This window comes from Rhipicephalus microplus, chromosome 4, assembly GCF_043290135.1.
Source record: "Rhipicephalus microplus isolate Deutch F79 chromosome 4, USDA_Rmic, whole genome shotgun sequence".
In the NCBI taxonomy this organism is placed as follows: Eukaryota; Metazoa; Arthropoda; class Arachnida; order Ixodida; family Ixodidae; genus Rhipicephalus; species Rhipicephalus microplus.
In genome coordinates, this window is record NC_134703.1 from 63,320,031 (window position 1) to 63,391,755 (window position 71,725).

Here is a 71,725-nt window from a genome sequence, read left to right on the forward strand (position 1 = left end):
AAAGGTAACCCAGCATCACCGAGAAACTATCGTCCCATCTCACTAACGAGTGTATGCTCCAAATTAATGGAGCACATTCTTCATACACATATTGCGAAGTTTCTTAGCTCGGTTAATTTCTTTCATCCCAGTCAACATGGCTTCCAGAAGAGCCTTTCTTGTGACACTCAACTAGCTCTCTTCATTAATCACATCAGTTCTAGCCTTGATACTAACATTCCTGTTGACGCGCTATTTTTGGACTTTGGAAAAGTTTTTGATAAAGTACCCCATAACCGCCTATTCCTAAAGCTGTCTCGCCTAAACCTTCATCATCTTGTTTTTCACTGGATACGTGATTTTCTGTGTAACCGTCAGCAATTTGTCTACGTTAACGAACGCTCCTCTTCTTCACACCTGTTACATCCGGGGTTCCTCACGGAACGGTCCTCGGACCCCTGCTTTTTCTCATATACATCAACGATCTTCCAACTAACATTTCTTCAGGACTATGATTGTTTGCAGACGACTGCGTGCTATACCGCCCTATTAACAATAATAACGATGTTTTATCCTTACAATCTGACCTCAGTCAAATTGAAGAATGGTGCAGCAAGTGGCTTATGTCATTAAAAGCATCAAAAACCTCCCTTCTCACTTTTCATCGAAAGAAGTCATACCCGGCTTGTGATTATATAATAAGTGGCTCTTTAATATCCCCTGTTAACACCTACAAGTACTTAGGAAATAACTTCACTTCTGACCTATCATGGCACACCCACATAACCAGCATAACGAATTCTGCTAATCGCGATCTTGGTTTCCTGCGGCGTAATATCCAATTAGCACCCCCCTCAGTCAAACTTCTAACATACTGCTGCTTAGTAAGGCCAAAGCTCGAATATGCATGCGCCCTGTGAGACCCATACCAACATAATCATATTACCATGCTTGAATCAGTACAGAATTGTGCCGTACGTTTTATTTTTTCTGACTATTCCTACAACTCTAGCTCATCGAAACTCAAATCCCAAGCTAGCCTTCCCAGCCTTGTATCACGCCGTTCAGTCGCCCTCCTTTCTCTCTTTCATAAGTTCTTTCACAAGTCACCCCAAGCCGATCTCGTTGCTCCCGCACACCGCCACTCAAGCCGGACCAACCACGAAAAGACCATATACCCCCCTGAAGCCCACACTGTCTCCTATGCCTCCTCTTTCTTCAACCTGACATCAAGGGACTGGAATCACCTTCCCACCATAGCAGTGCTTCATTCCGACCAAGCCATCTTCAAACGCATCATAGAAGAGCTGTTTTGTAGATATGCCCACCCCTCATGTGAAACCCCTTCCTTTAGGGGCCTTTGAGGTATCATAAATAAATAAATAAATAAATAAATAAATAAATAAATAAATAAATAAATAAAAAGAAGTGTGTTGCGACTGATCGAGTTCGCCGATGACGTCAATCGCTGACGTCTTTTCACATTGCAGAAGTGGGCGGAGTCACGACGACGGGCCACGCCTTCCCCTTCTTCTGAAGGAAAAGGGTGGCAAGAACGCGCGAAAGTTTGAAACCATCTGAAAGCGATGTTCTAGCCCCTGTGACTTCCTTAATATAGCACGTATATGCAAAATTCTTGCGACAGCATGTTCACGAAGTAAAAGTGCACATATTTCTTTTTACAACAATTTTCGTACCTTGGGTTTGTTTACTGGCCTTTTAACACAGTTCCCGCCGCTTCATAAGTATGAAATTTTTACGTGAATGGCGCCATTATCCACATTGGTTTTTGCTGCAGCATCAGCTAGATTGTTCCCTGCCAAGCCACACAGTCCAGGTATCCATTGAACGATAATCGAGTGACCATTCAACTGCGCGAGATCATATGCCAGTATGATTTTGGAAGCCAATGCATCAGAGTCCCTTTTTATTTTTCAAAAAGAACCAAGTGCTTGCAATGCAGATTTGGCATCATTGAGTATTCTCTACGTGTCAGGCCCATGCTACTATATAAGAATGAGCAAAGGGAATGGCATCACATGCTCGTTCCCTAATGTTTTATGGGCACATTTTATCTTTGTCTTATGGGTTGTTCATGTAAAATGACACCAAACAGTATTTAAGAGGAGTTAAATAAAGCAAGCACTGCAGTGCCACAATATTTATCATTAGCTTGTAATTAAACCTCAACTAGGTAAATGATTCTTGCACATAAAAGGATCCAGTGAGCTTAGCAAACATACATACGAAGGCTGACATCATCATAGATAGGAAGCTAGCCTTGCTAGTTTTGTTTAGCAATGAAGCTATTTGTGGTGAAGTTGCTAATAAAGAAGAGATAACCTTGGCATTCATTCTGGGCACACTTACATGCAGTAGCTGCAGGGATCACAGGAATGGACTGAAAAAATTTCTCCTGAAATGATAACACTTCCAGATTCTGGTAGAGAAACTGATAAGTAAAAGCAAATACTACACAGCAATGTGGGGAGTCAACAACATAGTGATGTCGCAACATCCCACGAGGTTGTGAAAGTAGTACATTGCATAATGAACAAAATAAATTTCACTGTAGTGGGCATTGGCTTTCATGAGTGAGGAAACGGATATCACGTGCTATGAGTAGTTCAACGCCGCATGGCCCTTTTCCGACAAGTACGTGCTGTTCACATAGAAAGGAATTGCAAGGTAACCAACACGTAAAAATTCATAGACTTTACTGATGCCCATAATGCCCAATGTAATCACAAGGCACACAAAGTACTAGTTTTAACGTCGCTAAATCATTATAGGCTGAACTTGCAACAAATGGTCACGTGTTCACTGCTGCCTCCCACACTTTGTTCTCATCCGAGAAGTACCGTTCATGTTCAGGCACTTTACCAAGGAAACCACAGCTGAAATCCGTAGCTGTCATTCTCTTGTGTCCTTTTACAGTGATGGCTGAGAACGCTACCCATCCTTCCTGGAAAGGCGAGAAATAAAAATTAGCCACAGCATTTTTTTATGACTTAGCTGCTTCTCCACACCTGTAAAATATGTTGGGAAGAATATTGGGATGCAAAAGAATGATTATTACAATGCAAACTGAATATCTTGCTAAACCAAAGCAAGCTTTCACTTTGAAAGAGAATCGGTGTCCCCTGAATTTCTTACCTTGCACTTGATGCACAGTATCTTGCGCTTGGCATGATAGTAGCAGTGACCAGGCTTCACATTTTCGGTTTTCACAAGCTGTTCTAGTTTGGCAGTGGCAAGCTGTTCTGGAGGCACCATGTCAAACAGTTTAACTCGGCAGCCATGCCAAGAGGTGGTCAGTGTCGTCTGCCAGTGTAAATGAGGAAGGAAGATTCGAACAGTGCTAGCAAAGCTTCTGCGGTTGTAATACATTAACGCAGAAACTAGTGCTAATGCTCATCACAAAGATAAAAACATGTGCTGCCCATCTTTAAATCCTGCATCTGAAAAACAATGACGAACCGCTGTCAAAAGAGGACTGCTAAGTTTCAAGCAGAAGTCTGCTATTCTTTGAAATGATATGCATTTCTGCTTAAGAAATTCCGTATAGGGGCCATGATGTTAGTGCATCGCCTGACTTTCAAGCACAGCTATGCCTTTCTTGTAGCTCTGCAAATAGCAAAATTATCAGCGTGAGGTGAACTCGAGTAGCGAAGTGCGAGTGCAAATCGAATAATTTTTGAATATTTCTCACATATTTCTATAATATTTTTGAATACAGTAAAACCTCCTTAATTCAAAGTCGGTTATTTCGAAATCCCGCTTAATTTGAAGGATTTCTGCGGTCCTGTATTATGCGATGTAAGAGTGAGTGGATAACTTGAAGGGGCGGCTGGAAGCAGTCCGGTTAATTGGAAAACTTTGGGTGCCATGTGCCAGTTTCAGATCCCGACTTCGCCACGAATCCATGAGACGACGGCTATTCATAGTCACAAGGGAATGCAACGTATCGACACTGACGAGTGGCAGCTGAAGCACCCAAGCCTCGCTACCTCCAGCGCAAAAAAACATAATAAAAAAGAAAGGAAAAACGGCATCATGGTCAACCAAAACGTGCACCTGTAGAAAACGAGTTGTGCTTGACTGCAACACAGTGGTGACACGAGGGCAGCTTATCGTGTTTCTCGCAACGTCAGCCGTTCATGGTTTGCCCATTCTTCCTGGGATTGTAAAGAAATTATATAAAAAAGACAGTTTAGCAGAAATCGCAATGTATGCGAACGTCCGATTGCCAGTTGCTCCAGCAATTCACCTCTTTGCAGTGCTGGTGGAGTTCTCTCCAGCAACACCTACTTCGAAAAGTAAGTTCAAAAGTTTCAAAGATCATCTTTTCCAGCCAAAACACATCGTGAGCTTCGTCATACTGGCCATTATTAAATTCTTAATTATAATAGAAAGAATATGCGAATGGTTGCACCATGACATGCTGACGAAGCGAGGAGCAAGCAACATGCTGCCCGCATGTCATTACTGTATTGCAGTGAAGATGTCTTGTTTTCTACAGGCGCACATTTTAGTCGATCACGACGTTTTTTTTTTTTTTTTTGTGAAAACTGCAAGGCCCATCGTTCCTCCATGTTCACGGCAAAATAAAGACCAGGTATTTCTGAAAAACATGACCTTTGGAGCCACTAGCTAGCCGGCACAGCAAATGACGAGCACTGTTTACTTTGAATAGTTCTACGTTCCTTGCATCCCGCTTCCTATATGTTCTGTTAATTCGAAAACCTGCTTAATTCGAAGCATTCTCGAGGCCCCAGTGACTTTGAATTAACAAGGTTTTATATTAGTACGAATCTAAATCACAGAAAAAAGTTGAGGAGTATTCCTAAGAATATTCTTATGAGATGGCGATGTGAAGTGTTTCTCTTTGCAACATGATGAAGCTCTAGCAGGGTGGTGTTTTATAGTTGTCTCATCCAGAATCAGGCAATGCTAATGCTGAATCAAATTTATGCAGAAAATTCAGTGCAACCAAAGTGAGTGTTGGTGACAACACTTTACACGTGAAAGGCGAAAATGCTGTTTCTTCAGCCTCTCCGCCTCTTTCAACTTCTGCGGAAGCCCAACTGATGGGACAGACAAGGGTGTGCTTCCTTCAAGTCTGGAGTTTCAAATCTGGCTCGCAGACCTCAATAAAATAAGCATCTGTAATATTGGATGCTAAAAATGTTTGGCGTCCAATTTTCTAGACTTCCTGCCTGAATTCTAGGTCCAAACAGCTAACTCAGCCCCTTCCTCCGCCACATTCATCATCTCCATGTTGGAACCTGCATTTTTTCAAGACAATAATTTTCGACCATATCAAAGCCTAAAAGGCAACTTTACCGCAATGTAAGCATATAATAAGGTGAAGCATATTAAAAATTTGAAGGAGCCATTTCTAATTAGACATTGACTGTATTTGACTTTGGCAAGCTCACAGAGTTAAATTCCACTATTTATAAATATTCAAATTTAGACTATTTGCACACCCCTAGCTTTTTTTATTCAAGGCAAAGGTGCACTGAAGACGATCACACAACGAAAGAACATAGATGCATACATACAGCGCTACTTCCAGTCTCCAGTGTGCTTTTACCACTCATAAAAATGGACCACCAATGTGCCCCAATTACCACCTTGGTATACAGGTATGCCTTTAATACAAAAAAATTATGTGTTGCCATCCCAGAAGATGTGTACATTACTGAGTGATTTAAACACATCAAGATTCTAACAACATGTTTGCACACTTGCTTGAGATGACTCCGTCGTGTCACTGTGAATCTGGCTACTACACATAATGCACATGATGTTGGAAGTGTGCGAGTTATTGTGCTAATAGAAGACAAAAAGAAGACAGTTAATATGAAAGAATGTGAACTAATTGACTGACATTTTAATCTGTGAGCCCTGCACAACTTATAACAATGCAGGAAGATAGCAAAACATACACTTACAAAGTTTCCAACAGCCCTGTACAATCTGTCGATGTACTCTGCTGTGTGCTGAGCCCAGCGCACAGCACCCATTGATGATGAAATCTTGGAGGCTGGAACAAACAAGTGTGCCATGACAAAAGGCACTAGAACCTACTATGCTGTATGTGCTTCCGATTGGGGTAGAAAGAGCGCTCGAAAATGCAGAAAAGGTTCCTTTGCTGCTACTACAGGTCCTGGAAGCGACACCAAGATCACACTGTTTTATGTATTTGGGAAAGACAACATGAAAGCGAAATCCATTTTCATCTTCTTTAGGCTCAGCGAAAAAAATGTGGCATAAGCAGCTAGCTACTCATTGAGTGTTTCACATGAAATCGATTCCTAAAATGCATGGGATCTCAAAAGCATTAAATACAAGTGATGTTTTAATTTCAACTTCTGTTTGGTATCATCCTCCCGCCATAGGGTGATACCGGGCATCGCACGGAACACTCTTATGAAATAAATGTTAATTTCTCACTCTCTTCTGTTTCTTGTGTTAAGTGAGGATTCAGGACCTCCTGAACATTAAGAAAAACATACTAACAAGCCTCAGAGAGCCTCAAGTAAGGTAATATGTAGCAGCTTTCCCGAATGCCATTCAAGTTCTCTATGGTGTTAAATATGGGGATGCAAAGGATAGTCATTTAAGTGCAAACCAGGGCAAGATTTTGACAATCACGGCAGCTTTCTCGGCTATCTTCAATGCTGAAGCACAGCCCTCACAATGAGTAGCACTATACAGGGTGTACAAACTAACTCTAGCCAGAGTTTCAAAATACGTCGATGCACTTTATGACGAGGTCATCAAATACATGTTGTTTGCTATTGCAAGGGGTAAGACTCTATACTTTTTGTTCTGCTTGATTGCCTAATTAGGCAGCCTTGAGTACTACACTCCTAAATCAATAAAACTGGGCAGAGATATTCATGCTAGAAAGTTGTAGATAGGTTAGCGAAATACAAGATCAGAGAGCATGTAACTTTGTATCAATTAAATATTTATGTTTTCCGATCTAGGTCACATGCCTTCAAGATACAAATACCACATAACATGCCCGCTAGTGCCCCATGTAGTAGTGCTCCCGAAAATTCTGCGTATATAAACAAAATGCTCCCTTTGCCATGGTTGATGACAGTGTAAATCAGACACACTAATTATCACTTGTGCGGCGACTAGCAGCAGGTCTGTCACCACACAGCACCCCCACCTTACCCCCCTCTCAAAGCTCTCTTTAATATATGAAGTAGCGTACCAGGTATATTAAATTATCAAGCATGTATGCTGTCCTGTTTACACTTAAGTGCTAGGACACATGGCCAAATACTAGTGCTTGCAGGCAGAACGTAGAGATTACTGCTATCAAGGTTTACAAGCACTCATTTTGCAAATTTTCCTGCATCCATAGGACATGTGCATGAAGCAGACAAACACTACTAAAGTAAATAAATAGAAACATAAATGATTCTCAATCAGACATTGTGTAAACCAGTATACAACTTTTTGTTCGAATTTTTCGCCCAGTGTTGTTTCTGTATTAGTTAATTCTACATATTAACAAACTATGCAATTAAGTAGAACACACAAAAAGAATCAGTGCGGCTTGCACTCTGTGTGTCGCAGAGGTTGTGTCTCGGCAGAGCCGGTGGGCACCTAACCGACCCTGACATGGCCAGGCTTCTAATTGTTAACCTCTATCTTTCCCGCCCCTTGCTGTACTATATAATACATGGTCATTGTTGCTCTCTTGGAAAAAAAAAAAAACCCTCTTGTCTGCGTGTTTTTTGCCCTTTCTCTATGGCTGTTGTCTCACCTATCTTTTTCACTCTTTATTGCCTTTTTTCTTTTTCTTTTTTTCTGTCCTCATTCTCACGCCCTCCTCACTCCATTTTATCCTCACACCTGCTGTCCCCCTCACTTTCCTTTCCCGCCTCTTTGCTATACTACACTATACAAGGCTATGCTATGCTCTGCTGGTGCGCCTGAATCACAAAGTGGTTACGGCGCTTGCCTTTGTATTGGAGGGATGCAGGTTTGAGTACCACCTTACCAAGGATTTCTCTCCATCCCTACATTTCCCCATCTCTCACTTTCTCTATTTCTCTCTCTCTGTACTCCTTCTCTTGCTCATCAGAGTTATTGTGCACTTCATCAAACAAATCAGTGCCCGGGTTCCGGATGTGAAGCAGAAGAGATAGAAGGGAGGAAATGATGAACAAGAGGGCAAAGATAGTACCGTAATTACTCGAATCTAACGCGCACCTTTTTTCCGGTTAAGCGAGTTCATAAATCGCATGCGCGTTAGAATCGAGTACGAACAAAAAAATTACGGTCAATCTATTGCCATCGCAAATCCAAGATGGCCGCCCCCTACGTGCGTCGGCATGGTGCACGGAGGCTTCCTCCGTGGCATGGTGCGTCGGCTATTTCTGCCTGTGTGTTTACCATGTGCGACACTTCGTACGTGTGCTGAGGAGTTCGTCATCTAGTAGTGCATTAGCATCGACGACGTGGAAGGGCCGACTACAAAAACTCGAGTGCACCACGATGCCGCTTTTAAAAGAAAAGTCGTCGCGTGTGCAGAAACGGACGGAAATCGGGCCGCATCGCGGTCCTTCTCGAAACGTGCGTGCGGGACCGGCGGAAACAAAAGCAGAAGATTGTCGACAGCAAAGCTTCACGCAAAGGCTTCAGTGAACCACAGCAGGGTCGGTTTCCGCAAATTGAAGAGCTGCTCCGCGAGTATGTGCTTGAGGAGCGAGCGGCACAGCGGCCCATGACAGAACTGCTCCAAGTGCGGGCTATGCAATTAGTCTTAGAAAAAAGTCTAATGCGGAGCCTGTTTAAAGCGAGCAGGTGCTGGCTAATTAACTATATGAAGAGGAAAGGCTCTTCCCTCCGAAGGGGAACATGCATATGCGAAAACTTTTGCGGAGAAGTACGATGAAAAGCTTTACAGTTTTCAGAGGTTCGTCCTAAACTTGCGGCGCAACAACGGCTACCTGCTTGGGCAAATCTGGAATGCCGATCAGACGCCTCTTTACTTCGACATGCCTGGCACCACAACTGTCGAGAAGGGGGCGAAGCAAGTTCGCGTGCTGACATCGGTCCACGGTAAAACTACAGTGACGGCAATGCTCTGTTACACGTCAGATGGGCACAAGCTTCGCCCGTACCTCATATTTAAATGGAAGACAATCCCGAAAGGAATCGTTTTTTCGAGTGGTGTGATCGTGCGGGCCAGCAAAAAAAAAAAAAATGGGTGCGCGTTGCAATCGATGTCTTACGTTTTTTTTTTTTTTTCGCGGTGGAAATCGGGTGCGCGTTACAATCGAGGGCGCGGTAGAATCGAGTAAATACGGTAAGTGCCGATTACGATAAGAACTTTCTATCTATGACACGCGACATTTCTCGATCATAACAGCAATATAGGACAGCGTGCTTGATAGAATGGTCAGCGACGTGCATCTGGTCGCACCGTCATGAAGTGCTTTGGCATATTTTAAAACACTGGCTAGAGTCAGCCGGGGCACCCTACAGAACTTCTGAGACGAGTAAAAAAAATTGTTCTAAAACACTAACTTGAAGAGACTTGTCAACATGACACAGTTGCGTGCTTTTTCTCCACCACGTCAACTTGTTCTGGGCTCCTTTTGCACAAGGGCCACTTTATTCTATTTCATTTAAGAGGCCTCCCTGCTCTGTACGACCGCAGTCCTATATGATTCACTTGTGCATGAGCGCACAGACATAACTTCCTATTACAGTGACATTCCATACTTCAAGCTACCACCAATATGACAATGCTTCAAGGGAAGTGTTTGTAGTTTATGGCGAATATCCTAGCGTTCGCTCAATTATTATATCACAATGTAAAAAATATAGTTTTAAATGATAAAGAGTACCTCTGGTCACTCCCTCTGAGCCTTGATCCTGAGCTGTAGACAGTAACACTGGAAGATCTTGAAGGCACTGCAACAGCTAAGAAAGAAATGAAACAAATGAAATAGTTTTTCCTTGTTCAGCTTACTGAAGTAAGCCACGCAAGTCTACACTGCCTACCAGGTTGGCACCAAGCTTGGCCATCATGCTGGTGTACTCGACAAGGTGGATTCCTTGAGGCACAGCGACTGTCCTTTGCATCACTATCTTGCCCGTGTCGAATCTGGTTAAAGAATAGAAAAGGACACCAATACTATGGCACGTCTGTGCAAGCACATAAGATTAAGAATAAGGACAGCATGATACGAATAGACCAACGTTCTTTGGTGCTGATTAACAAATGAGTGAAAGAAAGATTATGAGAGGAAAGGCAGTGAGGCTGACCAGACTAAGCATGGGTGGCTACTTCAAAAGGGAAAGAGGAAAGAATGATGAAAGAGGCCGATGTGGGGTGCAGCTCGAGCTTTGCACAGACAGCAGTATTTCTTGATGAAATTAAAAGGGGAAACAGGCGAGAGAAGAAAATATTATGCCACTTCCACCAACATTGCAGTCAACTCCTGAGGAGTGAACTGAACAATTCTGGAAGCATCGGGTCCATCTAAAACTGTGGCTAGTGCCAATTTAGCATCTTTATGGACTGGCCTTCATTTTTGCCGTCGTCTCATGTTCCATGGCATTAATTTTTCTACATTCATCCTTTGATTCACAAAGCATTTTTTGAAAAACTGTGAATACTTTTCAAATTTTTTTTACAACCTTGTAAGTTCACACTAACATACTCATTGAAAAAGAAGATTGAAGAAGAAGTTCCACTCCTTCTCTTAAATGAAGACATTCTATAATAAACTGTATTGTGACAAATACCATTTTTTTGTAACACATTAAAGCATCCATTACCTTATCAATGCACGATAGCAAAATAAATGTCAACTACAATAAAACTAGCAGTCGTTCAATGTATGAATACAACTGATGAGCGAAGCTCCTTAGAAATGGGACGCAAACGACTAGGTGCCTGATCTCGGTGCTGGCTTTTATGAAGGCGGTAGGGTGGGCGGCAAGTGGAGAGGGCATTTGCTGTGCTAAGTGGCGGGAACGACTAAGTAAGCGAGTGTGCTGCGCGGGCGGCGCAGCACGAGCCATCTCCTGCGACTTGTGCCCTCCTGCTCATGGGAGCACGCACCTGTTGTATTGCTTGGCTAACTTGCCTGGCACAAGGAGCTTCGCCAGTGCTGGTGACATGTGGGCCTAAGGAGCTTCGCTTCAAACAATATTTGACGATGCTTGGGCTTTACGTTCAAGAGTAAAATGATACAGTGTGATTGGGCTCCGTTCACAGTTGTCTTATTCACATGCTATGCCCCCCTTTTCAGTGGGCACCTCAACCTTGCCACGGGGGAAGGAACATCTGTCTTCGTAACGTTGGCCATAGGAAGTGAAGTTGCGATGCGCACATTTCACCCTAATTCATCATACTGCGAATCAGCAAAGTACCCATAATGTGTTAGTAAGGCTGCCCATCTTTGTTGATGCTATTGCTGAAGATGATATGTTTTGTCTGAGTGCTTTGAAATGAGTGCCTCTTTAAATCATCCACTCATTGCTCAATTCACATGGTATGACGCTCGGTGATATTCTGAGCTTCTGCCATGCAATATTACATGCGTTAATGGGACTCCTCACACTACATGACGCCCTTATAGTTTTTTTTTTTTCATGAAGCAGTTTGAAGTACTAGCATGGCTTTGTAGTAAAACACCTGACTGCCACACAGGACGCTTAAGTTCACATGCTGCTAGGACTGAAGACGATTTTTATTATTTATTCACACGCACCTATTTCAATTTTTCTCTTGCAGCCAATGACGCCAACACCAATTGACTCCGAAATTTTCACTCAATAAGGTCTTTAACGTTATTGCAATAACAGTAAACAGCCCTGAGGTCCAAAAATTGTAAAGAAGAGAAATATGCGCTTTTTTGCTATGTGAACATGCTGCCGCAAGAATTTTGCAAATACGTACTATAGCAAGAAAGTTACAGGCGTTAGAACATTCGTTTCAACTGGTTTCAAATTTTCGCGCGGCCTCACCACCTTTCTCCACCTACTTTGAAAACTTGATGTGACATCAGCGATACGTCATCATCGCACAGCTAACAACCGAGCAGAGCTTCCCCCACGTGAGCACATGCAATAGCGGAACGGTGCGAAGAGCATCCTTCTCCAAGTGGTAAGTCGCGAGACGCCTCTTTATCTCAGAGGCTTTCATTCTGGCAATACCACTTCTCCTGGTAGTCACTGGCTCTACGAAACGGCAGAAGGCATCACAGGAAAGTGAAAAGGCACACTGTAGGGCCACAACTGCATCACCGCAGGGCCAAGGCAAAGGACGTATCCATGAGCTCAGCGATGCGTCAGTTTGCCCATGGGCACATTTGCATCACTGGGCGTACGAGGGGGATTGGTCAGAAGGAAAGATGCGCGGAAATTATTTTTTCGAAATGGAGGGGCTACGCAGTGCTGTAATATTCGGAAAATGCGATCGCCGCAATCTATTGTGCCAATTGGGGAACTTGTTTGGTGGCTGTCGAAAAAAAAAAAAATGTAGGAGCTTACCTGTTAGTAGTTTGCACAAGTGTCCAAACTCGGCAGTAGGCTATGAGTGAACAAACATGCGCGGTCAGTTCACAGTGACTACAGCAAGAGAAACTATAGTGTCGGCGAGACATTTACACATCAAAATCAGTGGTTAGAGCTTTAGAAACGGCAACAAAAAAGTTTTGAACCTCTCATTAATCAGTGCTGCACGCACAATAAGCACTTTTTGTACCTCTTTGGTGCTACTGTGATCACTGAGATGCCAGACTCGGTGTCGCCGGCAAGAAGTGTGTGAACCAGAGGCGCGGCTCCACGCCATCTTGGTAGCAGACTTGGGTGGACATTGATCATCCCACTGCATTTGGGAAAACAGAAAGTTCACACTAAGCAAACTCTACTGCTTCTGAAATACATACTCTTAAATAAAGAAAAGATGCACAAATTTAAGGGCTAGTTTTTCTAAGGGATGTTTTTAGCAGTAAGTGTAGTGTAAATGCGAAGCAATAAAAGTGAATGAAGAGATTACACTCAAACCTCAATACAAAGAACTCAATTGATATGTGGGGTTTAACATCCCAAAACCACCATATGGTTATGAGAGACGCCGTAGTGGAGGGCTCCGGAAATTTCAACTACCTGGGGTTCTTTAACGTGCACCCAAATCTGAGCACACGGGCCTACAACATTTCCGCCTCCACCGGAAGTGCAGCCGCCGCAGCCGGGATTTGATCCCACGACCTGCAGGTCAGCAGCCGAGTACCTTAGCCACTAGACCACCGCAGCGGGGCACAAAGAACTCAAATGTAACGAAATAGGGGTTATGGCAAATAGATTCAAAAATTTTCTTTCAATAGATATAGTGTTAGGAATATATCTTTATAAAGAATTTTCGGATATAACGAACATATTTTGCTATAATATGCAACTTTGTTACAATGATGTTTGAGTGTACCTGGTGCTGGCAGGGATCGAACCTGTGACACTTGAGTAATGCATCCGATGCTCTACCACCTAAGGTACAGCGACGGTCGTGACGCCAGCCGGCAGAGTGTCTCGTATTCGCCGCCATGGCTAGTGGCAGCACTGATTAACACTCCCAGATATAAGTGTACATAATACTCCGTAATGTGAACAATGACGACCACCACTGTAGTTAAGTTGGTGGAGCATTGGACGCATTATTCAAAGGTCGCAGGTTCGATCCCTGCCAGCAGCAAGTTATCTTTTCATCCACTTTTCTTTCTTGATATTTACGTTACAAGTACTTATAATTATATCCCCTATACTTCTCTTGGCATCATTGTCTCTTAGTTCTCATTAAGACTCTCAGATAGTATTTCATACTGTATATAGATATACAGCTTTTGTCAGATAACTTTGCTCAGATACAAACTAAGTTAAAAAAGAGGTTGTGTAGAGTCTATCTTAAAATGAGGTAGAGGATTCCTGTTTAGATTATTTGTTACATATTGACGCGCGTATGTGCCAGTGGCGGTGACAACGAAGCAGCGCGAGTGTCCTTGGCCGAGGGCAGAGACGAAGAAGACATTGCAGTCTTTGTCCTGTGATCGATAAAGCATATTTGTTTGAGGTGCTTTGTGTGCTCGCTGATCTTGTGTCCTCACACTGGTGGATGTGCTGGGTAGTCTTCGTGCTTGGCACCCCTTCGCGGACCCGACATTCGAGCCCGGAACCGCTACCATGCGTTGAAACACCAGTCCACCATTTCAGTCGCCATCTGCTAGGTCTGGCTCCTGAGCTCAATCCCTTGCGAGAAACTGCCAGCAATCGCTTGCCTCCTTCAACCACCATAGCCACTGCAGCTCCAGTGCACATGACACTATAGAATCCCATGATTCCTGATTGTTTTCATGGCGAGACTTATGAAGACGCCTAAGACTGGCTGGACCAGTTCGAACGCTGTGCGAACTACAACCAGTGGGCCACCCCAGAAGACAAGCTTGCGAATGTGTACTTCTACCTGAAAGACAATGCCGAGATGTGGTAAATCAACAGGGAAAGAAGCTTGGCTACGTGGGACGACTTCCGCAACCAGCTAGTTGACACCTTTACCAGTCTCAACAGAAATGAAAATGCGCTACGCCTTTTGGAAGTTCGATTTCAAAAATAAATGAGAGCGTTGCTATGTTCGCTGTTACGACCGGCCCTAGGGAACCAAGCAAGAAGAGTTTGGGGAAGAACCGGTTCTTGACCGACGGGGTCGTCCACCCCCACCTCCCCATTCAGGCTCCTCCTCTCGCCGGGAGAACTCCGGAATCTGCTGTGCGTTCGTGACCATGTTTGGCAACATTTTAGGGCGCCGTGACCATATATGGACATCGTGTTAGGTTGTGCCACTCCATGTGTTGTGAGAGGTGTTTCCCCCTCCCTCGTGGCCGAGGTGCCGGGGACACCGTATTGGCTGACGATGCGGACATGGCGCCCAGTGTCAACAACGCGGCGCTATAAAATGCCGAAGACGTTTTGTATCACTCTCACTCTTCTCTCTTTGGATCAGTTCATCACTTCTCCACATGTAAATAAATCTCTGTTGTTCGTTCGGGCGCTTCTTCTCGCTGAATTGTCGGACGATGGATCCTGTGACGGGGCCAGCTACCGAAAACGAGACCGGCAGGACCCGGAGTCCCAACATCGCCGAGGACATGACCCGTCTTTTCGGCAGGGCAGATCCTGAGATGTCGCAAGACAGGAAGCTGCGATATTTATTGCGAGGCGTTGTTGATGATGATGATGATGTTTGATGTTTTGTGGCGCAAGGGCCATTTCACGGCCAAAGAGCGCCAGTTCATCTTACTAAAAATATGGACAATGATTGTGATAAGCGGCTGTATAAGGGCCATAAAATTCCTCGTGATAAGGCGGGTAAAAACATACAAGTAATAAAATCATGACCATAACGTGAAAGGTGTGTGTGGTGTGAATAGATGACAAAACTTGGTGATAATAAAAAACGAGGGTGGACATGTATGGCATTAGCACAAGTGCCTAACTCGTTCATACCCTTGCGTCCAAGGGCCGTGAGGCAAGTGCTTTGTTGTGTAGCCACCGCAGCGAAAACCTCTCTGCAGAAATCATGCTACGGAATGCCCGGGTATATGATATGAAAACTATGAATTTCTTTTAAAAACGCTAACAATGATTTATGACTAAAAAGCGGTTCCCTACCGACGAACATCGCAGGGTGTAAAGGTATATGTTGTCGATAGGGTAATGGAAAGTGTTGTCTTCTAAGAGTTTCTAACTGTTAGCACTGGATTAACATGTGAAGAACTGTTAATGCTTCACCACATTTGTCACACAATGGTGGATTGCCACCGGACAAAGGTATGTGTGTGTCGTGTATGTGTGTCCTATCCTGAGCCTCATTAGTATTACCTCTGTATGACTCGATTTTGATACTGGCAGCCAATGGCCAAGGTGTGGCTTAATAATGTGTAGTTTGTTTTGTGTGTGTCTATCCCACTTGCTCTGCCAGTAGTCCCTGAGGTTTCGTTTGAGAGACGGCTCAAGATAAGGGCCGGGATTGATATGGGTGTAGTGGCAGTGCTTTTGTTGGACGAATGCAGCAAGCTAATCTGCCATCACGTTGCCTTGGATCTCACGGTGCTCTGGCACCCAGCACACTACAACATGTTGTTTGAGTGTGTAGAGTGTGCATAAAATGGAGTAAAGTGAGATGAGGACAGGGTTTTTTTGTTTTTTTAAGGGTTTGCAGAGCCGTTACCACACTGAGGGAGTTGGTATAAATTGCTGCTTTTTGTATTTGTAATTGTTTGATGTGTTTAGCCGCCACAAGTATCGCATAAGCTTCCGCTGTGAAGATACTTGTGCCTGGATGCAGAGGGCCAGCATCCAAAAAGGATGGGCCGACAGCAGCGTAGGACACAGAGAAGTTAGACTTGGAGGCATCTTTAAAGAACACAGGACTTGTGTATTTGTGTTGAAGTTCAAGGAAGTATGTTCGGATGTGGGCAATAGGCGCATGTTTTGTAACTTCTAGAAAAGACACATAGCAGTCTATAGTCTACCACTGCCATGGTGGCAGGTATGCTACAGGAGCCATTAAACTGTGATCAAGTGACACTCCAGTTTCCTCAGCTAGACCCTTCATGCGAACTGAGAAGGGCTGCCTCATCGAAGGCCTGTTTTGAAGCAGAATGGAGCTCGACAAATCATTAATAGTAGAGTATGAGGGGTGCTCTTGTCTGCTTTCACCTTAAGGAAATAAACAAAGGACATGTAAGTTCTCTGCAGATGAAGCGACCACTCATTTGACTCAACATAAAGGCTTTCTACGGGGCTGGTGCGATAAGCACCCGTAGAAAGGCGGATGCCCAAATGGTGCACGGGGCCCAGCATCTTCAAAGCACTTTGAGTCGCAGACTGGTAAACAACGGCCCCATAATCTAAGCGGGTGCGAATAAGGCTTGTATACAGATTCATGAGACATTGCCTGTCACTACCCCACGTAGTACGTGACAACACTTTTAAAACATTCATGGCTTTTAAACATTTTGTTTTTAAATACTTGATGTGCGGTACGAAGGTCAACTTGTTGTCCAAGATTAAGCCTAAGAATTTATGCTCCACATTAACAGACAGACGTTGACCATTCAGTTCAATGTCGGGTTCTGGGTGCATGCCTCTCTTTCGGGAGAACAAGACACACGTGCTTTTTTGTGGGTTCAGTCGGAATCCATTTTCCTCTGCCCATTTGGAGACCTTGTTTAAACCTAACTGAACCTGCCGCTCACACATTGCCAGATTGCAAGATCTAACGCCAAGCTGGACGTCATCGACATATGTACAATAAAACATATTGCGAGGGATGGACAAGCGCAAGGAATTCATTTTGATGAGAAAAAGTGTGCAGCTAAGTACACTACCTTGCGGCACGCCTGTTTCCTGGACAAATGTTTGGGAAAGAACGCTGCCCACTCGTACACGGAATGTCCGGTTTGACAGGTAACTTTCGATTACGTGAACATTCTTCCGCGCACGCCAAGGTGGGACAGGCCTCTTAGAATTCCAAAACGCCATGTTGTATCGTAAGCCTTTTCGATATCGAGGAACACAGAGAAAATATTGTTTATGGACGAAAGCGTCTCTGATCTGTGCCTTGATACGAACAAGGTACAGACGGAACCCACACTGAAATGGGTCGAGCAAATTGTTTGTTTCAAGGAAATGTACAAGTCGGCAGTTTATCATTTTTTCGAAGACTTTGCACAGGCAGCTTGTAAGTGCAATAGGCCTATAACTTGAAGCTAAAGAAAGGTCCTTGCCCTCTTTCAAAATGTGAATAGTAATAGCCTCTTTCCAGGACCTAGGGATAGTGCCAGAAAACCAGATAGCATTGTACAAACAAAGTAAGGTTTTTCGTGTTTCGATTGGTAGGTTTTTTAACATTTCATACACCACACGGTCAGAACCTAGGGCATAAGTACTGCAGGAGTTTAGAGATGTTCGGAGCTCAGCTAGACTGAAAGCTTGGTTATATTTTTATTTTTTTATTTTTTATTTAAGGAATACTGCAGACAATTTTTCACCATCCTAGCAGGAGAGGGTTACATAAGGTTCCTAACACAGAGGTCAAAACTAGAAGAAGTCGGAGCATGCACGCAGTCGGAAGGCAGTGAATTCCAGTCTTCAATGGTTCTTACAAAAAAGGAGTACTTGAATGTGTTATTTTTAGGAACATATGGTCTTACAGTTTTTGAATGATTTAACCTTGCTGAGCGCTGAGGAGGTGGCAGAATGTACAATTCTTTATTTAAACCAGATTCATTGTTGTATAGTTTATAAAAGAAGACTAACCTTGCAATTCTTCGCCTACATTCAAGTGGTATATGCCTCGTATCTAGTGCATTTGTGTTCGAGTTTCTGCTTTTCTATTCTTGTTCTGTATTTTTGGAAAGTATCAGTATAGTAGGACGAGCTGGACACCCGTTCGAAGTGTGCACCGAAGAAGTTTGCCTGATCTTCCAAGGTATCACCCTGAGTGTTTACGAGTGGAAGTGTGTGTACTTGTTTTCCTGCTATCCTACCGACCATGTTCCAGACTTTAGCCTCCTGTGTGTATGAATTGATCCCTGACAAAAACTTCTGCCAGCTTTCTCTTCTGGCCTGCCGATGCGTTCTCCTGCTTTGAGACTTTATTTTCTTGAAGGTGTCAAGATTTTCGGCTGTCGGTGACTTCTGAAGCAACCTCCATGCTCTGTTTAGCTGTTTGCACGCGTTTCGGCATTCAGACTTCCACCATGGCACACGACGTTTTCCAGGGTGTCCATTTGTTTGTGGGATGCATTTTGTTGCAGCATCAATCAAAAACGCTGTGAAGCAGTCGACAGCAACATCAATGTTCAAAGTACATATGTCACTCCAATCTAGATGAGCGATGGTATAAAACTGTTCCCAGTTGGCTCTGTTTATCAGCCATTTGGGAACACGTGGTGGACACTCAGTTGCTGTAGTTGTGCTCAAAACTACGGGGAAGTGGTCACTTCCGTACAGATTACTGACGACTTTCCACTGGAGTAGAGGCACAAGAGATGGAGATACTATGCTCAGGTCTATGGAGGAGTAGGTGTTATTAGCGAGATTATAATAGGTTGGTTCTTTTCGATTTAGGAGACACGTGCTCGACGAGAGAAGAAACTGTTCAATCAGTCTACCTCGCGCGTCGCACCGAGAGTCACCCATAGCCTGCTATGCGCATTAAAGTCTCCAAGAAGAACATAAGGCTCCGGAAGTTCATCAATTAAAGAGTGTAAATCACGTTTTCACAGCTGATAGCTAGGAGGAATGTAAATAGTGCAGATTGGGATCAGTTTATCAAAAAGAACCGCTCGAACAGCCACTGCCTCAAGGGATGTTTGAAGTTGTAAGTGTGTGCATGCTATTCCTTGATTCACTATGATGGCAACACCTCCGGATGATGTCATGGCACCACCACGGTCCTTCCGGAAAATAACGTACTTACGAAGACAATTTGTGTTTTGAATTAAGGTGTGCTTCTTGTACACACAGCACTTTTGGTGAGTGTTCGTGTAAAAGTTCTTGGATGTCCTCAAGGTTTCTGAGAAGGCCCCTGACGTTACATTGTATAATTTGAGTGTTCATGGTGAATGTAAAATAGTGCTATGTGTACGAAAAGCGAGTGGCTGTTTAGACAGGGAGCTTGAGTTCACGTAACAGGGCCGTCACCACGCCCTGTTATCTGCTTTTTTTGTTTTCTTGGCGCACTCCAAGGAGCCACGCCGCTCTTTCGGCACCAAGGGTACCGACGTATCTATTGCCTCCTCGGAGGCACTGGATGCCCCGCTCTTGCGGGCTGTTTGTATTTTGGGCCTCGCCTGGTGAGGTGAGGCCTTGAGACCTGAGGACTCTGAAGTCTCCGGTCTCTGTTTGGGAATAGGCAGTGCAGCCTGGACTACAGCCGCCTTGGGGGCAGGTGCCACAGCCGCCGGCTCGGTATGCGCGAGCCGAAGGAGTGGCGAGGGCTGGTGTGGCGGTGCCCCCTGACGCACCGCATCAGGGTATGTAGGTGCATAGAATGGTGCGACTCTTCGCCGTGCTTCCTTAAATGAAATGTTCTCCTTCACCTTCAATGTAATTATTTCTTTTTTCTAGTATGTGCAGGAGCGTGAATATGTGGCATGGTTTCCTATGCAGTTTACACAGTGTGACGGTTGTTTGCAGTTCTCAGACACGTGGCGTAGGACTCCACATTGTGCACAAGTCTGGCGACCATGATAGGTTTTAGAGCCATGGCCATACCTCTGGCATTGGAAGCAACGACGAGGATTCGGAATGTACGGCCTTGATAGATGTCTTTGTGTACCCTGTTTGAAGAGATTCTGGTAGTTTACTGGATGCAAACGTGAGTATTAAGTGTTTCATCGGTGTTTCATTATTATCTCTTCTGATGATAATTCTCTGTACATTATTGACATTTTGGCTCTTCCACCCTTCCAAAAGTTCAGTTTCGGTGAGTTCAAGTAAGTCTGCATCAGATACCACTCCGCGAGTGATGTTCATGGATCTGTGTGGTGTTACAGTGATTGGTATGTCACCAAACGTTGAGAGGCTGTATAGCTTTACAAATTGTGCTTTGTCCCAAATTTCGAAGAGGTCTCCACTGGCCATTTTGGTTACTTTGTATCCAGCCCCGAGAGTTTCAGTAAGACACCTGACAACTATGAAAGGAGATACAGTCCTGGCTTGCTTTCCGGTTTTTTCACAGTGAATGACGTGGAAGTGGGAAAATGTTTCTATTGGCTGGTTGAAGAAATTTATGTCATCGGTGCGTACCCGCTTTAGGCCAGTACGATCAGACAGTAGGGGGAATGCTCCATGCATGCCGGTCTTATTTTTGTTCAGCAGCGATGGCGGCCACCCACCACGGAGCCCAACAAGGGGATGCTGCAAGTTTGCAGGTGCTGAAAGCTTGCAGACGTCAGCCGTACAACACTGCCATAACCCAATGCGCCTAGACCAAGGCAGGCTATTTGCACAGGGTTAACCCTTGCCGCCAGGAAAATTGGAAGTAAACAGAAGAGATAAGTAGACAGACTAAAAGAGAGAGATAAAGACGAAATTGTAGGGGAGAGAGATAGGAAAAGGCGACTGCCGATTTCTCCTGGGTGGGTCAGCCCAGGCGTGCCGTCTACGTGAAGCCAGAGTCAAAGGGGTGTGTTGCCTCTGCCAGGGGGCTTTAAAGGTCCAATCACCCGGCGTCAGCTCAATCCCTAGGATTCCCTTTTTCCCACACAAGGCAAAGCCACGCACGACTAGGCGTGGGAGGGAGTCGAAACTCCCCCATTAGCTCGGGTCTGTGATGTCGCTACGCACCAAACGCCTACTTATACAGACGCCCCTGCGGGAAATGCGAGGCGTGAAGGAGCAACTGTTTGCTGAGCTTGTGAGAAGTCCACTAACAACAGTAGCAGAGTTCATGAAAGAAGCCACCGCTATTGAACGGGCCCTACAGCAATGGTACCACCAGCAGAACCCAGTCAGCTTTCAAGTGAGTAGTCCTGTTACGGCTGCGGCGAGCCTCTCCGACAACGACAGGCCTCTGCGGGAAGTCATCCAAGAGATTTTGAGGGAGGAACTTCGGCAGCTTGGTTTAATTCCAGCAACCGAACCGACGCCGTCATTGTCTTTTGTCGCCGATGTTGTCCGAAATGAGGTCCGTCAGGTGCTCTCTTCATTCGGCTATGGTGATGTGCGACAACATCTTACTTATGTTGATGCAGTCCGACGCCCCATCGTCGTGCCTTCGGCACAGCGCACTCCAATGACTGGACCACCACCAACCCTGCAAACACAGCCGCTCTCAGCGCCGACAACTTTTCCAACCTCACCGATTTCTCCGGAAAGACGAATGACGTATAACCAACATGCCCCACAACGTGGCCCAGCAGTGAGTCTCCGTTTACATACCAGCGTCGAAAAACCGAACTGTGGCGTACCGCTGATCGTCGACCGGTACGCTTTCTTTGTGGCAAAGCTGGGCCGTTGTCGGGACGCTCAGTACTCGAGATTTCCTCGCTACCCTGATTACGCTGCGTACGATGATCGATGCATGTACAACGACGCTCCTGTGAACACACCGCCGTAAAATCCAGTAATGCCCAGATCACGTTCTCTGTCTCCTGTGCGGGCCAGTTCACCTAATCGTCGCAGTTTTGCCGACGTCACCAGGGGCAGGACCCCTAGCCTGCGACGGGGAAACTAGACGCAGCGACCTCGGGGGGTGGGGTTGCCAATAATCGAAATTCCGAACAGCCCCAATTGCAGACAAATGACAGCTCGAAGCCACCGATGTTGAAGAAGATGACAGCAACGACTAATCCGACGAATGAGACAACTGCCGACGTAACCGACGTTATCAGCGCTGACCTCGTCTTCACATTGACGGCCACCAAGTGACGGCTCTTGTGGACACTGGCTCCCACTTTTCTATAATAACCCTACAGCTAGCCGAAAGACCAAGGAAGGTGAAGATGCCATGGCACGGACCCAATATAAGAACTGCAGGAGGTCAGTTGATGACCCCGATTGGAAAGTGCACGGCCCAAATTTTCATCGCTGGTTGCACCTTTGTCGCCACCCTCGTCATTCTTCACGGGTGCTGTAAGCAGCTCATATTGGGAATGGATTTTTTGCGTGAATACGGGGCTGTGATTGACCTCCACGACAGAAGCGTAACGTTCGCTGTAAGCTCGCACACTGCTACTGATGAGGAACACCAGCCACCTCGCTTCCGTATTGCCGATGACGACGTCATACTGCCGCCAGGAAGTTGCTCCCTCGTATCCGTGCACTGCGACATCTTACAAAACAATACTGGCATCGCTGAAAACATCATATTCACTAGCTGCATTTCTATTGCCAGGGCTGTCGCCACTGTTATTGACGGATGCGCTGAACTCTTGTTGACAAATTTCAGCAGAGAGCGCCGACACATAGTTAAAGGCACGGATATTGCCTATTTCAACGAACTCGCTCAAATAGAAGATTGTCATTTAGTGGAGGAAGCAGCAGAGTCTACTATCACTACACCGACATCTGTGGACGTTAGTCCAACATTATCTCCCATTGAGCGAGGCGCTGATCAACAAGTTCCACGGCTGCTTCTCATCCACATAAAGAGTTCGTCAAACGGCACTGATGAAGCACCGCATCATCACGGATTCTGACGCCAGACCCATCCGGCAAAATCCTTATCGCATCGCCCCAAAAGAGCGTCAAGCAAGTCAAAAATAGGTGAAAAGGATGCTGGAAGATGGTATTATTCAGCCACCTAACAGTCCTTGGGCCTCACCAGTAGTACTCGTCAAAAAAAAAAAAAAAAAAAGGATGGCAGCTTGCATTTCTGCGTCGACTACCGGAAGCTAAATCAGATCACAAAGAAAGACGTCTATCCTCTGCCGCGTATTGATGATTCATTGGATAGACTATGAAATGCACGCTACTTTTCGTCCATGGACTTGAAAAGCGGCTACTGGCGAATTGAAGAGGATGAGAGAAATCGTGAGAAGAGCGCCTTTGTTATGCCCGATGGACTTTATGAATTTCGAGTACTTCCTTTCGGTTTGTGTTTGGTGCCAGCAACATTCCAGCGTCTGATGGACACGGTTCTCTCGGGACTTAAGTGAAAAACCTGCTTGGTGTACTGCGACGACGTGATTGTCTTTTCGGCGACTTTCGAGGAACACTTACGAAGACTTGAAGGAGTTTTTGAAGTGATACGCTTGGCTCGTCTTACTCTAAAACCCGAAAAAGGCTACTTCGGCTTCCATGAACTTCAATTCCTCGGTCACGTCGTAAGCAGCCAAGGGATACGACCCGACCCGGATAAAATTGCCGCCGTGGCGAATTTCCCAACGACATCAGACAAAAAATCAGTGCAACGTTTTTGGGGCTTTGTGCCTATTACCGGCAGTTTATTGCCAATATTTCGCGCATTGCATGGCCATTGACACAGCTTATTCGAGAAGATATCCCCTTCACATAAGGCGAAGACCAGCAGCAGGCATTTCACGAGCTTCGTCAGCGCATGCAAATACCGTCCGTGCTCGCCCACTTCGATGAAGATGCGCCAACAATACTACATACAGACGCTAGTAATGTGGGTCTTGGAGCAGTGCTCCTACAGTCGAAGGACAACATAGAAAAGGTGATCGCCTACGCCAGTAGGACACTGTCCCGATCAGAAGCTAACTATACTATGATGGAGAAAGAATGTCTTGCAATGGTGTGGGCAGTCCTGTAATTTCGTCCTTATCTGTACAGCTGCCCATTCACCGTTATTAGTGATCCCTAGTCGCTCTGTTGGTTAATAAACTTGAAAGATCCATCTGGCCGCCTTGCACGCTGGAGTCTTCGGCTCCAAGAATTTGACTTAACTGTTACCTACAAGTCGGGAAAACGACACACCGATGCCGACTGTCATTCTCGATCTCCTGTTGGGACGGCATCGCCGGATGAGGATGATGACACGGCCTTTTTGGGAATTGTGGACACTGCCGCCTTTTCTCAACAGCAGCGCGGCGACCCTGAAATACTACCACTCATAGATTATCTACAAGGGCGAACGAATAGCGTGCCGAAGTTATTTTCTAGAGGGCTGCTGTCGTACTGCTTGCGGAATGACGTTCTTTATAAGATGAACTTTTTACCCGCCGGCAGCAGCTCCTTGCTCGTCATTCCTTCTTTGCTTCGCCGTGAGGTACTGCAAGCATGCCACGACGAAGCTACCGCTGGTCACTTGGGTTACGCAAGAACATTGGCGAGGATAAGGCAAAACTATTACTGGCCAAGACTTGCCGGAGTTGTCAAAACTTACGTGCAGGCATGTCTAGATTGCCAGCGTCGCAAGCTACCATCCATCAAACCAGCCAGCCTGCTGCAGCCTGTCCGAGTGCCAGCGACACCGTTCCCACAAATTGACATACATTTTATGGGCCCCTTCCGTCTATTACTGAAAACCACTGGAAAGTCTACGACTGGAAACAGGTGAATAATTGTCGCCACAGATTACCTGACCCGATATGCGGAGAGAGGCACTCTGCCACGCGCAACGGCAGCTGAAGCGGCGCAATTTTTCATCGAAGCCATCGTTTTAAGACACGGTGCTCCTGCAACAGTCATCACCGACAGAGGTACTGCGTTCATGGCCAAGCTTTTGGACAACATTTTCAGACTAAGTGGTACAGCTCGCAGGAAGACAACGGCGTATCATCCCCAGAGCAAAGGGCTCACCGAACGTTTCAACAAGACCCTGGCTGACATGATAAGAATGTACGTAGATGGAGAGCACAAGAACTGGGACGACATATTGCCCTATGTCACGTTCGCGTACAACACGGCTCGTCCGGAAACCACTCAGAAGACACCCTTCAGTCTCCTTTACGGACGCGAAGTTATGACGTTAGACGCAATGCTCCCTCATGAAAATGATGTTAATGAGACGGACTCCAAAGTGCTTACCCAGCGAGCAGAGGAAGCCAGACAACTTACCAGGTTGCGAATAACCAAACAACAAGACGATGATGCCAAACATTACAACCTCCGGCGCAGAACCGTCACATACAATGTGGGCGACAAAGTGTGGGTCTGGACACCTATTCATCAGCGTGAGCTCTCCGAAAAGCTGTTGCGAAGGTACTTCAGACCCTACAGGTTTTGCGATGCATCAGTGACGTCAACTACGAGGTTGTTCCGGACGGCGTTCAGTGTTCGAAGCGCCGCAGAAATTCACCAGAAATTGTCCACGTGCTTCGGATGAAGCCTTACTTTTATAGACTAACGGTGCAGTTTTGGTTTTGCCTTGCTTCTTGAAGGTTTAACATCGGGGCGATGTTTTTTTTTCAAAGGGGGAATAATGACGCGCGCATGTGCCAGTGGCGGTGACAACGAAGCAGCGCGAGTGTCCTTGGCCGAAAGCACAGACGAAGAAGACATTGCAGTCTTTGTCCTGTGATCGATAAAGCGTACTATTTGTTCGACATGCTTTGCATGCTTTTTGATGCCGCGTCATCACAGTGTACGTAATTATGTTTGCTACTGAATGTCTGATTTATTGAGCCAAACAACTGCTTTCACTTGTCCAGGGTGCTATAAAATTGCAGTAATGAAATAAATTAACGTCAAAATCAAAGCTACATGTGAGTGGCATTTTCTACTGAAATAGATGAACATGATAGTTTTACATAGGTGACACATGTATATTTGGCAAGCCTGATTAAATCATAATTCTCTTTGCCTAAACAAAGAGAACAAATCTGCATATAGGATGGCTCTCTTAACAAACAGGAAATCATTGAGAAAAGTTTTCTGCTCCACACGTTCACTAGGCAAATGATGCCTCTGCACAATAATTGTGACTCCTTCAACGCTGAATTGTTCATCATAACTGTTCCAATTTACACTACTCTCGCTCGCTGCAGACTTATTCAGTAACTGCTTTTATTTCTTGCATTTAGTTATAATCGAATGTTTGACAATATATGCTTCGCATATTCAATGAGTAATGACGTGGCACTCACTATTTACAAGCATGGATGCTGCTGGCAGGAATCAAGTGGCCAAATGACACCACCACTCCGACATCAAACGTGTTATTGGGCACAGCATAAGGCCACTCCGACACTGGAAGGTCCTCCTTGAGCGCATAATCCGCAACTAGGCCCTTGAGCTAAAAATAACGATGTGTAAAGTTAATAAAAGTAAGTGAGGTAACATAATCTGTACAAAATACCAGATTGCAACATCTCCTAACACTGATGTAATAGACAAAGTGATACACGGCTGGAATGTTACAATCGAACATTGATACAATGATTTACTATATCGAATAAATTACCCGACATAATGAACTAAACCTTAAAGGGGCCCTGCAACACTCTTTCAGCGCGGAAAAAAAAATGCCGTCTTTCGGTAATCAAGGCCCCAGAGAATACGTAAGCCAAACACTAAAGCACAGCGTGCGGCCTGGTATTTACAATTATTATTCAAAGCCGGCTAACAATCGTTTGCTCTTTTCTCAAGGAATAAGGCCATAAACCCATATGACCATGCAATAAACAAAAAGTACCCGAAGTTCACAGCTATTGGCTGATTTGAAAATAGTGAACTGCGTAGTTATTATGGTTATGCGATGTTGCCACATGCCCACAACACTGAAAGTAAGCTGCACATTCAATTAAAAAAAAAGAGATAAAATGCATAAGGTAATGATGCTCACAACCTCACAAACAGAGCAATGCATCTTTTCGCCTCTTGTCACACCCCCTTTTCGTGTAGCTTTCAAGTGCACTTGCTGGCAAGAAGATAGAAGGCACTTAAAATGCCTGCGACTTTGTACTTGATGGATTCCAAAAATTTCTGAAGGAGTTGGATTGTGAGGCAATAAGCTGCTTGAATGAAGCCATTTAATCATTACTTCAAAAATGTTGTAGGGCCCCGTTAATGCAAGTAACAAATAAATACTTATAATGAACCTTGGGTACAGCTAACACACCGCTCAGGTAGAATACAACTCTGTTGGATGCAGTATACTCCATTGGATGCCAGACTGTATTTTCAGCATAGTGTACAGGGGATACTTGAAAGTTTCCCATGCACCTGTAGCTTGCATAATTTCTGCTATGTAATTTTACTGATATGAAGGAAGAGAGCTATGCCTCAGGTGAGGTTTTTGCGTTGAGTTGTATGACACATTGTAGTTTCTTCCTCAGCATTTGGTCCCACATTAGTTGTTGACTGGAATATTCAGTAATTTTAATGATATAAAAAGTAGTTTGTATATTAAATTATCAAACTAAACAATGACCGTCATTAAATACAGAGTTTAATAAATTAAGTACATCACATGGCAGGCTGTGGCGTAAGGTTCAGGAAAGTTAGTGGTATGTGTGAATGAAAAGGTAACTGATTTATAAAAGTAAAAAAACTGTATCCAAGTGCACAAATGCCTCTAACATTTGACTATTGATTAAAATTCACAGGTCAATGAGCGCGAAAGATCCATTAGTGCTCAATGCAGTGGTTCAGCAACAAAGACATTGCAATGCCTATACAAAAAGATCACTAGTTTACTCCTTTAGGGTAAGCTAGTTATAGAGGTTTACCTTTGGGCACACAACTTTGATTGAGTCAACAACTTGAGGTATGTCGGTCTTTTTAAGCCTGCACAAAAGCATGTGATAAGAACTTTACCCCCAATTCAAACTTCTCAGTTAAAAAGAAAGAAAAAAAAAACTGTCGACAGATGCACATGCTCATATGATGGCTACATTAGGATCACATGAGCCAAATTGAGAGGTTGAATAGAGAGGATTGAGAGGTTGAAGAGGTAGAGAACATACTGTGTTCGATTGCAGCCTAAAAAAATATTAGTTGTAGAAAAAAGCCTTTTGAAGTTTTGCGGCGGAAATTTTTAACGCTCATCTTGGTGCCATTAACGCAGTTAAGGCTCCCGTAAACCACAATAACGGTAAATATTTACCCTGCTTGAGATAAAGAGCTTGGGATGGGTAAGGTGTGTTCAGGAACTTCCTCGAGAAGTTTGGTAGCACCGTAGAAAATCACAAGCACTGCTTGGTGCACGTCATGTTTTCAAAAGAACTTGTCTACTGTCGCAATCTTAAGTCAGTGTTTGTGCACTGTGAGTACATACTCAGACCTTTATGAGAGCCTTTAAGTAAAGTTTTCCACGCACGCACACGTAAAATGCATGAATGCGAAGTAGGCGTTCGGGTGTAAGAACGTATCTCGTCGATGGTAGATTTCTATTCATGGTAAGTTACCAGTGGTCATTACAACAAGCACAACAGCAGTACGGAAAGTGTGGGTGAAGTCCATCTTGTTCAAATGCAGTTATCCAGACGTTTCCTAGCATCCCGCTTATAAGTGTATGGTGCCAATATTAGCTGCACTTTCAGTTAGCGGTTTTAAGAACACCAAGTTAAGTTCAGACGCTTGCAAGATAGAAGGTACAAGTACTAGCCAACTATACTGAGCGCATTCTCGGGGCTGTAATGCGTGAAAAATCGACTTGCTGCACAAACTTGAAGGAAAGGGGAGACAGAGTTTGCGCAGCAAGTCGATTTTTCAAGTATGAGCCAAATAGCCTGCCAAAAAGTATTGCTTTACGTTCACGTAGCAGTGCCTTGCACGGTCCGGCAGATTGGGTAGCATACCTGTTTTCGTTCAAGGTTTGGAGAGACTTCAAAGAGAAGCTGTCCGACCCGTAAAAGATAACCCTCCACAACTTCCTCTCGATGCTGCTGCTGCTGAACCTTCTTACAACAATCAAGCGTGCGAATGTCATCAACAAGTCGCGCGAACTCGTCACACGTTTATTTGGAACCGAAGGTCACCACCGTTTACTTCGAACCAAAGCCGCGAATATCAGCCACATATCAGCAGTTAGCACATGTATGATTCTAGGGACCCTAGCACATGGGTCGCGCCATCAAAAGCAGCAAAAGTGAAACTAGGCATGTAGTTTCAGCCAGTTTCGTTGAACATACAAAGAAAAACTAAATTTTGATTCATAATAAATTATTTATAAACTTAAAATACTGACACATTTTAATACAATAGTTTAAATGTAAAGAGTAAATTAAAGGGTAAAGTTCAAGTGATTGAGATAGTGCATTGTATGCGGCTTTAAATTCTGGGCTTAGTTCAGCAAAGACGCTCTTCTGAAATTTTGATCGATCGGCTGCTGCTTTGCAAAATGGCTGACCCGAACGCGAAAGCTAAGGTTGATCTTGGACTTCTCGAAGAAGATGACGAGTTTGAGGAGTTTCCTACTGAAGGTGAGCTCTACGCAGTTAAAATTGACACAAGAGATTGTTTTCATGTCCCTATGAGATGTCACATTGATGTACTGCTCAATATCGGGCAGCAACATTTCGCTTTGTCACGCTATCCATGTGCGCCGTGTTACGCGTTGTCAAAACGTCCTTTAACAGACTTGGTGCCCTAAAGAATTACACCGACATTTAGCTAGTAAGAGACTTGATTTCTGACGTAGAGAAACAAGGGGTGGTTGAATCGCCCGCACCGTTAAACCTGCCATTGTTTAATTGACGTTCTATGACACAGTTGCCGGTTTACGTTGTGAAATACCCTATTTGTGTTGGCGCTGCAGCGCCAGACTTTCGTTTATCTTTAGATTAGGCGGTCGTGATTACACCTTGCCTACGCAGATTTGTTACGGTCGGCATACTGCCTGAACAGATTCACCAAAGAAGTGTTCTCACTTGGTGAAAACGAGCATTTACGATGGAAAAGCTGAAATTATTATTATTATTTTGATGCCGGTGTCAACCGGTCACTTTGTGTGATCGGGCCCACACCGCTACTACTTTCTCGACCCTGATTGGTTCCTTTCCTCAAGCTGCTGAATGGAGTCATTTGGGAAATTTGATCCACAACGGGTGATCACTAGTGTTGCGTTCGCATAATTGAAGAAAAGTCGGTAGTTGCTTTCATCGTTCTCAATTTGGCTAAACTTGTACGTTGCTCGCAGAGTGGACGGCGAAAGCCGAAGATTCCCAAGACGTGAACGTCTGGGAAGACAACTGGGATGACGACAACATTGAAGACGACTTCAGTCAGCAACTCAGGTGCGTTAGTGCGACGAAGTGCGGTGTGGTTCTCCGCACTGTTATTTTGTGTGCTAACGAATCCTTCTTGCACCATTGCAGAGCAGAACTTGAGAAGCAGGGCTTCAAGGTTGATGGAACAGGAGAGCCCATCAAGACATAAGTGCAGGCCACCGCAAGTTTGAAACACACGTGTCATCTGAAGACATGGCCCCCTCTCCACCTACCCAAACATTTAAGGAATTTCGCCCTTTCACTTTCTCTTTGCTGTGATAAAATAAACTTTCCTGAGACGGCTGTGCTTGTGTTAAAGAGCATACATGACACGTTGTAAAGGTGAACAATTGGCAGAAGTCTGCCTGGTTGGGATGGAAACTTGTGATATATATACTTTCTAGGCCATCAAAGTAATGCAAACATTTGATATATTGGTCAATTTGGCCATGCATTCTTTTGAAATACTTACACCACTGCAACACAATCAACGGCTTATTGTAGCTTGAGTGTCCCCGTTACGTTCACATAATTTCTAGGGGTAGCACCAACAAGGAACAAATTTTTGCCTGCCCTTTTCCCCCCACCCTCCTGTTCCCATAAGATAGCACATTCTGAGTATGGTGACGACCTCATAGGGATGGCGCTCAACCACAAAGTGGGATAGGCCAAGAACCGGGCAGCAGGATGCTTAATGAACTTAGAAAGCAAAGTCAACTTGAAGAATTAATTTAAGAGATAAAACTTGGAATAAATAAAAATGCTTACTGATACGGTCAGACCGGCTATGTTTCCCGATAGAAATAGACAAATTACAAACTAAGAATAGGAAAAATATTTAAAACAACGCATAAGTTCACCTTCCTGCCCCCCAAGAACACGCTTGTTGTGAATGTCTCCCAGCAAAGTAAAACAACAAAAGAATACTGGTGCCACTCCTAATCGTTCCATACGCTACACACTACATTTTTGTTTATTTCCAGAGTGGTAAATTGGTTCGCAGAGGCGCCTTTGTACGGAATCACTGGCAGTCAGCCTTTAGCACAGAATAAACGGGACATGTTTATTACGAAGCAGCGCACGAGGGCAAGACACAAAAGGAGCGAAAGCAGTGGTGTCCCTTTCGTTCCTTTTGTGTCTTGTCTCCGTGCGTTGCTTCATATGTGAGCACGAACTACCACCAACTGGCCCAAATTTCAACGTTAATAAACAGAACACATGAAAAAAAAAAAGTTCATTGAAGCGAGGTGAACGAGCAAGATAAGTAAGCTATCTCGCCTTGTTGCGTTGGTCACAGCAAAGTGCAACAAAAATTCAGTGTCTACTTTTTTTGTGCAAAAAGCTAAGATGAGTCAGCAAGAGCGAGGACATGGTCAATATCCTAGCGAGTGAAAGGCAAATGCGACAGAAGACAAACTCCTGAGTTTAAATCTCGCGCGTATGTCACATCTCTCAAAAATTGCGATGATGATGATGGTGATTAGTTTTGCAATTTGCACAACCAAAATAAACAAGTTTTTTCTTTCTTTTTTCGTATTCAAAAATAAGCACCATACTTACGGCCAACACATTCAAATTTGTTCTGAATATGTTGGTTACAGGCGCAGCCGATGTTACCGGCAGCACGGACCGGCAGTTCTGAAATTTGAATTGCGCCTTAGCCAACGTTTTTGCGCCTTAGCCAAACGTTGGCCTTAGCTCAGATCACGAGTTTAGCACAGAACACCTGCCCACTACCATTTGTAGTGTAGTGACTGGTTTTTTGTTCCCACGACATTCTTTTCAGTCTTGGCGTGACGGACAGGAGCCAACCGAAGTTGCTGCAACGCGTGGTGTTTAGAAGCTATGGCTGACCAGACGAACCAACCGTTTCATGATGCTGCCCGAACCTTAGTAGGTGCTGTTGAAGATGTCATAGACCGATTCGCCGCCTTTGCAGAAGCCTGCGGCAGTGAAGGTTCCGTGTTGGATGGAAGCTCGTGGAGTACGCTCATGACGGGAGAATCTTCGACTGGCTCGGGCAGCGCGCTAAGCTCCAGGGCGCATGTCGGGTCGTCACCGAGTCCACGCCTTCGCATGACACCGCAGAATTCAAACCCTGGACCCGATCTTCGCGACGTACCATCGTGTCCTTTGGGCCTGTGGCCCAAAGAAGCATCGCGAATTCGCCGAATACGCCCCGAACTGCAGTTACGGCTAGCACTTGGCAAGGAACAATGGGTCAGCCTGTCATCCGGAAAGTAGTCTCGATACCTCCCCTATTGGCCAGCTAAACTTCAAGTGGAATGTCTGACGACGCAAAATAGCCATTCCTATTCCATATGAACTTGTTCTAAGGAGGCCCGATAGTTGTGTACCAACTGCAAACTACCAATCGATTTGCGAGGGGCAGATCGACAGTTGCGACGCCCGTGCACATCTTAAGCTTGTGATGCCCGAATTCGAGAGCAGTGTACGCAGCTTCGACGCCAAAGCTGGAATATTTTTGACTGTCGCGTTCTTGCGCATTGCTGCCAGGGCAAGTGCATGGTGACCCTGCACCTTGTGTGACGAAGTATGCAAATATGATGCTACAACCCATGTTTTCTTTTGGCTGTTAAGTTTTTGTACTTTGTCTGCATGCATATGGGGCGACATTGGACGAACCTGAAAAATGTGCTTGCGTTTAGGAAATAAAGAAAGCAAACAGTGCAAAGACGACCACGTGAGCTTTTTTATTTTGAGTATCTTTTGGCCAGATTACAAAGAGGTTCTGTTGTGCTCGTAAAATATATAGGCCCTCCCTTCACATACATTCGTTTCATGGTGTGTAGAATGTGTCTGTACATTTGAATGAAGTAAGTACACAGGCAGTAACTTGCCTTTCTTAAGATATTATCACACACATAGCGGCAGAACAAGACTAAAAAAAAGTTTATTGCAAAGCACTCGCTTTTTGTCAAATCGTCAGTCGGCAAACAAAGTGCACCAAGTTAGCAACATGGGGCCCTAACATAACTTACACAAGTGCCTCTTCCTTCACCATGCATGAGAAATTGAGCATATAGTACATTAACAGCCCCTTGACAACAAACAGATAACACAATACACGTTGTTCCAACATATGTACAGCAATACCACCCTCAAAACTTATAGAGAGACTTTTACACCGAGCTTATATACATGCAAAGTCGTGCAAAGCGACTGCAATACATGAATAAACAATACAGCACACAAAGTAAGTTGAACTTCTAAAATACAGTGACCACTTTGTACACTGACTCTGTTGTGCACACCAATGAAATATCAACAGCAATAACCTAGACTATTTGTGCAAAACATGATTAATCCATGTATCACTACATACATACATCCTGTGTAACAAGCTTACATGGGGAAAATTGCATGTAAGGGGATATTCAAGTGAAGTGTGATGGCAAGGTGGTGATCGGAAGTGGGTCTTTATACATGAGAACACGGTTGGTTTTACCACCAGACATTGCTGCAAGTGATGTGGGACGAGAGTATCTACAATGCAAATGACGCATTGGGTGTAATCGGCTGGGGAAGTGTGCTGACTAGACATACAGGCTCCTACGTGCAACAACGAGAGTTGACAAGCATTCGCTCTTGCACTGTCTTGTAACCTCAACACGAGGCTATACAGTAAGCAAATGCACGTTTTTTGAGAACGAGTGAGAAGCTTTGGAGGGAGGACCATATGTATTTGCCATAAAGACAAGCACCCTTTTCATCAACAACCATTATATTCGAGACAACAGCTGCTCATGTGGGGGAGGCAGTACAATAAATCTCAGACACAGGTAGCTTCCCAGACACGGGACATTTCAGACACGGGACAATAAATCCCAGACACAGGACATTTCAACCTCGGAACTACCACTGTTGAGACAATACTTCCAAAAAGAGGACTTGGTTGGCGTTGACAATACTTATGTTCTAGGTGCTTCTGGCGACTCAATTTAAAAAGTACAGATAACAGACATTGTGCAGATTCCCACACCATTTAACTGCACCAAACTCTACAGTGGCTTATGATGGCATAATGACAGTTTGAATTTACTTTATCTCCTTTAATAATGATAAAAAAAAACAAGAAATATCGTCTTTATGGAGCTCTCTGGATGACGTCACAGCTTCCAGTTTGTAACCAAAATTTAAGAATGACGTGAGCACACCTTATGTATTGAAACACTAATGAAGTCATTGTTAGAATTGGAATGCGGTTTATGATTATGGAAACACAGTGCGATCACACAGAAGCCGCACGGCACATTTCTTTCCTTACTGCCGAGGTATTCTATGGCGTGATTCTGGAGTGTATCCGTAAAAATAAGCACAAACCAAAATCGGCACTGTCTATACTACAACACGACAGTTGCTACAGCAACTGGTTCTCTTCATGGCATTTGTTTTCTGCTGGTACGAAAGTGTGTGAACAATGCATTCAACAATGGGCGATGCCTTATGCTTTACGCAAATGGATCAAGCATAAGGCATCACACTTTGCACGTGGAGTTCATAAAATCTGAACTCTGAAACACAGTCAGACCACTGAATGGCAGATAAATATGCATACTGCAGTAAAAAACTAAGACTGGTACGCAAGTTATTTTATATCGTGGAGTTTACTAAATGAAGGTGTGTTTTGCAAATATTTGACTATGGCGACTTTCGATTTGCAAAAATTTCAATGAATTTACAAGAATCATGAACAGACGCTATTTAAAACTTCAATGCTCTACTACATAAAATTTTCTAAAGCAAAAGGTACTGCTGTGAATCACAATTACACATAGCAATAGACATTATGCTGGGTGGAAAGTGAAAATTTCTCCACGAGTGATTGGGAAAACAGGTGCATATGTTGAGAAGGCGAAGAGTGCACAAAACAAAAACAGGTTGAAGAGTACAATATGCGGGATTTTTTTGTAGATATATATGCAAGGGGCGACACACATTAAATTTTTCTGTCAGTTTAACATCCGTAATACACATCTTAAGAACCACCCACTTTACAAATCAAGATGATAGCAAGAGTAGTAAGAATTATGATGTTGAACCCAGGCTTCAGCTGTCCATTTAAGCGTCCTTGTAACCACACAGAAAACAAACTTTGAACAGTATGCTTGATAATTATATCTGGGGTTTTATGTGCCAAAAGCACAATGTGATTATGAAGCATGCCATTGTGGAGGGCTCTAGAAATTTCACCCATCAGCTGTTCTTTAACATGCACAGACATCGCACAATAGAATGGTATGCTTGCCGACAACTGTTGACCACAGCGAAAGAGGCAGCACCTGACAAATGTGTCAACACGAGAACACCAAACTTTTTAACAGACTTCTTGATTAACTGGAGGTTTCGCACATTTCTTGGTTCAGCCCGAGTGATATACAAGAGCTAATTAACAAGGATTTACCTGTACACACAGGACACTGAATACAACTAAACTTGATACAGGAAATACCCAAAAGCAGTGCAATAGACAACAGCAACTGCTTCAGAAATTTTGCTATTGCTGGTGCCACAAGCTCCACACAAGCAAGTAGATCCGTTTGAAGCAAATATCCCTGATATAGGTTATGTTACGAAATAACTTGTGCCATATCTGGCCATTAATGAAGTCATTTAGAAAAATGTGCAACAAAATAATGCTATTGGGGTATATTCGTACGGATAAAAATTGTTGCAAAAGAACACTTGGTGCTTCATAACTTTGCCGACTTGATGTCATGATGTTCAAAATGGAGAAAGGATTCAATGTAATGGCCCAAGGTAGTGGCATACATCAATAGAAAACAAAATAGTTTATATGTTGCCTTGAACTGTCAGACCAAGATTGGTATAGGTATGTACCACTACCATATTTTTCTTGTGTTCATAAATCTTTTTTTAACTAGTAATCAGGCACGAGCTAGTCCCTAGTGATAGAAAATATTACAATTTTTTGTACCAAGCTATTTAAAGTGCAAAGACTAGTAGTATGTCTGAGATAACTTCAATTTGGTATTCTAAATGAACCCTCAGATGGTTCTGACAATTTCTTGTGCTGAGCTGGTAGTGTAAGTTCTTTGGATTATTAAAGTGAGATTTATGTGCTTTTGTGTAAAGTATCCAATTTATCACAAAGTTTCTAACTCAAGGTGTTTTTGCCGTACGTGTACCGTTGCGGTTTTGCGTGCCGGAGTGTCTTTGTCGTACTGGCACAATATCGAACCTGGACTTCATATTTTGCATAGTAATGATGATCCATGGTCACTGGGAGGTACTGCCATCTCCTAGGACTTACAAAAAGCATTGAAAATTATTGTGCTACCTTCCTGCAGAGATAAACCGAACCGATTTCTAGCGTCAGCACACAGCACGGTCGGAGGCGGCGCAATGGGCAGTGCCCTTTTGCAGTTCCGGTTTCTCCACGCCATGTAAGCAGAGTGCTAGCTTTTGTGAAGTTGTTAAAGACTTTTTGTTAGCATCTTGTAGCCTCATCAGTGTTATATTACTTTCTGTTGATACTGAAATAAAACTATTATTATTATTAAATGAACTTATTATCAAAACGGAGGTGCACGAAACTTGATTTTTGTTTATTGGCACTTTCTTGCAGGGGCGGTGGAAGGTATTTCCATTTTTATTTTCGCGGCTTTTAGCTTATTTATCACTGAATCATATAAAGTATTCTTGTTTTTCCAAATTACCGAGTTTACAGCTGCACAAAAAAAGATGTGTGTGTGTGTGTGCCAACACAACTTGTCAATGCAAAAAAGAATAAACACATGCTCTACGCGTGCAGACTGTGATAAGGTGCTGAGTGTGGGCCCATATTTCAAAAAACACCATGCTCTGAAATACTTGAGAACGTTATGCAGATACGCATGATACTGGTACCAAAGTATTGTTCCTGAATTTAATCATTATTTTTCCTGACTTTATGCATTTTGTATGTTCAAAAACCGCAATAAAAATAACTTGACCATTTGCGAAACTTTGTTTTTAGAGTAGTTTGACACTCACGAGGTTTAAAAACATAGTAAATGCCTTAAATTTTATGCATTTTGTATGTTCAAAAACCGCAATAAATGTAACTTGACCATTTGCAAAACTGTTTTTAGAGTAATTTACACTCACGAGGTTTAAACACATAGTACGTCTTAAACGATGCAGCATTGTTCCGGCATGCCCCTAGCACCACCAATCTAATTGGCTTCTCAGTGTCTGTACAGGAAGAGCAAGTGAATGAGTGTCTAGACATGTCTGGTGTAGCAAAAACCAACAAGAACATAGAAGTTGATGTATGCAATCTACCATGTGCCGGCTGAGGATACGAAATGCAGAACTCAGCCATGACTATTTGGAAAAGAAGCTGAGGGGCTAAAGTACAGCTCTGAGAGAGGGTGGCTGTGTGGGAGAGGGCCTGTAGTTGTCTTGATATAAAGGACTTTACTTAAATTACAGTGCAAATGATTCACTTTGGTTGTGGTGCAATCACTTACATATTTTCAAAAAAACATTTCAGGGACCCTTAAAAATTACTTCGAATAACAGATTAGCAATTTTCGCACAGATTTTTTGGCCAGCGCTAAGCAGCTTCAAAAAAAAAAAAAAAAAAGTTGCCCTGTTTCATGGCTGGTTGACCTCAAGTGTATGACGACAAAGCTATTGCTGTATTGCTGGGTACAACTTAAGAAAGAAATCCAGAGAGGCCGTGCCCAGATGGCCGAAGCACGCGACGGATTGATTGCCTCAACGACTAAAGAAATGGTCTCATTATGAACTTGGCTATGTCCTCCAAACACCGGCTATCAGGCTCATGATGTCAGCCTGGAGGGCATGCCCATAGGTGTAGGCTTGTGAGGATGAAATGCCACAGACTTCAAAAGTTGTATCCGACTGTAAACAAACTTGTAGTGGCTGAAAGTGGTAGCGTGCTCGCTCAAAACTGTTTGGTTTGGTAATACAGCTTTAGAAGCTGTACCCTCATTGCCTTTGCTTTCACAGTGGAACAAAGGTCTGAAATTATACCTCCATTCGACTTTAGTATATCAGAATATTTATATCAATCAAAACACACTAAAACCCAGTTGTAGCTGCTCCCTGAAGACCTGGAGCCAAATCTACAACAACGGAAACACATTGAAAACTGCAAAATATGCACAAACGCTTCAAGCTCAACATAACTTTCCCATATCCTTGCAAAAACACAGTGAGCAGAGGCAACTTCGATTGATTGAGCAATGGGCAAACAGCTTTTTGCTATCAAGAATGTGACTTCGAGGGACACAGGTTTTTCAATCAGTATTGCATGCATACACCCACACACACACTTCATCAGTTGAACTTCTGAGGCTAGGAGCTGCGTTTTAAAATTAGAACATTAAGAAGGCAAACACCAGACATAGTTTCCTTTTTACCAGGTGGCTAAGAAAGCCCCCAATAAGCACAGTATGGAACAGACACGCACGGGGAATAAATATAACACAAAACACATAAGAGAAAAACAACAACAAAGACGTCACCAAAAAGATAAAACTATGAAGTTAGTAAGTACAGAAGCACCAATGTACATGCCATTTTCACACGGCTGCCAATGTGTAACAGACTGCGGAAAAGCCACCTGGGAAGCGGTGCATCTGTTTGAGTAGGCACCTTTCCAAGCTTTTTTCTTCGACGAGAGCCAAAGAAGGTCTAATGTTCGTGCATAGGAAAGGTGAGCGGAGGAATAACATTGGAGAAGGAAGGCGCGTGGTGGCCAGAGTGCACAAAGTTGTTATGAGTTGGGGCTGGGGGAGGTGGAGGAGGCAGAATGTGATTGAAAGAATTGTGCAACACGCGGCTGGAGGGATAAAAGTGTGTGGATGGCGGTGGTGGCGCAGCACTGGCCCTGGCCTGCTCGCCCGAGCTGATGTCTGGAAAGATGTTGCTCAGGTTGAAGTTGGGAACATGCTGTGATGGTGCAACGGCGCAGTTTGAATAAGGGGCGACCTGCGCGGTCGTCGAAATGCTTGGGCCGGTCATGGATACCACAGATGCGACTGATGACGTCGATGCACTACTGTGTTGCGTGTTTCTTTGTAAAGGGCTGTGGTGGTGTGAGAAGGAAGCTACAGAGGAGGAGTGAGGTGTTGGCGCAGCGGACCCATTGAGGTTCAAGTTGATGCTGTTCTGCTGGGACTGAGGCCTGAAGAGTGGGTTGTAAGCAGCGCTGCTGATGTTCGCACTTCGCTCAACTTCAGCGCTGGTATGACTGGGCTTTGAATGTGGAGGCTGCGGGGCCTGCTGTAGCTGCTGGTGCTGCTGCTGTTGATGATGATGTGGCCAAGGCAGTGCCGACGATGTTGAAGTTGACACCGATGGAAGGGAGGGTGCGTGAGGTAGCTTTTGTGAAGGTGCTGGAGGCGGGGGTAATGTTATCAACGCGTGGTTGTGAGACTCATTTCTGAAATCTGGAAAGTATGGTATGCTGCTCACAGCACTGTGCGATGAGGTATTTGAGGGCTTGCTCTTTTTGGATTTTGATTTAGACTGCTGTTTTTCTGTGTCGTGACAACTCGTCTCGGACATCAAGTGCATGTTTTGCTTCTCCCTGCGGCCGCCTGGCTTTTCACTCTCCACACTTGGCGGTGGAAGCGAAGTACCACATATGGTGTTTCCATTAGTGGCGAACGGGCCGGGGATCAGATTGTTAACCAAGTGTGGTGCTTGCGCACAATGTTGGGACAGATTTCCAAACACCGGTGGTGGAGGTGGCGCCAATGGACCAGAGCACTGAGGGCCAAACTCAGACGTCAGTGGCAGAAGAGATGCCGAGGAGGCGCTTGGAAACAGGCAGCCCTGTTGCTGTGAGGTAGGGACCTGCATTCCAAAGTGGGACTGTCGAGGAGATGTTGCCTGAAGGCAGCTGGCCGGCACTCGACTTGTTGCTGAAACTTCAGGCCGGGAGGTAGCACAGGTACCAAAGCTGGGGCTTCGATGACCAAGAGAAAAATTTGGGTACGGGTAGTTCTGGTGCTGAAACATGTTCTGGTTAGGATTGGCCTCAGGTTGCACGTGATGACTGCGTGATGAGGGAGATTGCGACATATGTGGTGCCATTGTGTGCAAAGGCGGAGTGTGCAGTGGTGCTGAGGGAAGCATGGGGAAGTCATCCTTGGCTGTATGGTAAGTATGGATGGGGTATCGGCTCGGAGTTGTTGCCAGGCTGCGCTGCGCATTGTTGCCAAGCTGTGCTGTGTAGCTGCTGTGCACTGTGGTAGGTTGTGGAGGCACAGCTGTTGAAACGGGCAATGCTTGCGACCTGTTGTCTGTTGCCACCGACACAGCTGCGCTGCCCAAGTGAACCTGTTGAGATGAGCTGGCTGGAAGCTGCCGCTGATGCGAGAGCCCTGTAGTGTGTTGTGTGCTGGTTTGGGGCTGATAAGAAGGAAGCCTGTTCACAAATCCAGAATGGTTTGAAAAGCTAGGTTCCTTGGCATTTGTTTGGAGATCTTTCTTTGGATTGCTAGCCTGTGACTGAATGAGGCTCTCTGCAGAGTAAGAAATTTGAGGGCGCGATGACTGCTGACAAGATGACCTCTGTGTTGTGGGGACCTGAGCACACGAGGGGGGTGTGAGCCGGTAAGAAGATGGCAAAAAGTTCTGTGTCCCAATCAAGGCCTCAGCAGAATAACATGACAGTGCAGTGTTACTGCTGTTCGATGTTATAGTTTGGGAAGTCGGTGTCCGGGTACAAGGTGTGTACTGATCAGGTCGTGGAAACGGAAAAGGAGTGGTTGTCATGTAGGGATTTATAGACATTGGAAACTGTGCAGATGGACTCTTGCTTGGTGTTGTGCAACGTCCAGAGTCGCGGACCATTCGACATGGTGAAGGGGGCGGCTTGCTGGTCTGGTCCAGAAGGGGCATAGATTCAGGTTCCTTGGAAGTGGCAAAGCCCTGAGCTGTGCTAAAGCCAGGCAATGAAATGTTGTGCACTTGAGTAGGCGCAGTTACTGCAGATGCCGTCGAAAACTGCAGCCCTCGGCTTTGCATTGGGAGTGTAGGCGGTGCGTTTGAAACAAAACTGTGGCACGATGCCTCCGTGTGCAACTTTGCGGGAGGTGCGCTATGAAGTTGTGGAGATCGAGAGGCATGGTGACAGTCTTGCTTGCTGCTGCTGCCAGTGTTCCCAATAGTGTGCAACTCTCCTGAATGACTTGAGGGTGTAGAGAAACTCTCAGGCGCAACATAGGTGTAAGCGCTGCTCTGCAATGGTTCTTTTTTCTTGCTTGTGCTCGAGGTGACTGACACTTGTGCTACACTGGCAGTAAGATGCGGTGTTGGTGGAGTGAGGACAAACTGCGATAAGCTGCTCGTGCTTTCCACTGCTTTAGCATTGCTATTTCCCAATTCGTGCTCTAGTTGATCCCCAGGTGACAGCGATGGAAAGGAAAGACCTGGATTTGAGTTGCTGTTAAGAGAACCGTGACCATCATCTTCAGGTATGCTCAATATTAGGGGCAACTCCTGGTCTGATGCTAGACTGTCAGTACTTGAAACAAAGGCTTTGCTATTATCTTCACTGCTTTTGCTGCTGGGTGGAGTGAGTTGGCAAAGTATAGAAGCGGCACAGTCTGGAATCTTAGAGGAGCCCTGGGGTGTGCTGTGACCATTACCACTGGCACTTACCGAAACATAACTCTCAGTGAAAGTCGTCGAACTGACGCTCGGAGATATATCAATGTTTTCCTCCATCACTATGGAGTGTAAACTAAGACTAGGGAGTTCATTACGGTCGCTATCAGATGCCTGAATGTCATCTTGCCCTTCTTTTGCCGACACAGGCTGTGCGCCGCTCTCCACAGACACTTGGCTAGTCGTAGATGTCGTCTCTGCATCCATTTCTGTTGGCCTTCCATTTTCAAAAATGTTTTTCATCTTGGGTACTTCTTCAACAGTGCTATTGGCTGGAACAGTTTCACTGCTACAGACTGCTTCTGCAAGCACAGACATCTTTGAACAGTGACTTTGGGTTAGAGCAACTGAAGTACTGGGAGGAGAAGATGCTGTGCTGGTGGTTGATGCCTGCGTGCCCGTGTCGGTTTCTACGGAGGCAGGGACTGAAGCTGCAGGGGCTGTGACCTGGTCACTTGAGCTTGCTGACATTGGACTTTTGTTCTTCGACTTTGCTGCCTGTTTGACTGCTGCTTCCACATTGCCGCCACATGAGAAAATTGATTCTGTTGCTTGAGCGAGAATGTCTGCAGCGAGGGGTGAGATGTCTTTGCTGCTTGTGCTACTCACTCCTTCTGTGCTATGGGCTGAGGTGGTTGCAGTGGTTGACGAACAGTTGGAGGTGTGTGAAGCGGCCTCCTCATCTGATCGTGGGGTGTCTGTGCGTGCCCTCTTGGCTGGTAACTCTGGAGAGGATTTCGATGCTGCCACTTTCTTGCCCCCACCACCTTTACGTGCACATGAAGACTTAGCCTGACTAGAGTCTGGCGTCTGTGAAGTTGGCTTCGGCCTGATGCATAGCGGTTGTTTGGACGCTGCGTGAGAACACACCGGCTTCGTCTTCGAACTGTCTGGCACAGCAATGCACTTTGACGTAGACGGTGATGAATGCTGTGGGCAAGAGTGATGCTGCTTTCTGCAGTTCCCACCAGGCTGCACTGCAGCTCCACTGGATGAGGGTGTAGATGTCAGCGCCTTATTCTGAACAGAAGATGCATGCTCCCTGCACATGTAGCTTTGTGTACCGTCACATTGCACCACCTTCGTGAGAGAAGTGCTACAACTGCTCACAGCTGCTGCAACATTAGCTGCAACCTGACTCCCAAGAGGGTGTGCCGATTGCATAGAGGCACTGACTACTTGTGGCTGCGAGACGACAGGAATGATCTGCCCGGATGGAAGAAGGAACGCTGAAGGGACCTGCGGTGCTGTTGCCGTCTGCCCAGCAATCATTGCTGCTCCAGTTCCAAGGGAGAGGAGGGGCTGGTTCATCACCATACCTGCACCCGAGAGGAATGTTGCCGCATTTTGCTGGACGCCACAGAGCTTGGCAGCCTCCTTCAGCTTGGGGTCACAATGCATTAGGCCACCCAGAGCTGCTGCAGAGTGGGCAAAGTCGTCGCTGCTCTGACCCGCTGCCAAGTGCACCTGAGGCAGCATGTCAGGCCCCGTGAAGGAGACCACCGATCCTGGCGCACGTGCTCCCATGGCATGTCCCTGCGGATTGAGGATGATGGATGTGTTCTGGAAGGTCACTACATTTTGCAGCACGGGGACGCCCTGGTCGTTGATCACAAGAATGGGTTGCGAGACGACCCCGCCTGCTGCTCCCGTGGTCACTCCGGTAGCTGTGGGTGTGACGGCGGTTAGAGGGTGTTGTTGCTGAAACACCGTGACGGCAGATGGCTGAGCTGTAGACATGACGGGTGCCGATGGAAGTGCCTGAGTTACCAGTGTGCACCCGGGCGTTGCCTCCCGTGCACTGCTTGCTGGAGGAGGTGGTGCCGGTGGTATGGCCGGTGCCACTTGAGCCTGTGGTGCTTTAGGAGCATGAGGTTCTGCAGCAGGCCGCGTCGAAATAGTCGTGGCGCCATGGTGCTGGCATGGTTGTTGCTGCTGCTGCCTCTGAAGAACCGTCTTGACTTCAGTGCAGGCAAGTAAGGCACGTTGCTTGTCAGGGAGGTGCTTCAAGGAATACTTTTTTGGCTTGTGGTCCCAGATCTCTTCGGGCCCACTCGTCAGGGGAATGCCTGCCGTGGTAAGCAGTCTCGCATAGTTTGCATTGAGTTCCTCCAGTTCCCTTATCTGCTTGCGTAAACTGGCAAACACGGTGGCTGTTTGAAAACAGGGGAAGAAAAAAAAAAGTGCACATGTTAATTGGAGCATGTCGTGATGATAAGTCTCGGCTTGCTCATAACTTCTTTGTATTTAAACACTGAAAATGTTCTCCATTAGTTTTCTGCTTCTCAGAAAAGGTCGCTGTTTTTGTATTAACAATTATGAGTAGCTGAAAAGGACCTAAACCTTCAACAGCATGTGACTAGCATTGATATGAACTTCTATATAACCAATCAGGTAATTAAAATTTAGGCCTCTGGTCACTTAAAACAGGGCATCTTATCCACCAGAAATACCAACAGCCATAATTACATTGTGTAAACAAGAATTACAGGAAGAATGCATGAATATTGTGACAAATACAGACTCCACAGGCGACTTATCTAAAAACCAGAAAATATACTGGCCATGAGAGGAGTCAGATGACAAAAAAATTTCTTTAATTCAGTCAACTTCTCACATTTGGAACAAGCATTCAGATGGGAAGAATCAAGTGCAAGGATCGGGGGCATGCTGAATGAACATTCATTGTTTTTTAGGCCTGTTAGACAGTGTTGGAAATGAAGTACAACAAATCACAAAGGATCGTAGTTGGGAGGGTGTAAAGTAGGGCTGTGGATTATTCCAAAGCAGACAATGATAATATTCAATTAAATGGCATGAGATTAATAACTTAAAATTAGCAGCCAGCTTGCATAACCTTTTAATGGCAAATCGGCACATGCGCCAGGCGGTCATCGTAAGAAGCCGCATCGTCCCTCCTAAACAGTGCCCCAGGTGGCAGCACAGACAGCACTGCCATGTGAGGCTGACGACGCGGAGAACGCTCTGCATGTTGGCTGCTGTATTAGAAGAAAAGCGGCAGCGCTTCCTTTTGAGCCATCCAAAGCTGTACACTATTGTGTTTAGTGCAAGGCAAAAATAAGTAGCAGCAACAGTGTTCTTAAAAGAAATGAACGTGGAGTTTGACTGTTGGACTTTCGTTTAAATAACAGAGCCCCTTGCCTGGGCTTCTGGGAGACACCCACACAGCCGTTTGTGGTCAAGGGCACATTTAATGGCCGCAAGGTAATCTAGAAAAAACTGCACATTTCTTTTTCATGTCATCCCGCCGAGGAATGCCATCAGAACATCAAAAGAGTCAGGTTCTTTGAGAGCTGCTGTGCTTCGAAGCATTTGTTGTCGTTCAGAGGCTAACCAGAGAGGGGGCATGATGCCTTCTACCTCTCAAGACTTGAAATGAGACAGACTCGATTGGCAACACATTGTAAAGATCTAGGCATTTCAGCTGGCGAACTCCCTCTTCCTCACTGTTTTCTGGAGTGCCACTGGTGCTGCAGAAAGCCCTGATAGTGCAAGTGCAGCCGTGGCGCTGCCAGTTATTTTGAACTGTGGTTTGAAAAGCTTGGCCAACTGGCGCACGCCTTTTCACGCATCTGCTGTAGAGAAGGGTCTTTGCTTGCACGAAGCAGGTCGTGTGCATAACATCACTGATGACAAAGGTGATGACTGCAAATTGTGTAGCCAGTGTGCACCGCAGACAAAGTTCAACACATTAAGCTGCGATGCGGGGCTAGATGTAAGTAGCACCTCCTCTTTTCATTTTTCTAGTACTTCGTCATCCTGTCTACACATTAACATCGACTGCAAACATTAAAAAAAGAGAGCATACGTCTCCAAGTCATGCTTTGTACTATGCTTTGCCGATTGCACATTTTATTCATTGGTCGCACTTCTTGCACATGCTTGTTCCTGTTCCGTTTTCGATGTTTTGCCAACCTTAATGCTTAAACAGCTATGCCCATCTTAAGTTTTTTGTGTAATTCATTTAGCTTGACTTTAATAGGACTGCCTTGGCAGCCGGTGCACCTGCAAGGCTGGTGTCGATGGCAGGTGCAGACGGGAACCGATAGATCTGAATGTACTTCCCAGCCATTATCATGTTTGCATAGTTGTTTAGGTAGCCTGCAGCAAAACACGTTTGCTCGGACTTGGCTCCCCGAGTCAGATCGGTGGCAAAAGACACAAGCGATGAGAGCACGAGGAAACATTCAGCCCCGCATTCCTGCAGTAAGCGACTGCCCACTTTCTGGCCACGACATGCTAATAGCTTCGTGTTGCCACCAAAACGTGCGCCACCAGTGCAAGACCACCTCACGCCTAGTGCTTCTAGATTAGCGAGTCACATGAACCTGGATCACAAGGTAAAGGTTTACAAAGGACAAACAGCTTGAAGCATTTAGCGCAGGCATTTTCAAATTACGACTGGCGATTTATAAATATGCTTGAGAACAGCACACATTTACTGCATACTACCAGTACTAGCATTTGAGGCAGCAACTTGGTTAACCAGAGAGAGAACAACAACAAAAGATGTTAAGGGATCCTTGACAGTGAAACTTTCGTTTGAAATTTTTACTGTAATCTGTTGGTTTGTGTCCAGTAATTCTGAAATTAAGGCTAGATGTGATTAAAAAAAAAAGTTGCTTCAATCTTAGGCCAAGGGAAATGAAGTTCCCACTGTATATACAGGCCTTTATGCTTATTTCAAATATGTAATTAGATATATAACAAGTGGCACAGTTTCCATTTTGTGCCACGGCAATGTGTAAAGTATTGTTCGTTTTGGACAAACCTTTTACGCCACTAATCTTTTATGGTTTTGAGTGATTATTGGCTGATATTGCTCCATATTTACTGTAGAGTACGAAAAACTATCACGAAAGTGCATATAAAACATTTTGATGGTCAAAAAAAATTGTAAAGTGAGAATTCTTAGAATACTATGCATATACAAATTGATTACTGTTATCGCAATAATTATACAGGCGATATAAAATTTTATAGGAGGCACTAGCACCTTTCGCGTGTTAATGAATGTGTGGAAAAGATTTCATCCCAATCAGACTATCACAAGCATCAAAATCATGATATCCAAACTTAAAAAGTTGCCATAAAATGGGTCTTTAAAAAAAAAACATTTTAAATGTATAAGTGAAATCGCATCTATGTGGAAAATATACGCTATTTAAGAGGAGATCTTCCATCATAAGAACTTGGCAATCATGGTTATTTTGAGCATGTGGCTTTAGTGAAGTCTACGTGCAAAATGCAATAGCAAGCAGCCAAATGACAATATCCAGGGGACGCTAGACCATGAGCTCTTCCTAGTTTTTAGTAACCATCTTGTGATTTTTTAAACCCATTTTAACCTACTTCGAGTTTACTTGCAATTCACTTTTTTTTGTCGTTAAAGTGAATAAACCGAACTTGTCAAAGCAAATAAAAACAAAAAATATCCATTTTTGAAAAAAAAAAAAAAACAGTTTTCTGACTCGCATCTCCTTTTAAACTGTAAATGCTCTAATCTATCATATAAATGGTGCTAGCATTGTTAACTGGGACGAATTTTAGTGTCACTTCAATACACCCACCTCAAATCATTAGAATCTAGTGCGCCACTGTGGGGGAGTACCTAAGACCATGTGATGTCAACAACACTCGCTTTACTTGTGAAACGTTACACAGGGTCCACGACCTACATCACACGAGTGGGGATGTTGTGAAGTGCTGCCGACTCTGATAAGTACTCATGCTTACTTTAAAAGCCGAATTAAAATATCTTAAAGGCAACATTTGGTATTAATAATCAGCCAGACATGCCCACGCATAAGAACGGTCAACCAACACAGACACCTCGAGGTTTCAATTCTGGGGTCAAAGAAGTCCTTTAAGACTTCTTCCTGATTTGCGCATCTGATACTTGTTTCTTTATTTTGTCTTTTTTTTCTTGTGTGTTATATATGTTGTACCCACCCCCTCTGTAATGCCCTACGGGCCCTGAGGGTATTCTAATAAATAAATAAATAAATAAGACTAGGGTTATGGGACAGGCCAGAAAGGCAGTGGTGTGGATCAGGAAGCAAATGTGGGCAGCTGATATTTTAGCTTATAATAAAAGAGGAAAGAATAGGGCTGGCAAGGTCATATAAAGAATTCAGCAGACAAAGTGGGCTCTAATAAAATTACACCACACAATCTGCAAGGGATGAAGGCTCAGTTGAGGACTATAAAGAATTGGGTGAGTAATGAAACCTAGGAATTCGCAGGCAGGACCTGCAATTGGCTACAGAGTAAGACAGTGGGAAATAGATATCGGTAAGAGGGGCCTTTGTTCTGGTGGACATAAATGTAGGATGATGACGATCATGAAATATAGTGTTTAAAGCAGACGCTTACCTTCCATGTTGGTAACCTTGTCCATCACCAGCTTCTCATTCAAGTCTTTCAAGTATGTGATGTACTCCGATGCCCGTTCAAGGATCCCATTCTTGCTCTACACACAAGAAAGACAACACAATAAAGGATGCATAATGTAGATTGTCTTGAGTAACAGTTGAAAATCACATACACTTGTTTTAGCTTTCAAACCTTCAAGAACAGTAAGGAATTTTTAAGAACTTGCAAAGAAGTGGGAAGCTTGTTTCTGTGTGGAAACAATTCTGATGAGTATACACAATACTACGCAGAAAATTACATTTCAAATAATATGGCTCACTAGAAAAAAATTGTAAATCTTCACCGTAAAATGAAGAGTGCTCCACTTGATACGAATGTTGCTCAACACAAATTCAACAGTCTTTAACACTCAACGAGAATAAGCTCTAACATCACAATGCTTTCTTTTACTTGTTGCTACTAAAAAAACTTGCAAGAAAAACGTAGCTTACTACAATTGAGTTGGTGTCAATTTTGTTTTCTAAGCACATAAATGTCGCACACCACAAAACTAATGCTATAGGATGCCTACCAGCTAATTCTAACACTGTAAATTGATTTGACGCCTTCAACTTAGTGTCAGTGTCAGATTAGTGAGCTTATAGCCCGACGACGGCCACGACAACAGCACACCTGCTTTCTGGGGTCCTTGTCGGGCAGCAGATCGCCGAGGCGCAGTATGCCTATATTGATCTTGTCCTTCCGCCTCCTTTCCACTTCATTGTGGACTTCCTTGCGCTTGTGGCTGCTGCGGGAGCCCACTTCCCCATTGCAGATGCTGCATTCGTGAGTGAACTTACGCTTTAGACACCCGAGACAGCATAGACAACCATAGATCAATAGGAAACATCAGTGCAACTATTACGGTCTCCAGAAGTGGTTGCAACAGATGCAGAGATTTCGCTTCGCAGTGCGACCTACACAGGCAACCGAGCATTCACTGCCTATACATGAGAAAATAAGAAAAAGAAAGAAAAGCAAGCAAAGGAAAAATGATTACCCCGATCGAATAATGCAAAAGTGTTCTGAAATCAAGCAAAACGCGTGACAGCAAGGCACATCAGGTGAACAGGTGGGTCACACTTCCACAGAGATTCGCAACAGGAAAAATGTGTATGCAATGTATGCTCCCCCATTAATTAACACCACATAGCAGAGTGCTACATTTTTAAACATTTGGGGCGCTACGCTCAAGTTCAAATCATGGAAACCAACGGGTCCGAGTGGAAATATTGAAAAGAGCAGTATTTACCAGGCATCTTCGTCGCTGCTATACTGCTCTGACATAGCAAAACCAGAGCTGTGAAGGCCTCGAAAAAGCCAGTGGTGGGCGAACTTTCTGTGCAGCGAACAAACGAGAAAAAAAAAATGAAAAAAAAAAAGTCAGCGATACGGCGGTTCAACAATGCCGGCATCTTACCAGGCACGTAAATGGAAAAATCGCGAGAAAATGAGCAGCCGAGTAGGTTGACGCTACCGGAAGCTTCTGTGAAAAACAGCGCGGAGCAAAACAGCGAATTTGAGAGCGATCGCACCAAGTTACCTCAAGCGTGGCTCGTAGCCGCCAGCGTAAAATCAGAATTCTACCGATACATCGATCAGTATTCGCGGTATCCGAGTGTTGAAGCAAGCATTTCTAAAATCCTTAGATCAAAAATAACGTGCAATAATTCGGAAGAAGCCATCGCACGGTTTTAATAACGTAACAAACTGCCTGCAACACCGTTACCAGATTCAAGATTCGTGCGCCCATGCACAGCGCCGGAGCGCGCATGGATGCAAAACAAAAAAGCATGCTAGCAGTGATCGCGAAAAATAAGTTACGCTCGTCAAGTCTGAAAACGTTATGAAGCGGTCAGTAACGAACTGCGGTTTCACAGTTTCAAGGCCACAAGATTGGTGCTGCAACAGAGCTCTCGCCGTTCACCAACAGGCGCGAATGTGCCACACGTTTGCGTTAGAATGCATTCACCGAATGTTCAACGCAACCGGCGAGTAAATCACGAGCGGCGAAAAGCACCTGAACAAACGAGGCTGTGCGGGCGAAAGTAGAAAAACAGAGAATTTATGAGATTTTACCGTTTGATCGACTTTCCATGTTCGGCTGCTCCACGGAGTTAGTGGCCTAGTAGCATACATTTACAGATACAGCCACATGTCATGCATGGGGAAGTCCTCACTTACCATGACAATTATCTCTCCTGGATTTTGCACACGCCAACAGCTGCAAAATGTCTTCAAGCGTATGAAAAGTCACCCGAAACAAAACTCGCAGCCATTTTGAATAATACCCCTGGTACCTACGATGCGGCGCCACAGGCAATAAAATCGACAGAACCCTCTAAAACGTAAGAAGAGTGCAAAAAAAAAAAAAAAGAAGAATGATGCTTTAGTTTCGAAACAAGCCGCCGGGGCGCTACCGTAGTTTTACTTCAACGAAGGAGCTATTATTATGCACCCAGTTCTTCATTTCCCCCTAACGCATACCTCTTTACATCGATACAAAATGCGGCTTTTTTAAATGACAATAGTGCATTACCGTGCACTTTCCGGCTATATTCAGTTAGACTAGGCTTTTAACGCAACAGCGTTAAACAGCAAGCGTCGTAAAAAATGTAGAGTAGACGTCGGTGGCGTTGTCTGGTAGCGAAAATCGGCGCTGTCAGTGAGAAAAAAATTCTAGTGGATGCAAAGAATGAAAGAAAACTGCCAGATCCATGATGCATGCATGTACATTCTAGCTCATATATGCTCATGAAACCGCCACGCAGGCTTCGCGACGGACAAGGTTTCTTTTGGCGTTACATAAATTTGTTGCCAGACTCTGGGGTGGTTGTTGCCAGACGGCCGCTAAATTTGTCTGAAAAAGTTTTCCTGTAGTTGTGGCTTCTTCGAAAGAGTTTGTTTTATTAACGGAATGCACCGAGCCTAGCAAAAGTTAAGCGTGGTGCTGCCGTGCAATTAAGAGGCCGTTTAAATTCCGTTTTAATTAACGGATAACCGCGCATTACAGAATTCGTTTTATTTACGGAATAAACCGCGCCTAGCAGAAGTCGAGCGTGGGGCTGCCGTGCAATTAGGAGGCCAATTTAATTAACGGAATAAACCACGCCTAGCAGAAGTCGAGCGCGGCGCTGCTGCGCAATTAAGAGGCTGTTTTAATTAACGGAATGAACCGCCCATTACAGAAGTCGAGGCGCGTTCTCTTGCTGTGTGCGCAGCTGTGCGATTAAGATATCGCGTCTCAGTATTAGGGATGACGGGGAAAACTGAATAGAGTCGCAGGAGGTGATGCGCTGCCCCCCTCCCCCCTTACTTTTATTTTTTTTCCCTCTCAGCTGATTGTGTCGCGTCGACCGCGCGCTAAGACGGGGGACGCTACGCTTCCAAAAATTTTCAGCCAAGAAATGCACCGCGGATAGCACCAAACCCTTACGGAGAAGCCACAACTACAGAAGAAATTTTTTTAGCCAAATTTAGCGGCAGTCTGGCAACAACCATCCTTCCAGTCTGGCAACCAGTTATGCAACGCCAAAAGGAACCTTGCCTCGCGACGAGCTCATTATGTAAATTAGGTCAATGTTATGCTACAGATGACATGCACGTCGTGAACATTTACATCTCCACTTTTCATTCATGTTGATAAGGACGTCGTTTGCTGTGCATTTTTGTATACAGCAAAGCTATAAAACCGCAACTGAAATATCATGATTGCACTTTCTCACGTATGTCATGACCTGAAATACATGCATGTCGTGCTGTTCATATCATGGCCTACAATCTATACTGAATGGTGCAATCTATACTGAATCTATGTTCGCAAGGCTCTGATGTTCCGGTATGTAGAATTCGCACGTACCAAGTTGATGAAACAATTTTGAGAGCACCACAAAGCCTTGCCACTTAAGTCGTGAAGAACATGAAATGAACGAAATGTATGCCTGTCATAAAGCCATGCCATGCCAATTTCGGCACACGTCAAGTCAAAGGCGTATGAAAAGAGGGGGGGTGGGGGGATTCTGTACCGCGGACTACCTCACCAATATGAACAAGTCCGAAAAAAAAAAGGTTTTCAATGGATTCAAAAATGGAAAAGTCATGTGCTGCTCACAGCAACCTCTCCTTGTTCTACTTCTTTATGTGAATATAGGTGGGGAGTAAACCACTCTTGGAATGCAGCATGAGTGCCCTCGGCGTCCATGACTAAGGCCAGGCCTTAGATGTCTCACAAAACGGAAAATTTGACCAACGGCAACTTCAAGGACCACTGATGCAAAATATTATCATGGAATGACGTCACCATACGACGTGATTGGACGTCATAGATAATAAAGAATTGTGACGCCCTATGACGTAACAAATTTTGGCGGGGTTATATGTGACGTAACTGCGCATGATGCCGTTGTAGCACCCTCATTTGGGCGGTTAACAAAACCGGAAAGCACGCGATCTAAAGACAAGAAATTTAAGACGGCACTCGTCTCTTGGCCAATCTCAGAAAGTCGGTGTGAGCTATACATATAGGTCATCATCATTATCAGCAGCAGTGGCACGCAAGTTCGCGGTTCGTGTTCTCCACTCCCTCATACATCGGCTGTGATATGGTGGTTTTGGGACGTTACATCCCACATATCAACCAATCAATAAAAAAAGGCTATGACTTCCGCCTTCGAGTCGTCATGTAGGTGGTTGCACGAGGGAACCCTGTGGAGTTTTCCTCTAAAATCTGCGTGGTCATATCCGAATGAGCATAGGTGTGGCGATATTACTCGTCTGCTGACCCGCAGGTCACGGGTTCGGACCCGGCTGCGGTGGCTGCATTTTCGATGGAGGCGAAAACGCTGTAGACCCGTGTGCTCAGCTTTAGGTGCACTCGGCATGATCAACTGTGCAGAGAGAGCTCCCTACTTCTGAGACACGATTGAGCATGATCTGTTAGAGAAAGCGCACCACCTACTGCGACTCTACTCAACCCCCCTCCCCCCCCCCCCCCCCCCCCAAAAAAAAAAAAAAACGCGTCGTCGTGCGTAATCGACAAGGCACGCACAGCTACGGAGATATTCTGTGCTTCGGGGAAACGAGCCCGATGTATTGAAACGCCTCGCAAAAATTCGGTTCCACTTGAGCATGTACTGAAGTGCGTCGTTGCGAGTGAATTTCATACTTCTGAGACACGATGGAGGCCAATCTCTTAATTGCAGAGCTGCGCACACAGCAATAGAACGCACCCCGACCTCTGCAATGAGAAGTGTACGTTAATTCACGCTCATTAAATGGCCGACGTCGCACACGCACTCGCGAAATGCACAGGGGACGACTTAGAGCTCTCACGGGAAAGGCACAGCTTTAGGGGCAAATTTATCCGCCAAACCTGGCGGCAGTATGGCAACGCTGGCCAATGATGACAACACACCATAAACAGATGCACACATTTTATATGAGTTCAACAAATTTTTCTCGTCAGTATTTACGAAAGAAGATCACCTAAATGTGCCTTATGTTCCAGATTCAGGTTATCCATATATGGCACCAATAACAGTCACTGCGGATGACATTGCATGCTTGATAAATAACCTTAGACTATCAACATCTGCCGGTGTAGATAATCTAAACGCTAAGATAGTGAAAAATACCTTACATGTTTCTAGTGAAATACTGTGCAGAATATTTACTCAATCATTGTCGACTGGCCAGCTACCTAAATAATGGAAAGTTCTAAGGTTATTCCAGTATTTAAAGCTGGAAACAAAAAAGCAACTCGACAACTACCGCCCCATTTCCTTAACATACATTTCCTGCAAAATTCTGGAGCACATGATTGCATGATTGCATCACTTATCTATACACCCACCTGGAGACTAATAGTTTCTTTTTTTCAATAATCAGCATGGATTTCTCAAACATCTGTGATGTGATACGCAGTTGCGCGAGTTTATTACTAATTTGCGCTTTAACATGGATAATGATTTACAAACCGTTAGCATTTTCCTTAACATTTCGAAAGATTTTGAACGGTAGGCCCATTGTCGGTTGTTTTCTAAGTTAAATTCCATCGGACTAGACTATGCCAGCTTATCTTAGATTAAAAACGTTTTGCCATCTCGACAACAATTCACCGTCATGAAGAATTGTGTTTCTCCCCTTGCTGATGCGACATCTGGAGTCCCACAAGGCAGTGTTTCATGCCCTTTACTCTTTCTTATTTATATTAGCCCTGCTCAATAATATTTACTCAGGTATAAGACTCTTCGCTGATGATTGTATCATTTATATACAAAATATAAGCTCCCGATGATCCCCACATCATTGAAAAAATTGCATTAACTTTATAAATATGTGGTGTAATAAATGGTTGATGGTATTGAACTCTGGAAATGGAGACTCATTTCTTTCACTTGCAGACAATGAAATTCGGATTTCCCCTACGTTATTAACAACTCTGCCATATCTCGTGTTCAGTCATTCAAATATCTAGAGACAAACCAAACTCACAATCTTCCATGGCACTCCCCCCCCCCCCCCCATTACTTCTATCTCTGCTAAAGCCTCACAAACGGTTCGGTACACTGCCGCAATCTGCGTAAATCGGCACCTAACAATGGCAAGTTGGCGTACCTAACATTCATTCGCCCACGGTTAAAACTTGCGTCATCTATTCAGTCCCCTAATCAAGATTATTTATTTACTAACTCAGAGCTTGTTCAAAGCATTGCTGCCCGCTTTATTACTGGAAATAACGAGCGCAAGTCTAGTATTACGAAAATAAAACTCGAACATTCGCTGCACCCTCTTCAGGTTCACCGACGCGTCTTCCTTTTGTGTCTGCTTCACTGATATATTCATAATAGCAGACCACATTCCCCCCCCTTTGAAAACCATACTGCGAATGCCTAGGCAGCTCCGTAATCAGGACAGTTTCGAACGCATCTTTGACAAGATAAGTGAGTTTAGTTGTTCTGCGCTGCCACATGCCGTTAAACTTGGGAACGATCTCCCTGGCGATATCCCTTCGATCAGTAATCGCAAAGCCTTCCACGACTACCTAATCAAACATATCTTGCTCTCATAGTTACTTCCGATGTAATTATTTCTAAGTGCGTTACCTCGTACGTTTTCTTTGTAATATTGTGTAACTCTGTATTATATCACATCGTGGTGTTGTAAACGTTGCCAAAATTCGCTTTGCTTTGAGTCACTGACTGTCAATGTTAATCAAGTTCCCATTTTTTTCCACTCCACGCCCGCACCCCCTTTATTTTTTTCAACCCGGGTGTTATTTTTTCTTTTTTGACACTTGATTACTTCGCAGTATGTCAGTGCGCCTTTCAGAATGTATAGTTTAAATTTCATATTTTTTCTGTATTTATCCCATGTCATACTTAACCTTGTATCGCCCCTCTTACACAATGCTCCGATAAGGAGCCTGTAAGGTATTGGGAATAAAAAGAAAATCTGGCAACAGACTTCGGCGACGCCCAACAGAACCTTGTCCAAGTCTTTATATGATGGTGGAGGAATGTGTTCAGAGGATTCGCGAATACCAATTCACGCGTCTATCGCCAAGTCGAGACGACATTTGTTGCACCGGTTCCACTTGAAACACGACTTTCACACTCAGGAGCGCGTACGAGTGTCCTAAGTCTGGAGACGAGCCGTCTGAGTTCGACCGCTCCCCCCAAAGGTGGATAGGTAAGACCGTAGTGGTCGTCACCAGGTGAAGGCGGACACTTTGCAACATCACTATGACAATAAACACTGAGTCTATTTACGTGAATGTGGTTGGTCCTGACCACGGGGGGTGATATACAGCAGCGGTAATCCACGAGGAAAAGCAAGTAGATGGACTCTCTTTCAAAGCTCCTGGCACAACACAAGCGTAAAAAGTAGCTGTTGCCCTAGCTGCCTCTGATCCCCGATCTAAATGCATCATAGATTCACGTGGTGGCATGTCGAAATTATGAAGCTGGTTGGATCACACCAATAGCGGAAAGCATATTGCAGAACTATAGCAACCGAGAAGTCGACCCTACCCCTCGATGCATAGTCTGGAGTCCAAGCTACCAGGGCCTAATAGAGAAATTAAGCCGCGAATATGGCGTCCAGAGCAATCGATCCCCGGGCGTCCCACTAATATCCTGAGTACCTGCAACACGAAGGCGAATATTTGCTCCCATTCACGTATATAACGGCCTATTAAAGGAATAAGCATCGTCAATAGCCATCTCCTGCAAAGTGGCTGGGGAAGGCTAATGAACGCATCTTGTTGAGATGTTTCACTAATACTTTACTGTGCCCGGTAATCCTGCAACTTTTCGGTTATTTTTTTACTGGCAAGTACCGATACTGTCAGCAGGTGGCCGACACTTACCACATTGTTTGGGCTTGCCAGCGCAGCTCAGCTCTTCCCCCCAACCCTAGCCCAACACGAGAGGAGTGGGAGGTGACCCTGCTCGGACCTTCAGGCCTAGATGGCCCTGATCCGCTGTCACTAATGGGGTCCCAAAACAAGTACTCCACCCGCTACGGAGCTCTAAAGGGCTGCACATCTCTTTTGTTTTTCGATAAATGTTTTCACTCATTCGCAGGTTGCCCGATCATCTACGAGCAAGCTACTCTAACATCATTCATGTCCCGCGGCGTCGGCGTCCGCACTCACGCTACGCACACGTGACTCTCTTCCTTACCTCTCTCCAACAGCTGCGAGTTACTCTTTTCACTTCTCTCCTACAACATGCTTGCGCTTCTCCTGCGTTCACGCTTCTGCTGTCGCGGCGCAAGCGCTAATCTCCTCCTCTAGTATCCTCTCCTTCAAGTGTGAATATCAAGCGGGTGCGCATGCGCGCCTCTTCCTCCTCCGCCCTCCTCTCCTATGCCCCTCTTAACTCTCGCCTTGTAACGCCGACGCAGGCAGCAGTGATGCCAACCCTAGGGATTTATCCCTAGTGTTTGGGATTTTCCACATCAATAGGGACCTGGCGTCTTTATTGTTGAATCTAGGGACTTTTATAAGGGACATTTCGTGACCTGATTAAAGGCATTACTAAGTGACCACTCTCTTTCAACTAGAAGGCTGTAAAAATGATGATTTTGGCTATTTCATGTTTTTTAAATATAGGATAGTCTTAGTGTTCTACTGAATCGTGTGAGGGGGATAGCAGTTTTGCAATGCGAGATTGTTATAGTCTAAATGTTGCAGAAAATTAAGGTAAGTAGTCGTAAGATTTGAACACGCGCATATTATGAGCTCCCTGGGTGATTCCTCTGTGAAACAAAGATAAACTTTGTCTTGTAGAGCACATAAACACGTGTCAAGATTAAACTCACTGCGTGCCTTCACCACGCAATGTCCATGTGAAGTATTCATTAATCTTGTAGAAAAACAGAACGAAATAAGACTGAAGATTTGGTAAGGTGGTACGAGTTCAATATTCCGCAAACGGTGTGATGAAGGAGTCTGTCCAGGCGTTTTTATATTCCGCAAACGGTGTGATGAAGGAGTCTGTCCAGGCGTTTCAGTCTTTCCATGCCCTTTACATGAACGCGTGGATAGATTTGGTAAAACGTAAAGCTGATAGAAAGTACAGAAGAAAGACGTAGCTATCAGCCAGTAATAGAGCGCCCATTTACATCTTCTGAAAATGTTGCAACAGTTGCAAATGTGGAAAATAAGAATATAGCACCAGCTTTCAAGCTGAAAGTACGAAAAAGGCGCGACAGACTTGCGGTTGACCGAATAATAATATCTATGTCTTCAATGCGTGTGTAAAGTCAATTCGACATGCAAATCCGTCTCGTCGGCAACAGGTGGCATTTGCAAGCACTTTATACGCAACTCCAGAGAACGTGTAGAAAATATACCTTAAAAATGGTTAATGATGATTTTTACTTTTAAGAAGGTTCAGAAGAACTTGGGTACAAAGGTGACTATCTAAATACATTTTTAAGAGTCAATTAATCTGAATAATAATATTAAACCTATAATCTAGGGAGTTTTCGAGAGTCGATCTGGGCATAAAACGCCTCTGTGGGTTGGCATCACTGCTAGGCAGCGACTGCAAGAGAGTTTCTTGATTAACACAACCTATATACGCATCTCCACGAAATAAATCATGACGAGTGGGCGAAGCACTGCGGATTGCTCTTATATACCGTAAATAACCCGTGACATTGGCCAGTCACGCATACAAATGAGTGACAATGCGTGTGCACAGTATATATAATAAGTTCTTGCCGTTGATCCGCCGCTTTTCGCGCCTTTGACTCCGGGTAGCACCTTGCTGTCGGTGTATTGAGCTGCCGCATGTTGCGCTCTCGCCTCCTGAGTGCTTGTTGTCGGCGTTGCCGCTTTGCCTTTCATGGGCAAGAGCACTTTCACAATCCTTTTCATACAAAGCAGAAAGAGAATGTGTTTTCTGGAATGCGTCATCGTCACCGGGTAACTTGCCTGTGCTAACGCGCTTATTCTTCATCGTCATCGTCATGGCGTGTAGGGAGTACCTTGCATGTGCTCTGCTGGAAAACGCCCAACGGACATTGATAAGGTGTTTCGCCCCTAAAATACCGAGTGCTCACGCTGCATAACCACTCGCTGGCCACCCCGCATATAGAGGCACTGAATCTTGACCTCCAAAGTAGTGTCGATTGCAGATTTCTCCTGAGTGTTAATAAAGTTGGTTCTTCCTCCTTCTTTACTGTGCGTTGTTGAACAATAAAAAAAACACAGCATAACTATGGAGTGCATGATGATGAGTGGGGCGAAGCATCCATCCGTCCGATGATTCTTGCTTCCGCCTGTCCGTACGTCCACCTGTGCGACCATCCGTACGTCCGTTCACCTATATATCTTTCCGCCCGTCCATCCATCCGTGCGTCCGTCTGTCTGTCTGCCCGTCCATCCATCCGTCCGTCTATCTAGTGAACACTCCAAGTACCACCATCTCACATGTTTTCATGATATATTCAGCATACAGAAGTACCACCGTCCAGCGGACATTTCAAGGAATAAACGAGAGGTGGCATTCGTGCACTTTTTTACGGCCTGCGATTCGTGTCTATTTCCCACCTGTCACCGCCTCTAGTTCATGGTTATATATATACTGCGGCCCAACCCTCGCTAAACCTTGCTAAAACCAAGTAGGTTTACGCCCAGCGAGTTTAAGATGGCAACCCTTGCTGGTCAGATAGGGCTCAATGTGCGTCCTTCTAATGCTAGTTTTTAGGGGCGAAGCTCCTTAAGCCGTGGGTAGTGCGTCCGTGATGTATGTATTAGTAGTAATGATATTCGTCGTCGTCGTAGTAGTAGTTGTGTAGTAGTGCGTCGTAGTAGTACGTAGCCACCTCCACGGCCGGGCTAGAGGAGCGGCACGTGCGCATCTTTTTCAATTGAGGAGGAAACCAGAAAGAGAGAGAGAGATTGTGGTTATAAAAGGGATAAGAAGAGAAAAGTGAACCCCGTAACTGTATGCATCTGGTGCGACACCTCAACAGTAGCTCACAAGAAATGGGGGTAAGGAGGGATTAAGAGGATAGGATTAAAGGCATATATATAGAGAGAAATGCGCAGGGACAGCGAGCGACGATGGAAGTAAAGAGAAGATAGGGAAGATGAAACACGGTCGCAGTAGTCCGAGGACGGGGCACCACTCAGCGAGAGCTCTTGTCGGCGACAGGAGATGGCGTAGGACCAATCCAGTCGGCCAGAGCTGCGCTGTCGTTAGAGATCGCGCGGGCACAAATGTTAGGCACGGAATACCGCAAGCGAAATGAAGAAACCCGCGCTCGTTTTTCATATACAAAAATATAGTTGTTTCTGATGAAATAACCTACGGAGACGAGTATCGGTGACTTAATCTCTAATAAAATTTGCCTTGAATTTGATGCTTACTAAAAAAAAGAGTAACAGGAGGACGCCTTTGAGCACAATATCGGACTAGAAAAGGTTGCCATGTTTAACTCGCTGGGAGCAACCTTCATGGTTTTAACAATGTTTGGTGAAGGTTGGGCCGCAGTGCCATCAACTAGACATGAAGCGCAGGCCGTGCCGCCTCTCCTTAATCCTTGGAATCAAAACGGAGAGGCGAGCGAATTGGCACTAATCCACAATAACGTAAATGTAGCGCGAAAAGACGCTGAAAAGAAAGGACTCTTTCTTGTCCGTGTCTTTTCGTGCTACATTTAGGTTGTTATGAGTCCTTGGAATGTCCGCTAAATGGCGGTACTTCTATATATGATGAAAATATGCGAGTTGGCGCTACTTGGAGTGTTCACACGGACGCACAGACGAACGCATAAATGGACGTACGGATGAACACAGGGACGGACGGACACACAGACGAACAGACGGACGGACGCACATATGGACAGACGCACGAAGGGACGGAAGCAAGAACGAATGCACGGACTGACGGATGCTTCGCCCCAATCATCATCATGCGCTCCGTAGATATGCTGTGATTTTTTTAGTAAGCATCAAATTCAAGGCAAATTTTGTTGGAGATTAGGTCATTAATATTTGTCTCTGTAAGTTATGTCATCAGAAACAACTATCATTTTATTTATGATTAACGTGCGTGGGTTTCGTCCTCAATTGAAAAGGGTGCGCGCGTGCCACACCTCTAGTCCGGCCGTAGAGGTGGCTACCCACTACTACTACTACTACTACTACTACTGCTACTACATTATGGACGCACGACCCATGGCTTAGGGAGCTTCGCCCCCTAGAATTAGTATTATGCGCATGGACTAATATTCGGCAGCGGGTCTCTGTGTCCAATCGGAGCCCTCTGTCTCTCAGTGCCCATTAGCAGCGATTGGCATGTTCCAGTACAAAACACCGGTTCACTGCGTGCTTTGCGTGCCTCCCCAGTTTATCGCCTGTACAACGTAGAGTTACTGCGTATGCTAAAGGTAGCAGATACAGTAATTCTAGTGCAACGCCACGCTGAGCGCCAGCCTCAACGCCGCCGCCAGTGTATGGGTTAACGCCTGCTGCTTCGTATCATGGTTCCTCCCTTAAGCGAGAGCTGGCGTAATTTTAAACGCCAAGCATTTTTAAACGTTTAAAGCAATTTTAAACGCTCTGTTCGGGCTGTCACGGTGGATGGACGTGTTTTGCGAGCGCTCCGGATCGACTGCGCAGATAAGTGTTTTTGCATGTTTAGAGCTTGTCTTTATAATTATAAGGCAGCGGTTGAAATCGTCGTAGCACTTATTTTATGGTACGGCTTTTTCGGGGGCCAGTCACCAGGTATTTATTAGTTAGTGCGGGTGTGTGTGTTTGAAATTTTTTCGTTTTTTTTCTTTTGCCACCCCGTGGGGGAGGTGCGCGTACATTCAACACGCAAATCTTTGTAGTAGAGCTTAGACTTTTTTTTCGTAGTGCACGGCTCGAGTTTAGTAATTATCGAGTATAGGGACAATTGTTGTCAGAAAGACATGGTTAAAAAGACTGTAAAGTGTTCAGGATGTGGAGTGGGTTTGAAAGTGGACCCAAGCGTAGAAGTGGATGGAGAAGAGGCTGACGCGAAGTGTAAGCAATGTGAGGTCGAGGAAAAAATGGAGAAAAAGATGATTGCCCAAAGTGAACTGCTGGTGAGAATCGATGAGCTTGAGACTGCGTTGGCGACAGAGCAATAGAAAATGAGGGCAATGGGAGAAAGACTGAAGTCCACCAAGGAAGCACTAGCAAAGCTGAACAAAGAAGCGGCCTACGGAGAGAACAGTAGAGAACCGGCAACCAGAATGGTGGAGAAGGAAGAGCAAGCAAGTTTGGAAAAAACAGGTTTAGCCGGTTCAACTGTCGCAAGGCCCAGCTTCAGCGAGGTGGTGGTGGGGCTGGGAGGGGACAAAGCATCCGGCGTCACATGTGCAAGTAGCCCCCAGGTGCAGGACGCTAGAGCTGATAAGTCACAGCATGTGATAATCGCTGGGGACTCGAATTTAAATCGATGCACAGAAGCCATCAAAGAGAGGGTAAGAGGTGACAAGAGGGTTGCAGTAGGGGCGTTACCAGGACGCAAACTGGAAGCAGTCATGAGGCAAGCGAGCGCAAAACTCAAAACTACAGCTGATGGACGAAACCTCGTGATCATTTCAGGTGGTTTAAATGATGTCTTAAATGAAGATACAGCAGGACTAGCAGCCACACTGGCGAAAGGCGTCGATGACATGCGCGCCACTTCTCCTAAGGTACAGGTAGTGATATGCACGATACCGTAGGTAGCGGTGCGTGATAGCAACCTTCAAAGAGCGGTTGTCAACGCAAACCAAGAGATATGGCGGATGAGTCGAGAGAAAGGCTTTGAGGTGGTGGAAATAAACAGAGAGGTGCATAGGTGGGGTGGTTTTCAACGAGACAGAATTCACTTCGATAGGCGGCTAGGTCATGAGGTGGGTTGGCGACTTGCAGGACGCGCAGTAGCTTTTTTGGGGGGCAAGCGAGCTCTACGGGGTGCAGGATAGCTAGTAACGAGGAGAACAACTAGGGAGATTCTTCGACAGGTGTTATGGACAGATACGATTCCAAAGTGGCACCAATGTCTAAGATAGGTAGAGTCCGGGGCATAAATAGACGTAACCACGAGCGCCGAGCCCATTCAGACATAGGGTATATTAACATGCAGGTTGGTAGGAACAGGCTGAAGTGGGAAGAGATAGAAGAACAGCTAAGGGAAGAGAGGCCGATGGTTTACGGATTTGTAGAAACACATCTCAGGGACATGGAACAACCTCCGAACAATCCGGACTACGCGTGGGAATATTGTAATAGAACAGAAGGCAGCAGAAAGAGGGGTGGTATTGGGGCATTCATTCATAAAAGTACAGACTGGCAAAGGGTCAAGCAGGAGTGCAAGGAACATTTATGGCTAAAAGGGAAAGTGGCAGGTCAAATGACACTCCTTGGTTTCGTGTACTTGTGGACGGGAGCAAAGGCCAGAGAGGAAAACCAGGCAATGGTAGAGTGTATATCAAAGGACATTCAGGAGTTAGGAAGAGAGTGCGAGATAATTATACTAGGAGGCATGAATGCGCACATAGAAGATATAGATGGGTATACCGACCCGACAGGCAAAATGATCATGGATATGGGTGAAAGGCTTGATTTGATCATTTGCAACAGTACCGAGAAGTGTGAAGGGCAAATAACATGGGAGGTAGGAAGGCTGCAGTCGACGATAGATTATGCACTGATGTCACATAGGATGTATGATAAGCTCAGGCGAATGCACATAGATGAAGGTGGCTCCAGAAGTCTGGGTAGTGATCACAAACGTATCAAGCTAAGTTTTGGAAGAGCAGTGAAAGTGGGAAGGAGACAAGATGAGCAACTACAGGAAAATTTTTATTCAGAAAGGCAAATTGAAATAGCCACTAAACAAATTGAGAAAGTAATCACGGAGGATAATAAGACAGTGTGGACATACACGAATTTTATTAGACTCTTTGAGCTAGAGCTTGCTAAGACGCGTAACAAGTCACCCCGGAAAAGAAGACACAAACCCAAAAGTTGGTGGGATGAGGAAGTTAAGAGAGCCATAGCAAAACGTCAGGAAGCCTCTAGGGAACACAGACATGCTAAGTAGCGGGGTGAACCAACAGATGATGTTGAAAGAAAATGGGAAACCTTTCTAAGCTGTAGAAGGGCTGCATCCCTTCTGATCAATGAAAAGATTAGAAGAAAGAGAGCTCAGTGGCTGGCAGAAGTACATAAAATATATAGAAAGGCATCTGCGAAATTTTGGAACCATCTAAACTCCCTAAGAAATGAGACGAGCCTAGAGCAGAGTTTTATAACTACAGCCCAAGGTGCCAAGCTAGAAGGGGACGAAGCTATTCACATCCCATCACATCACATCACTTTAATACCTTAATGACCCCCATGTAGGGGGTATTACATAAGGGGTGGGTTACAGGTAAATGCACACAGGTTTTCAAATGGAAATGTGCGTGGTGACCTTCTCTTTAAATGTTGCTGGACACGTGATGGCTGGAACGTCACAGGGAAGGCCATTCCAGTCCACTGCTACACGGGGGAAAAAAGAGGCAGAAAAAGTAGTAGTGCGAGCATGCGGACGGGCAATTTGAAACGCGTGGGCAGTGCGGTGAGATATGCGCGTCGGTGGGACGATGTAGGGTGCTTGATTAAGAGGGCTGTGAAAGAACTTGTGTAGCAAACAAAGACTGGTAATGCGGCGGCGCACTGAAAGATTCGAAAGACCAGTTTCACGTTTAAGGGATGATATGCTTATGTTATATGAATATGAAGAATGTATGAACCTAGTGGCGCGGTTTTGCACAGACTCTAATTCATTTATCAAGTATACCTGGTGCGGGCTCCATATGGGAGCTGCATATTCTAGTTTAGTTCGGATTAAAGATTTATAGGCGAGAAGTTTGATGTCAGGTGGGGCATGACGCAAATGACGCTTCAAAAAACCAAGAGTTCGGTTCGCTGATGATATGACGTTCGTGATATGCGTGTGCCATGAAAGATCACTGGATAAGGTGACGCCTAGGTATTTATAGGATTTAATTTGTTCAAGAGTAGAGTTAGCTATTACGTAAGAAAAATGCAAGGGATTATGCTGGCGTTGAAAAGAAACGAGTTTGCATTTAAAGGGGTTAAGCTCCATCAACCACAGGTCGCACCATTGCTGTACACGATGAAGGTCATTTTGAAGTGCAGTTTGATCAGAGGGGTTAGTAATTTTGCGGTATAGAACACAATCGTCGGCAAACATGCGGATATGAGAAGATACATGCATGGGTAAATCGTTAATATATATTAGAAACAGAAGCGGTCCGAGGACGGAACCTTGGGGGACTCCCGATGTTACCGAGAGGGAGCTGGAATGTTTATTTCTAATATCGACAAACTGGGAACGGTTAGCAAGAAATTCTGAAATCCATGCAAGAATTTTGGGGTGCAGATTCAACTGGGCAAGTTTTAGTAACAGGCGTTTGTGTGGTACCTTATCGAAAGCTTTAGCGAAGTCTAGAAAGATTGCATCAGTCTGGAAGTTACGGTCAAGATTAGCGTGCAAATCATGAGTAAATATAGCTAGTTGTGTTTCACAAGATAAAGATTTACGAAATCCATGCTGGGAAGAATGAAAGAAATTGTTAGCATCCAGAAAGTTTATTATGTGAGTGTATATGACGTGTTCCATGATTTTGCATGAGACGCTGGTTAGTGAAATGGGGCGGTAATTTAGGGGTGACTGTTTGTTACCTGATTTGTGGACCGGAATGACCTTTCCCACTTTCCAGTCTTCTGGCAGCATTCCTGTTTTAAGCGACAATGAAAACAGCATCGACAAATACACTGCAATAATTTGTTTAGTGTTTTTTTTACAGTTTAGAGTTAATGTTGTCAACGCCAGCCGATGATGAAAGTTTAAGTCTGTCGATAAGGGACGAAATTCCAGCAACAGAAAATTCCACTGGAGTCATTATTGGTAACGTCGTAGTAGGTGGCGAGGGAAGTGGCGAATCGGCTTCTTTTGTGAACACAGAGCAGAACGCGATGTTAAAAATGTCGGCACAATCACCGTCACTAACTTCCTCACCATATTGGTCAGTAAGCGTTATTTCACGCGGCGGTTGCGGGTTTATAACTTCCCAGAACTTTGTAGGGTTATTTGTTAGAATTTTAGGTAAGTCAATGCGATAAAACGTCTGTTTTGCACTTCGAATTGCAGCATAATATGCGTTTTCTGCAGCATAGTACTTCTCCCATGCGCACGCAGTACCATTACGTTTCGCAGTACGAAAGAGACGTTTCTTTTTATTTTCCTGCCTTATTAAAAGTTTCGAAAACCATGGTTTATTTTGATTAGCAGGTAAGTTCATCTTTGGGATATATGTATTAGTTAACTCGAATATTTTGTCCCTAAAGACTAACCAGTTGCTGTTCAGAGATCTGGAATCGAAACTGGATTCAAACTCAGGCAGGAAATCTCGCAGTTCATTATTGATTGCTTCATAATCACCTTTGTTGTACATATGAATTGTTTTGCTGGAAATGTGGCGTTCTTTAGGGATGAAGTTTAATGTAGTATGAATGACTTTATGATCACTGATTTCACGTAAGTAGGAGATAGATTCTAAGCTTTCGGGGCTGTTTGTTAGTATAAGATCTAAAATGTTCGAAGATTCACTAGTTACACGAGTTGGTTCCGACAACAGTTGCGTAAGGTTAAAGTTCAGACAAACATCGACAAATTCTCTTGCTTCGGCATTTCCTGTAATTAGTTGTGTTTCGTTTATCCAGTCAATATTCGGGAAATTAAAGTCGCCATAGAGGAGGATATGTGCGGATGGGTGTTTATTAGTAAGCGTAGACAGCACTTCATTCAGTTCGCGGGCGAAATTTGGATCAGAGCGAGGGGGCCTGTAGCATACGCCAAGTAATACTGTTTCGGGTGGGGCACGGCACAATACCCATAATATTTCAAGTTGTGAAGGAATGTTGATAAGGGAGCAACATAGCTCTTTGCTAGTGGCGATTAGTACTCCCCCACCACGTGCGTTCTTACGGTCATGACGAAAAAGATTAAAGTGCGGCAAGTCAGCCAGAGCCTCTGTATCCGAAATGTCGTCGGTAAGCCACGTTTCGGTCAATAAAAGTATACTACTGCCAGATGATTTTAATAGATTAGACAGGGGCATGCGCTTAGGAAGAAAACTGCGGATGTTAGTATAAATTACCGAAAACGAAAGCTTAGCTTTAGTGCTTATGCGTGGCTGTTGGCGCGCTTGCCGTCGGCGTACTGATCCCTATGTTTTTTCTTTGACAATTCCTGCTTCGTGGTCGTAAATGTATCGCTTAGAGCCGATGTGCAAAGTTTTGAAGCGCAGTGAAAATGGCACAGATTTGCTCCTAGCGAAAGCAATGAGCTCTTTTCGGGCTATTCTAACAGAGTGTGTGAAATCTTCGCCAATGCTAAAGTTAGTACCTTTTAGTTTTGGGCCGTTTGAAAGGATAGATTCTTTAGTTTTGAAAGACGAAAATTTCACTATTATAGGCCGTTTGTTGTTATTGGTGTGCCGCCCTAGGCGGTGTGCACGCTCTATGTCTTTCGGTTCGATTGCGAGTTGAAGTCGTTCAAGGCAGTGCTGGATTATTATTTCTTCTGACTGAGTGTATGTTTCCTTAGGATTAGTGTCAGGGAGATTGTAGAATATTAGATTGTCACGCCGGGAACGGTTCTCGATGACATCGAGACGCCCGCCTATGTCGTACACACGGTGCGTTAGCTCAGTGGTATTAGTATTTATTGCATCTACTTCCGCTCGAAGGGTTAGAAGATTTTGGCAGTGATTTTCCAAGTCAGCAATACGATTTCCAAGATCGGTGATAGTCTGGTTTGTGGTGGCTATCTGGGATTTAAGACCCTGCATCTCAGATAATATTGCCGACTGGCCCTGCGACAACTTTTTCAGCTACGCAAGTATATCTGGCCCGGGGTTCGTCTCCACATCTCCCGATAGCAAGAGCAAGGCACGTACGACATTCACACACTCGGTAACAAGCAAGCAGCAGCACTGTGGGCTTGGCAGCTGCACCAAACAGTAGTTACTTGATTTTTTAGTAGACGTAGGATACGAACTACCAACCTGCATGATCAGGAGGAACGGGTTAGCGGCCTGTGTGGTGGCACAGCCGCGAAGCCCACAGTGCGCGCTGGATGGTGGCTGCTGTTTTATAGGCTGCACAGGGGATGTTGTCGACGGCGATAGGGTGGCTGGATTTAGACAAATACACTGCAATATATTGAATATATAAGAACAAGGGTGACAGAAAAATTTCAACAAAGAAGTACTTTATGCACCACAATAGACAAGGACGAATCAAGTGGTGCAATGGCTCCATTTTCACAACGAGAGTGGGAAAGGGCTGAGAAAAGGGTTCCTAGTAGTACATCAACAGGCCCAGATGGCATTCCAATTAGGCTGATAAAGACATTATGTCCGAAGTCTAAGCAGGCTTTGAGAGAGGCAGTGAGCAAAATATTAATCAATGGTGAAGTTCCCGATGAATGGAAACTTAGCAGGATGAGCATGATTTATAAAAGAAAGGGGGACAAAGCTGACATAAACAACTACCGTCCTAAAACAGTGACATCAGTGGTCTACAGGCTGGCGATGCAGATTATAAAGGAAAGACTGCAGGCATGGATAGAAGATGAGGGGGTGCTGGGGGAAATTGCAGAATGGGTTTCGGAAACACTGGAGGTTGGAAGACAATCTGTTCTCACTGACGCAGTGCATCGAAATAGCAGAAAAGGAACCCAGGCCCCTGTGGCTAGCATTCTTGGATATCAAGGGAGCGTACGATAGCGTGGTTCAAGAGGAATTGTGGGGAATACTGGACACACTAGGCATGGAACATGTAGTCACTAATCTTTTAAAGGGTATTTATAAAGGTAACAAGGTAGTTATAAAGTGAGAAAAACAGGTATCCAAGCCTGCAGAGGTAAAACGGGGGCTTAGGCAGGGGTGCCTCTGTCACCCTTATTATTCATGATGTACCTACAAGGATTAGAGGCAAAATTAGAAGGAAGTGGGCTGTGCTTCAACCTCTCTTTAGTCAAACAAGAAAAAATTATTGATCAGACACTACCAGCATTAATGTACGCAGATGATATAGTGCTAATGGCCAACAACAAGGAAGATTTGTAGAGATTGATGGACATCTGCGGTAATGAGGGAGATAGGTTAGAGTTTAGATTCAGTAAGGAAAAATCAGCAGTCATGATTTTCAATGACAACGAAGGTAGTGAGCTTAGGATACAGGAGGTCACGCTAGAGATAACAGATAAATACAAATATCTGGGCGTATGGATAAGCAATGGGACCGAGTACCTGAGGGAACACGAAATATACGTGACGACTAAAGGTAACAGGAATGCAGCAGTGATGAAAAATAGGGCACTGTGGAATTACAATAGGTATGATGTGAGAGGAATATGGAAAGGGGTCATGGTTCCTGGGCTGACGTTCGGCAATGCGGTCTTGTGCATGAGATCAGAAGTTCAAGCAAGATTAGAAATCAAGCAACGTGGAATAGGTAGGCTTGCTTTAGGAGCTCACGGGAATACACCAAATCAGGGAGTACAAGGTGATATGGGATGGACATCATTTGAGGGCAGGGGAAGCTAGCAGCAAGATAAAATTTGAGAAGCGATTGAGAGAAATGAAGGAGGAGCGTTGGGCTAGGAAGGTTTTCAGCTACTTGTACATGAAGAATTTCGATACCAAATGAAGGAAGCAAACCAGGAAGTTGACTGGTAAATACATTGAAAACAGGAGGTAACCACACCAAAAAAAAAAAAACAAAAAAACTATCGGTTAAGAAGATAGTGAAGGAAACGGAGACTGACATGTGGAAAATTGGCATGATTAAGAAGTCCGCACTAGAGATCTATCGAACTTTTAAGCAGGAAATTTCCAAGGAAAGGATCTATGATAATACTCGGGGTGGTTCTCAACTGTTTGAGGCAAGGACGGGAGTACTGCGAACCAAGACATATCGGGCCAAATACGAAGGGGTCGACACAGTATGCAGTGCGTGTGGAGAGGAAGAAGAAACTGCCGAACACTTGATAATGTTCTGTAAAGGGCTTCACCCTATAGTTCAGGATGATGGCGCCGAGTTTTTCAAAGCACTGGGGTTTAGGGACAGGGAGGGCAAAATAGACATTAAGCAAGTAGACTTAACTAGAAGGAGGTTATCTGATTGGTGGCTAAAGTCAAGGCACGAGTGAAAATTAAACTCTTCACTGCAAAGTACGAATCCTCAAACTCACTTTTTAAGGAAAAAAATATAGTTTTGGGTTGATTAAGTATTACGGCTTGGTGGCGCTAGCCACCGCCCGATCTAAAGGGTACAGCTATATCCATCCATCCATCCATCCATCCATCCATCCATCCATCCATCCATCCATCCATCCATCCATCCATCCATCCATCCATCCATCCATCCATCCATCCATCCATCCATCCAGCATTTCTTGGCGAACCTCGGCGACTTTTAGCGTATCCGTCCATACATCAACCCACCCACCCACGTGTGGGTGGGTGGGTGGGTCTATCTATCTATCTATCTATCTATCTATCTATCTATCTATCTATCTATCTATCTATCTATCTATCTATCTATCTATCTATCTATCTATCTATCTATCTATCTATCTATCTATCTATCTATCTATCTATCTATCTATCTATCTATCTATCTATCTATCTATCTATCTATCTATCTATCTATCTATCTATCTATCTATCTATCTATCTATCTATCTATCTATCTATCTATCTATCTATCTATCTATCTATCTATCTATCTATCGGTCTATCTATCTATCTATCTATCTATCTATCTATCTATCTATCTATCTATCTATCTATCTATCTATCTATCTATCTATCTATCTATCTATCTATCTATCTATCTATCTGTCTGTCTGTCTGTCTGTCTGTCTGTCTGTCTGTCTGTCTGTCTATCTATCTATCTATCTATCTATCTATCTATCTATCTATCTATCTATCTATCTATCTATCTATCTATCTATCTATCTGTCTGTCTGTCTGTCTGTCTGTCTGTCTGTATATCTATCTATCTGTCTGTCTTTCTGTCTGTCTGTCTGTCTGCCTGCCTGCCTGCCTGTCTGTCTGTCTGTCTGCCTGCCTGCCTGCCTGCCTGCCTGCCTGCCTGCCTGCCTGCCTGTCTGTCTATCTATCTATCTATCTATCTATCTATCTATCTATCTATCTATCTATCTATCTATCTATCTATCTATCTATCTATCTATCTATCTATCTATCTATCTATCTATCTATCTATCTATCTATCTATCTATCTATCTATCTATCTATCTATCTATCTATCTATCTATCTATCTATCTATCTATCTATCTATCTATCTATCTAGCCACCTACGACTTATAGCTCTCCTGGCCGTTTGGAT

General features: G+C 44.6%; 3 protein-coding genes across 3 annotated transcripts; 1 reads left to right on the forward strand and 2 right to left on the reverse strand.

Annotated features, from left to right (window-relative positions):
* Positions 1 to 2,679: 2,679 nt before the first annotated feature.
* On the reverse strand, positions 2,680 to 29,528 carry LOC119172078 (methionyl-tRNA formyltransferase, mitochondrial). The gene is made up of 9 exons (XM_037423057.2): positions 29,238 to 29,528; positions 28,167 to 28,224; positions 26,583 to 26,731; positions 12,737 to 12,859; positions 10,024 to 10,126; positions 9,867 to 9,942; positions 5,940 to 6,031; positions 3,136 to 3,303; positions 2,680 to 2,944 (listed from the first exon to the last, which is right to left on the reverse strand). The coding sequence occupies exons 1-9, from the start codon at positions 29,366 to 29,368 to the stop codon at positions 2,792 to 2,794; spliced, it is 1,053 nt and encodes a 350-aa protein (XP_037278954.2). The 5' UTR covers positions 29,369 to 29,528; the 3' UTR covers positions 2,680 to 2,791.
* Positions 29,529 to 29,702: 174 nt separating this feature from the next.
* On the forward strand, positions 29,703 to 30,950 carry Sem1 (Suppressor of exocyst mutations 1). The gene is made up of 3 exons (XM_037423059.2): positions 29,703 to 29,861; positions 30,578 to 30,674; positions 30,756 to 30,950. The coding sequence occupies exons 1-3, from the start codon at positions 29,780 to 29,782 to the stop codon at positions 30,814 to 30,816; spliced, it is 240 nt and encodes a 79-aa protein (XP_037278956.1). The 5' UTR covers positions 29,703 to 29,779; the 3' UTR covers positions 30,817 to 30,950.
* A 2,396-nt stretch (positions 30,951 to 33,346) lies between these two features.
* Positions 33,347 to 51,094, reverse strand: LOC119172080 (uncharacterized). The gene is made up of 5 exons (XM_037423060.2): positions 50,940 to 51,094; positions 50,008 to 50,094; positions 49,389 to 49,533; positions 48,717 to 48,813; positions 33,347 to 44,473 (listed from the first exon to the last, which is right to left on the reverse strand). The coding sequence occupies exons 2-5, from the start codon at positions 50,040 to 50,042 to the stop codon at positions 39,336 to 39,338; spliced, it is 5,415 nt and encodes a 1,804-aa protein (XP_037278957.2). The 5' UTR covers positions 50,043 to 50,094; positions 50,940 to 51,094; the 3' UTR covers positions 33,347 to 39,335.
* Between the last annotated feature and the right edge of the window lie 20,631 nt (positions 51,095 to 71,725).

What these genes read in the sequence shown, in the direction of transcription:
- LOC119172078 (XM_037423057.2), bottom strand. Translation starts at nt 29,368, where the DNA reads ATGACATTCGCACGCTTGATTGTTGTAAGAAGGTTCAGCAGCAGCAGC. An exon ending in CCAAGCTTGGTGCCAACCTG is followed by an intron (nt 9,943 to 10,023) that starts GTAGGCAGTGTA and finishes TTTCTTTCTTAG; the next exon opens with CTGTTGCAGTGCCTTCAAGA. An exon ending in ACAGGGCTGTTGGAAACTTT is followed by an intron (nt 3,304 to 5,939) that starts GTAAGTGTATGT and finishes TTACACTGGCAG; the next exon opens with ACGACACTGACCACCTCTTG.
- Sem1 (XM_037423059.2), top strand. Translation starts at nt 29,780, where the DNA reads ATGGCTGACCCGAACGCGAAAGCTAAGGTTGATCTTGGACTTCTCGAA. An exon ending in TGAGGAGTTTCCTACTGAAG is followed by an intron (nt 29,862 to 30,577) that starts GTGAGCTCTACG and finishes CGTTGCTCGCAG; the next exon opens with AGTGGACGGCGAAAGCCGAA. An exon ending in GACTTCAGTCAGCAACTCAG is followed by an intron (nt 30,675 to 30,755) that starts GTGCGTTAGTGC and finishes GCACCATTGCAG; the next exon opens with AGCAGAACTTGAGAAGCAGG.
- LOC119172080 (XM_037423060.2), bottom strand. Translation starts at nt 50,042, where the DNA reads ATGTCAGAGCAGTATAGCAGCGACGAAGATGCCTG. An exon ending in AGCAGCGACGAAGATGCCTG is followed by an intron (nt 49,534 to 50,007) that starts GTAAATACTGCT and finishes TCACGAATGCAG; the next exon opens with CATCTGCAATGGGGAAGTGG. An exon ending in ACAAGGACCCCAGAAAGCAG is followed by an intron (nt 48,814 to 49,388) that starts GTGTGCTGTTGT and finishes TCTTGTGTGTAG; the next exon opens with AGCAAGAATGGGATCCTTGA.